The following is a 65,444-nucleotide window of genomic DNA, read 5'->3' as shown; positions in this document are numbered from 1 at the left end:
CTAGACACATTTGATAGGCCAACCCTTAGGTAGGCGGAGTAAACAGAACAGAATGCTGGGAGAAAGAAGCTGGATCAGAGAGTTGCCATGATTCTTCCACTCCAGACAGACGCAGGTTAAGATCATTCCTGGTAAGCCAGCTCGTGAGCTACACGGATATTAAAAATGGGCTAGTCCAGGTGTGAGAGTTAGCCGAGAAAAGGCTAGATGTAATGGGCCAAGCGGTGTTTAAAAGAATACAGTTTCCGTGTAATTATTTCGGGTAAAGCTAGCCGTGGGGGCGGCTGGGTGCCGGGGACACAGCCCGCTGCTCTTAATACAACAGATTAATAGAAGTGGGTTAATTTAAGGTATAAGAACTAGTTATGAACAAGTCTAAGCTCTTGGTCAAGCTTTCATGATTAATAAGAAGTCCCTGTGTGGTCATTTGGGAGCTGGCAGGGAGGACAGAGAACAACTCATTACAGGTTTAAATAGGAATGATCCCCAGAGGCTCATATATTTAAATGTATGGTCATTAGGGAGTGGAGGTCCTTGACATGAATTAGGACCTGTAGCTTTGATGGAAGAAGTATGTCACTGGGGATAGGCTTTGAGGTTTCAAATGTTTAAGACAGGCCCAATGTCTCTCTCTCTCTCTTCTTGCTTCCTGAGGATCTGGATGTACAACTCTCTTCTCCTTCTCCAGCACATGTCTGCCTGCATACCACATGCTCCTGACCATGAGGATAAAGGACTAAACCTCTGAAACTGTAAGCATGCTCCCTAAATATAAGAATTGCAATGGTGTCGTGTTGCTCTTTGTGGTGTTGTGTGTGTTCTTACCTTGTCTACTCATCTTTTCCTCTAATTGGTGTGGTTGGGGCTGTCTGAGACTCAGGGGATTAATCTTGGTGGATCCAAGGCTCAGATGGCTGTTCCTCATGGTACAGTCAGTGCTACGGTTCTAATTACCCTGTTGGTCATTCCATGTTCCTGGAGGTCACTCAGTGATCCCGGAGTTTGTTCTGCTCAATGGAGTTTGCTATCTCAGGCCTGCTCTGTTCTAGGTTGTCAGCTCCGACCTATTTCTGTAAATGTCCCTTGGTGGGGAAGGTCCTTTTTTCTATATGTTGCTCCGGCCCAGGTACTGGCTCAGTTCTGCTCCTGTCTTCACCAACCCTACATCAAACAGAGGTCTGAGCTCCAAAATATACAAAGAAATCAAGAAATTGATCATTAAAAGAACAAATAATCCTTAAAAAAAATGGAGTATAGACCTAAACAGAGAACTCTCACGAGAGGAATCTAAAATGGCTAAAAGACACTTAAGGAAATGCTCAACATCCTTAGTCATCAGAGAAATGCAAATCAAAACAACTTTGAAAATCCATCTTATACCTATAAGAATGGCCAAGATCAAAAACACTGATGACAACTTATGCTGGAGAGGTTGTGGGATAAAGGGAACACTTTTGCATTGCTGGTTGGAATGCAAACCGGTAAGGCCCCTTTGGATATCAGTGTGACAATTTCTCAGAAAATTAGGAAACAACCTTCTTCAAGACCTAGTAATACCACTTTTGGGTATATATCCAAAGAATGCTCAACTATGCCACAAAGACATGTACTCAACTATGTTCATAGCAGCATTACTTGTCATAGCCCAAACCTAGAAATAACCTACATGTCCCTGGACTGAAGAATGAATACAGAAAATGTGGTACATTTATACAATGGAGTACTACACAGCAGAAAAAATAACAGCATCTTGAATGTTACAGGAAAATGGATGGAGCTAGAAAACATCATTTTGAGTGATGACCCAGACCGAGAAAGACAATTATCACGTGTACTCACTCATAAGTGGTATTTAAGCAAGAAGCAAAGAAAACTAACCCACAAATAACAATCCCAGAGAACCTAGACAACAAGAGAGAGGTCTCTAAGAGAGACATACATGAATCTAATCTACATGGGAAGAAGGAAAAGACAAGATCTGAGTAAACTGGGAGCATGGGGACCTTAGAAGAGGGTTGAATGGGAGGGGAGAGGCAGGGAGAAGAGCAGAGAAAATTGTGAGCCAATAAAAATCAATTTAAAAAAAGAGGCAAAAAAGAATTGCAATGGCCTTAGTGTCTCTTCACAGCAATAAAACCCCGACTAAGACAGGGAGTAATTCTCATTCACATCATTTTGGTTGTGGGGGACTAAACTCAGGTCTTTAGGGTGAACCATCTTCCAAACTCTCAAACTCTTCATTTGTTTGAGATGGAGTCTCATGTAGCTCAAGCTGTCCTCTAACTTGATATGTATCCAAGGATGACATTAAACTTCCGATCCTCCTGCTCTACCATGTAAGTTCCAGGGTTATAGGTAAGCACCACCATGCCTGGCTTCCAAACCACCACTTAAGATTCATTTAAAAGCTTTACTTTGATGTTTTCTCTTGCTCAAATGAATCAATCAATGCCCAAATTCATTAGGCCATTGTAACCAAGTGTGATCTGAATTTTTCCATCCCTATTTTGTAGTCTTCCCTACATGGCAGCTCTATTCCAACAAAATTGATCTAGCTGTGTTGCATAATAGCCTGTGTGGAAGACTTTGTCCTTATTTTATGATTCTATTGACCCTTACCTCATGTGGTTCACCAGTCCTTTTAATATTTGTTACTTTCCTGTATTAATTGACTTTATTTCATTCTAAGTATGATAAGGCCAACAGACTAAAGGAAAATTGCCACTGGAAAGCTAGTTTGTAGACTATAATTCCCTACATGCAGCAGGGTGTGTGAGTCAGACAAGAGGCAGAGGTTGGGGAAAACTTATAGGCAATAGCCTTTGATGAGGTTACAGTAAGGAAAGAGCCAGTGAGGCTGAGTAAGCAGACCTGGGATTGGCTAGTTTGAATAACTTTAGTCTGTTTTATAGGATATGAAGGATGTACCATGGTATCTGGTACCTGGTTATATAATTATGTGTTCCTGGCATATGTGTAGCAGCATGAAGTATAAAAGCCCAATAAAGGAGTTCCCTCTGGGACTAACAAGACATTAGATGTCAAACCATGAGAAGGCAGAAAATAAAGGACCTGGTCAATACACTCCCTAAAAACTTAGGAGTGCTGGCTGGGCAGTGGTGATGTGCCTTTATTCCTAGCATTTTGGAGGTAGATGTAGGCAGATCTCTGTGAGTCCAAAGCCAGCCTGATAAGAGCTAGTTCCAGAACAGGTTCCAAAGCTACAGAGAAACCTTGTCTCATTAAGAAAGAAAGAAAGAAAGAAAGAAAGAAAGAAAGAAAGAAAGAAAGAAAGAAAGAAAGAAAGAAAGAAAGAAAGAAAGGAAAAGAAAAGAAAAGAAAAGAAAAGCCGGGCGGTGGTGGCGCACGCCTTTAATCCCAGCACTAGGGAGGCAGAGGCAGGTGGATCTCTGTGAGTTCGAGACCAGCCTGGTCTACAAGAGCTAGTTCCAGGACAGGCTCCAAAACCACAGAGAAACCCTGTCTCGAAAAAACCAAAAAAAAAAAAAAGAAAAGAAAAGAAAAGGAAAACTTAGGAGTGCTTTTGTCCTGGTCTATGGTGGGAATATTTGTCTTGTACTTGCAACAAATTTGGCAATTCTTTTTTAAAGATTTATTTCTTTTATTTTATGAGTTTGAGTATTTTGTCTATATTCATGTATGTGTACCATATGCATTCCTCATACCCCAAACATTGGATCTGAAACTGTAGCTCTGTGAGTGCTAGGAATCAACCAGGACTTCTACCAAAAGCGACAGGTGCTCTGAACCACAGACACAATACTTCAGATCACTCAGTCGTCTCAAATGGTGCTTCCACTCACACTTTCTATGGTAATAGCATGGAGGGATACAATGGGTTCAAAGAAGATTTCTGGCATAAACACAAGACTGCCCTCAGCAAGCCTCCACTCCAACCCCATCCTTAAGCTAGAGATGCTCACTAGAGATGAAATCTAAGGTTTCACTCATCAACCAAAATGTTCTGTGGTGACAAAACTAGTGAGTTTCAATTGGAAAATCACATGGTTCTGAGTCCAGCATTAATGTCCCCTCAGGACTCTAACTACTTTGATAAATTCTTTTTGCTCTAGGAGAAAATCAAAGACACATGATCTGTCTGGAGCATGACTTTGCCAAACATTCACTGCCTTCTGCTTAAACATGATGTATGTAAGCACATCCATAGGTACTCATATACATTTATAGGTACACACAAGCTCACACACATGTGCTTACATCCGTAGGTACACACACACCCAGATGCATGCACACATAGATGTGCTCACATTCTAAGGTATATACACACAGATACGTGTGTGTATGTATGTGCATGCAGACATCAATAGGTACACAGACATAGATGTCCACATACCTGTGTGTACTTACATTTTTAGATGCACACATGACATGAATGTGTGCTCACATCTACAGGTTTACACACAGTTCATGCACATAGATGCTGTGGGAGCACATTCTGCTTTTTCAGCCAATAGCCTTTAAGATACCAGCACAGTTGGGCATGGTCTCTTATAGTTTAAAAAGCAGCGGGAACTATGTGCCCGTTTTCTTCCAGATCCCGTTCTGGCTGCTAGACTCTGTTCCTGTTTGCACTCGGAGGCCTATTGTTTAGGACGGTGATCTGTAAATTTTCCCCTTAAATAAATAACCCTTTTATTATCCTAATTCTGATCTGGTGTGGGATTGTTTTATGACATTACATAGACCCATGCACACTCTCTATATCAACTTCAGAAAGGCTCTGGGAATATCACAGGAGGGGTGGAAAGAATGTATAAGCTGGAGGAAGTGGGGAGACAGGGTTGAATGCTCATTTCTAGGCATGACATGGCTGTTGCACTCTTAAATTTAAAGCAGCAGTGATTGTCCTAAAAATATTTGTACAACGTCAACAGAGTGTAAGGGTGCATGGGACCCCTACCTTTCCGTGGATATATACATCGAGCTAATGGATACTGGGAGAAAGAAGACATTTTTCTCGAGTGATATAACCACTGGTAAGCTGTCCATTTTCCTGTAAACAACCCTAATCAAACTCACTGGATCACTAGGTCCAAAGTAAACAAAATAAGGAAGTCGAAGGAGTGGTTGAAAATGAAGAGGGGAATCAGTGAGACAGAGAGGGGGACAAGACAGGATTGGGAATGTGAATATAATTGAAATACATATGTTTGAAAATGTCATACCCATTATTACATATAATTAATATATGCTAATATTAATACTCATAAAAAATTTCCAAAAGAATCACCTCGTCGTTGAAAAACCAAAAGACAACTAATACAAGACTTTTGGTTGTTTTTGAGCATAAGAAGTTTTATTTACCCAGTGTGTGCTTGGTGACCGGCCCAGTACATCTCAAAGAAATGGTCATATTCTTTTTGAAATTTTGTACTTAAAGTACTGCATCAGGGGCCGAAAAAATAGGTTAGTGATTAAGAGCACTGGTTGCTCTTCCAGAGGACACATGTTTAATTCCTAGTACCTACATGGTAGCTCATCCTCTGTAACTCTAGTCTCAAAGGATTTGATTGCCTTTTTTGGCCTCCAGGCCCACACATGGCACATACACATAAAAACAGGCAAAACATCCATACATATAAAAATTAAATAAAATACTTCAACTTGTATTCTTCTTTTGTTTGTTTTTTATATTTGACTGGTTGGTTGGTTGTTTATTTTGAGGGAGAGAAAGTGTGTGTCTCTATACATAACCCTGGATAACCATGTACTCTCTGATAGGATTTATAGTCTATCTCACAGAAGAAAATGCTGATAATATTGCTGCAAACCAAGTCAAATACCAATGGTTGTGGAGCTCACAGACCCCCATGGGTGAACATATGACTGTCATTCTGTTCATTTAATATAGTGTCAAATTGCCTTTTAAACTCATGTCTTAGAACTCATTCTTTAGCCCAAGTTGGCCTTGAACTCATAGAGATCTGCCTGCCTCTGCCTTCTGAAGCTGGAATTGCAAGCAATTGCTACCACACCTGACTAAAACATATTTTTCACCAAAGAATAATAATATACTCCATAGACATTATCTCATTCTTTCTTTAAAAATATGAGAAGGCTAAAGAATAATAAACTTATGTTTTTTAAAGATTTTGGTTTTTTATGTACATATTTTTTATGTGTGTGGCTTCTTGTCTGTATACATATCACACATATGCAGGTGCACAAGGAAGACAGAAGAGAGTATCAAACCCTCCGGAACTAGAGTTATAGGCAACTGCAAGGCACTGAGTCTTGGTGCAAGGAAGTAAAGCAGAGTCCGCTACCATCTCTCCAACCCTTCAAACTATACACTTCAAAGAAAGAGAAGAAAAGGAAATCAGCTTTTGAAAGACAACACAGAAGCAGTAACAGTGGATGACCTGGCACTAGAACTTCTCAACATGGCCCAATTGCTGAAAACACCACACACTTTGGTCACATGGCATGGAGAAACCCAGCTGCCACTGGCTAGGGGGTTTCTTCCCTGCTAGCTAGCTCTCATGCTACTAGAAGGTGCTGTGCAGGCTCCTAGGGGAAAGTGTCATCAACAGTCCTACCAACTTGTGAACCTGTGAAATGCACGATGGCCAGAGTGGCAAGATGTTGAAGGAGCATCTGGCTGCGTTCCTGCCACCCAGCTCCCGGCTGCCTGGCTAGCTTATGCCCCGAAATAACAACACACAAACTGTATTCATATAAACACTGCTTGGCCCATTAGCTCCAGCCTCCTACTGGCCAACTTTCACATCCTTATCAACCCACCCCCATTAATGTGTGTAGCACCACGAGGTGGTGACCCACCAGGAAGATTCTAGCACACATCCATCTTGGACTAAAGCTTCATTGTGTCTGCCCTGGAGAGGAGAGGCATGGAGTCTGCCTAACTTCCTCTCTTCGCAGCATTCTGTTCTGTTTACTCCACCCACCTATGTTCTAACCTATCAGGCCAAGCAGTTTCTTTATTAATTAACCAATGAAATCAACAGCAAAATACACCCAACAATGTAACAGAGGCTTGAATGTTATGTGGGTAACCATGCACTCTGTTGGGATTTATAGTACATTGTACAGGAAAAAAAGCTGCTATATTGCTGCAAACCAAGTCAAATACCAATGGTTGTGGAGCTCACAGACCCTCATGGGTGAACATATGACTGTCATTCTGTTCATTTAATATAGTGTCAAATTGCCTTCTAAACTCATGTCTTTCTATCCATAGATTATTGCAGTTCTTAGACATTATTGAAGAAGTTTCTTTGTGGAGGATGGTTAATTCAGAGACTTAACAACTGGTCAAATAAATGTCAATGAGGTGCTCAGTCACAAAAGATACAACTATATAATACCTCCTCCCCAAAGCTTGAGGGCTGAAAAAAAATTATAAGAGCCAGAGACTTGGATTGGCTAGAGCAAATCAGTATCTTCCAGATGTAAAAAGACCATTTGACTCACAAGTTCATAGCAGCTGAGGTTTCCTGAAGAAGATCTGCACAAGGCCAGTCAATCAGCAATCTAGCATGCAGTGAGAAGGGGTTCCTAAGCCCCACCCTTAACTGAGGAGCTATAGATGGTTGATGAAATCTGAGGGAAAAGAGGTCAGTTTTCTTTAAGGGTGTGATCCTCCTGGTAGGTTGACCGTACTCTAGTGGATGGCTTCAAAGCCAGGAGTACATGAGCAACACAAGCTAGGGACAATGGACTGATAAAATAAGAAGAGAGGGCAGGAAGTTGGAAGGTAGGGAGGTGGGTGGATATGGGAGGAGTTGGGGTTATGGCTATGTATACTCAAAATTCAGTTCATGAAATTCTCAACTAATTAATTTTTTTTAAGTTGATAGGTTAGACTCTGGACGTACTGTAATGGAAATCCTCTTCCTATTCTTACAAAAAATCCTCAGGATAATAAATTTAAAGATAAATTTATGATAGATAGATAGATAGATAGATAGATAGATAGATAGATAGATGATAGAAAGATAGATACATAGATGGCGTGAGTATGAGTATAAGCCATGAGCCTAGAAAAGGAACATGAGATAGGAAAAGGAGTTTCTGATGAAGCGAAAGAAGAATACAAATTGCAGATGTCATGAAGGCAGAAAGGAACAACAGTACAAGGTGTCTGGGGCAGAGGGTGGAGGAGCATGCTGGGAGCCTGGATGAGCAAAAGCAAGTTGGGGTGAAAGGGCCATAACGAAATCTAATACTTTGCATTCTAATTTGAAAAGTTGTTTTCTTTTTTAAAAAAAAGTAAATCAGATACAAAAACAAAACAAACAAAAAACAGTCATTACTTTGTTGCTACTTTTAGTTGGTGCCTGGAAAATAGATGAGGGGTGGTTGAGCTCAAAGGAGCAGGTGACCAGCAGCACCTAAAAGGCTTGTGCTGGTTTTGACACCTCTGAATACTTCCTGGCATGTGTAACCTTTATCTACCAGCGATGAGCTAGAAAACGGCCAGCCAAAAAGGGCACAACAATTTATAATTGAAAGGAAAATAAAATATGTGCTGGAAATAATCATCCTCTCATTTGCAGTTTTTTTTAATTACATCCCACATTTACATCAGGGCTGAAAGAAAAGCCATTTGCAAAGAAGAGGAAGTGAATATATGTATGTGTATATACACACATATGTATATATGGTTTATTCTAAGTCAAGTAGAGATAAAAAATAAGCAAAAAGTGAACTAATTTTTTTATGTAGTGAGGCCTCCATTTGAGTCCAAGGTGTGTTCACTTGAGGATCCATTCATCTCTCAGAAGCAAAGAACCAGAGACCCAACCACTCAAGAGTCTCTCTGTACAAAAACTCTCCCTGGAGCAGGAAGCCCCTCCAAGGAAGACAGAGACAAAAATCCCTCCATTAGGTTAGAATAACAAGACAGGATGTAAGGAAATGTCATACCCCTCAAGGGTGGGGTCAGACACTAATGCTAGGACCAGTATCATTGGAGGCAGAGCCACCGTCTTCTGTGGTCATGTTATGTCATTATGGGATGACCCTGATTTTTCTGTAGTTTTTATAGTCATAAAATCTGGAAGATTTCACACAGTTGTGCTACAAAGAAAACTGACTTGCTCACAGTCCATATTTCACAGTCAGAGTTCCAATAAATACATTTTGTTTTCCTTCTATGACAATGGCGTACAGACTTCTGTGTTGGAGAAATGAACTCTCATTTTTTGTTTTGTTTTGTGGTGGTTTTTGAGACAAGGTCTCCTGTAGACTAGGCTGACTGGGAATTCACTATAAAGTAGCTGAGCATAGTCTTGATCATCTGATCTTTTGGCCTCCACTTTTCTAGCATTGGGCTTGCAGGCAAGCACCATCATGCTTGGTTTATGCAGTACTCAGAATAGAACAAAGGGCTTTGTGAGTGCTGGGCAAACACTATACAAACTATGTTACATCCCTAGCCCTCACAGACTCTGTGTAAAGGGATTATAAATATGTTAGCATTGTATGTCATATGGCTCTCTGGGGCATATTTTGTAGCTGTTTTTAAAAACAACTTTATTGTATATTTATTGTCTATTTTGTATTATTTTTTAGTTGTGTGTGTGTGTGTGTGTGTGTGTGTGTGTGTGTGCACGCGCTCATTATTGCATAGGAGTACAGGTGCCTGCAGAGTCCCGCAGAAAATGTTCAATTCCTTGGGACTAATGCTACAAATGGTTATGAACCATCTGACACAGGTATTGGGAACTGAACTCCCTTCCTCCATAAAAGCAGTATGCACTGGGGACCATGGGAGAGGATTGAAGGGAAGGGGAGAGATAGGGAGGAGAGCAGAGAAAAATGTATAGTTCAATAAAATCAATTTAAAAAAAAGCAGTGTGCACTCTTAACTGCTGAGTCGTACCTCCATATTTTAAACTTTTCTTAATATAATATAAAGAAATCACAGTTACCTATAAAATGCCAATTTGGGGAGAATGCTTTGTCTGAATGGAGAGACTAGGTCCATGTCCTCTCCCCATTTTCTTTTGACATGGTGATGATCTTGTTTTCATAAATTGTAAGTATTCAGAGCTGTGACATGGTGCTGTGGTTACAGAGTGTGATGTGGGAGTGTCATACATCAATCTGTTGATTTCATTGGTTAAGCAATAAAGAAACTGCTTGGGCATGATAGGTTAAAACATAGGTGGGAGGAGTAAACAGAACAGAATGCTGGGAGGAAGAGGAAGTGAGCTCAGAGACGCCATGCTCTCCTCTCGCGGGCGGACACGAGAGCTCTGCTCTCTGAGGCACACGCGATGAAGCTCCAACCCAGGATGGACGTAGGGTAGAATCTCCCTGGTAAGCCACCTCGTGGGCTACACAGATGATTAGAAATGGGCTAAATTAATATGTGAGAATTAGCCTAGAAGAGGCTAGATAGAAATGGGCCAAGCAGTATTTAAATGAATACAGTTTGTGTGTTGTTATTGTGGGCATAAGCTAGCAGGCAGCTGGGGTGCTGGGGACGCAGCCCTGCCACTCCTATTACAACAAGAGTGGATGGAAAAGTCTGCTTCACTTCAGGGGTCCCAGTATTCTGAATTCTGTGATCCAGAATGAGATGCCGGAGTTGGAGAAATGAAGGGTATTTTCCCTACATCAGGTAACTATGGGTGTATGGATCTGACACACTGGTCCTGAACAGTGCACCTGCAGAAACGCTAGGGAGGAACACAGGACCCTACATGGAATTTGTGATCAGTGCTGCCTGAGCGTATAAGTACTTCAGGGGACTGAAGTTCTGTAAGTATGCTGTGACCTAGCCTGTGGACAGCATACTAGAAACTGAAATTAAAAAAAAAAAATGCATGATGGATGCCAAGTGGGAATGGACAAGAATGTGCTCACAGTCACCTATGAGAAGGACAAAGTTTGGGAAGGGTTTGGAGGAAGGGAGGGGAGAGCTGAAATTCTACCCAATATTCCCTGATTCTTGTCTTCATAGAAGACAAAATCCAGAGACAAGACACAGTAAAAAAAATGCAAAGAAGTTTATTATAATATGCACACTCAAACAATAGGTTGAAGAGATGGTGGGCAGGTGGGGAGGGAGAGGGAGAAAGAGCCTGTAATTTTAGACAGCTCATTTTGTGAACAAACTTTAATAGAGGGAAGAATTACTTCTGTGTTGGGAAGAGGCAGGGAATTCCAGGGTTGGGTGGGCAGCTTTTGTGGAATAGGCCCTGCGCTCCTTTCTATCCCTGTATGTGGTCTTCTGCTCATGATATAGCATCAGATGCATGATGGGAGCGGGAGGTTTATAAGGCTGATGATATGCAGATGCGTTACAATGAAGAGAAGAGAGTCAGTTTGTCCTGGTTGGCTGTGTTGGTCTCAGCAGTATTAGGATGAGCTTCAGTCTTTGAGTGGTCCTGTGATGTCCTGCATTCATCCAGCTCTGTGGCTGCATCAGCCTTGTGAAAAACAGTTCTTGGAAAGCTGTGTTTGCAAAGAATGATCAGCTGATTAGAACTCCAGGGATGTGGAGAGATTGGGATATTGCAGGCCCAAAGCCTAGTTACTCCTTATCTTGGGTTAGTTTTAACCCTTAATAGCCATTCCTTGCCCATCTCTGTGTCAGAACTGTTATCTTGTGACTAAGAGATAAAAACCTTTTGGAATCTACAACTTAATAGACCACTAGGTTCCGCCAATCCAAAAGCTAATGATGTCACTGGAGAACATCTGAAGCCCACAGGAGAAACTCGCCCATCATGCTGTAACCCGCCACCCTGGTGTTTCCACCTATGCACGTTTAAAATGCCTTGATTTATAACACTCCTAATTCTTTCACTATATACCTCCATGGAGCTACATTGGATATTTGAGAATTCTGCAGGTATGACCCTGGGCCATGGTCACTCGTATTTGCTCTAGAATAAACTATGTCTCTTTTTCTTTGAGGTAAGGGCTGTTTCCTTCAGTGATGGGTAACTCTAGAGAAAGGTCTGGAGAAACATAGTTTTCAAAAATTTGTTCTTTTGTTCCTGGTACTATTTTCCTCTCACATAAATCAAAATCACCTTCCAAAACAGAGAATGCTGCTATGTAGTCAGAAGGCCAACACACCAGTACTAGCCAGGCTCCCTAAGAAATGCATGACCTTGGGAGAGTCCCTTAAGTCTCTTGACCTCAGTTTGTTCCTCCTCTATTTTCTGAATTAAAGAAAAAAATATCACTGTTCGTGTTTAAGTGTGTTATACACTAACTATATTAAAATGATTAATTCTTAGAGTATTGATGCATGCTTTTAACCTAAGTACTCAAGAGACAGGTGGAGCTCTATGAGTTCAAAGTGAGCCTGGTCTAGATAAAGAGTTCTAGGCCAACTGGAAAGATGCAGTGAGACTGTCTCCGTTTTCTTTTAAGTTATTAATTAACTAATAGTTATTTACAGAGTCTCTCCTGTTTTCTAAGCATGGATCCAAGTGTTGAGACTCCTGAAGGAAACTGTGGTGAAAATAAACCAGCAGTCACAGAACAGGTCATTAGGAGACAGGTTGCCATGAAACCACAAAGTACTGACATTTCCAGAGAGACCAGAACCTGGACCACAGCTCCATGTAAATACAATTCAGCAACAGGAAAGAAGAAGGAGAAAGCAAAGCTGGGACATCAGTAGTACAACCCACTTGGTTTCCTGATCACACTAGACCTCCGCAATGAGTTGTGCAGCCCCTCTGTGTCTCAGAATTTCCTGGGTAATGTTATAGGGCACAACAAGGCAAAGAGAGCACATGCCAGACTGTCAATGGTCAAAGTTAATATTGCAGACGTTTGTATTCCCAAGGTTGAGGGAAAGCAGAACCTAGTGCCCCTCTCACCTGCCTTCTCCTCCCTGTGCTTTCCATAAAGCTGAGAATGCCACTGAGGTGGATCCTGATGGAGACAGTAGGTTCATAGCCAGTTACCAAGGTCTTTGCAGTCCTAGTGGGTAAAACAGACCTATGCCAGAGGCCAGTCTCCACTGGCAAGGCTGGGAAAGGTGACGATGATAAGGTAGTTTTCTCTTCACTGAACAAGTGCCAAATTCCAGAAAGAGCCTGAGAAAGTGTGAAAACCAGAAGCAAAGCAAGCATAATGGGTGGGTAATACTTAAATTACTGTTGGAAAGAAAACAAAAAGAAATTTCCAGATCAACAAGCAGGAAAATGAGTGTGAGCTATCAGGAATGATTAAGAAAAGTGCAACAAATGATTTTCAGAGGAGAAATAGTATTTTCAAAGGTAAGGGGTATAAAATAATCAGTCCAAGGAATAGTAATCACTGCCTGGCAAGGATTTGTGGAGCACACTCAGAGTGGTCTCCACCATAATTAACCAGACACTCTTTAGCACATTGGGAGAGATTTAGCTATACACAAACATCATAATGGAGAGATAGCTAATTGCACCATTTATTTATTTATTCAAAAAACTGAACAAATACTACTTCATGCACATTAGTTGTCATCAAGAGTTAAATTGCAGGGCATATGCCTTCGGCCTTTGATGAAACTGCTTTCCTTGGCTATCATTATACAAAGATATTTTGTAGGCTACTTTTGATCCTGTCGCTTCCTCTCAGTTCACAGTTTTGGTTAGAAAGGAACCTGTACCTATAACAATATATTTTATTCCTGTGTTCCCCAAATAGGGATCCATTAATTCTTATTCCATAAGTACACCTCTCACTTGTGCTATCTGTGAAATCAGCATGGCAGTTTGTTAACTAAATATTGACTCTTGGAACATTTTTAAGCACAGACAAACATAGTCATAAGTGGACAACAGCCACTTTCTTGTCTCCAAGCAATGCTAATGTTCATTCAACAGCTATTCCTGTGAGAAAAGGAAATGTGTGGCAGGATTTTATAATTTTGCCTGTCATCATTTGAGCTCATGTGAAGGGAATTCTAATGAGCCTTGGGTTTGAACAAAACAAATTTGTCCCACTGGATTTAAGCAAGCAGAAGGGAGAGGAGAGAACACATGGAGATGAGGTGGAGTCATCATAATGTCATGCAAGCATGGGCTCTTGGCTTTCCCAGCTCAAGACCTCTAGCCCAAGCTTGTAAATTCTTTGACCCTAGCCAATGAGTCTGCAATCTGGAATTCCCACCATGCTTCACTGTCCTCATACCATCCAGAACCTTTCTTCCCTCTTTTCTGAGCATAAGGGTCATGGTCTTCACAGTGAATTTCTTGCATGCATCTACAACTGCCTCTCACATTTTCTCACTAACTGTGGTGGTTTGAAAGAAAATGGATACCAAATGGAGTAACACTAATGGGAGCTGTGGCCTTGTTGAAATAAGTGTGGCCTTGAGTCACTGTGGGGATGGGCTTTGAGGTCTCCTATTCTCAAAATACTGCTCAGTATCACAGTCCACTTCCTGTTGCCTTTGGATCAAGATGTAGAATTCTCCAGCATCCTGTCTGCCTGCATGCCATCATACTCCCTGCCGCCATGTTTCCCACCATGAAGACAATGGACTACACCTCTGAAACTGTAAGCTGTCATCTCAACTAAATGTTTTCCTTGATAAGAGTTACAGTTGTCTTAGTGTCTCTTCACAGCACTAAAAACCTAACAAAGAAACTGGCTTACTAGAAAAACAAATCCTAAATATCCTAGCTATTGACTAACCTAATATTCAGTTTAATTCATGCCTGTAGCTACTCTAGAGTTGGTGACACACACACACATACACACATAGATCATTGCTGACAGATCTTGCTTTAATTTGTGACCTGAAATCTCTCACATGAGCCTTTGATACTTCTTTTAAAAATCCACCCAACTTTCCCAGTTTTTTCTTTCTAGATCAGCAATGAGCAAGTAAGCATCTGGTAACCTTCCTCCATCTTCATTCTTGACCATTGACCTTAGTTTCTATTCCCCTAAGAAAATAAGATCAAAGTTGGATTGGAAAGTGCTTATTACACACCCTGAAAACTTGAGTTAAATTCCCAGAACCCAGTCACCTTAGTCAGTGTTCTATTGCTGTGAAGAGAAAGCATGATCACAGCAACCCTTATAAAGGAAAGTATTTAACTGGGGCTGGCTTACAGTTCAAAGGTTCACTCCATTATCAGCATGGCAGAAAGCATGGGTGGCATGCAGACAGTCATGGTGATGGAGAAGTAACTGAGAGTTCTGCATCCAGATCCTCAGTTAGAAGAGAGAGCTACTGAGCCTTGCTTGGACTTCTGATATCCAAAAGCCCACCTATAGGCCAAGCAGTTATTTAATTAATACAGTTTCTGTGTAGTTATTTTGGGAGTCTATGTAGCCGGGGAACAAACAAGCGGCCTCCTACTACATCCAGTGACATACTTCCTCCAACAAGGCTACACCTTGTCCTTCTCAAGTGGTGTCACTCTCTAGTGACCAAGCATTCAAATGTATGAGCCTATGGGGGTGGGTCATTACTATTCAAACCTCCATACCAACCTACATCAAAAGGAGAGAACCAACTCCAGAAGTTGTCCGCTGACGTCCACAGGTATGCCCTGCCACAAGCATGCCCCCACACCCACTTATGCACTCATGTACACACAGTCAACAATAATAAATAGAAATATTTTGAAAACTAGAATCACTAACAGGGCAACCATATCTACCAGTCTACTTGTACCCGCACCTCTACATACTCATGATTCAAAATGTAAGATGTCTGTACTCCTAACTGGGACAACCCTTCACTGCCACTGGATCCATTCTTTTCCTCTGCCAGCAAGTATGTAAGATATGCTCAGTATTAATTTTAAAGAAATAAAAATCAAATCTTACCCTAATTAGAATTTCCATAATCAAAAATAAATAAATGAGGGGTAGAAGGTTGTCACGCTGCAAGGCCGGCATTCCAGGAAGCACAAAGACAACGCTCAGCTGGAACCCAGGCCTAGTTGGGCCTGGTACTCCCCCCAGGAACAATGGGAAATGATTAAGTAGGTGGTGGAATGATGGGAGAGAGATAAACTCGCAAATAGATGGTGGAAAAAATGGAAGCCAAGCGATTTGCACACTATGAAGTAGGGCGGAAGAGGAGCCATGAAAGCAGTCGCTGTTCCTCCTCCTTAGGAAAAGTAAATTGCACTGCCCATCAATAGAACCAATAGCAAACACAAATACTGGTGGGACTATGACTTCTTCCTCTGAGAAACCTTACCACTGTATGAGCTACTGTGATGCCCAGAGCCCAGGAGGAGCAGTGCCGGAGATCCACAACCGACTGGACGCATTCTACTGTGTCTACTTCTCATCATTATCTATCTGATAATCTCTATCGTTGATTGTGGTAGCAGTTCAACCATGAGATAGGATGACTCTGTGCTGGTCTATAGTTTTACCGTATTGTGTCTAACTTTGCCAGAGATTCATTTCCTTTGGAAGCTTTGGGTTGGACAAACTCTTAAAGACACCCAGAGGCCCCAACTACTGCCATGCAGAATAGGCAGGAAGAAGACCCCTAGAGACCCCACCCAATACATGGCCTACCCACAGCATGAGCCACTCTAATGTACAAATATGGGGTAGAGAGATGGTAGAGAAAAAGAAGCAGAATTATCTGAGCTCTATGAAGAGAAATGGATCTGAAGATGTGAAGGTAGAGAGGAATAACCTGATGTGTGTAGGTCACAAAGCCACCTAAGACCATGGTGAAGTCCCAGCCTGTTCTGTTACTGAGGGCTGTATCTGGGTTTCTGACCATGCAACAGCAAGGGTCTATGTTGATGTCATGGCCCATGTCACCACCAAATGCCATGTGCATGTCCCTGGTCTGGACTGCTGCCTGGGATTATGATGCTATCCAAGGGCTACACAGAGTTGGTCCCACCTCTCACTGGCTGCTGTACTAGGAAGAGCAGGTCCTGCACCTCGTCTGGGCAGCATTGTAGCACCAACCCTGGTATTGTGGATGCAGGTAAGCAGGATCTGAGGACACAGGAGCAGGAGAACTGGCTCCACCCCTGGCTGCTGCTGCTTTGGGTGAGCCAGCCAAGGCTATGCTAGAGAGCTCAGCATGGTGGTGAGGATGAGAAAGAACTGACTAGCTGGTGAGGATGCAGGAGAGCTGGGCCAGAACCAGGGCTATGAGTTAGCCCATCCCAACTACGAACTGCTGGAGCAGGTGAAGGGGCCAGTTTTACAGATCCAAAGGTGCAGGATCTCCGTGACACAGAGCAACAGCAAGATATCCAAGAGAAGAACCAGTAAGAAACCAGTATTGATAGTATAGCAGAAACTAGAGGCCTTGAATCAAACCAATGACTCATTGCAATGAACACTTGTAAGTAAAGATGTATAGAATAAAGGGTATATTGTGTGACTCATTGTGGCATACTACAGCTTCCACCACAAGATTTTTTTCTTTAAATTTTATTTTATTGTGTGGAGGGGTTTGCAAGGGCAGAGGGTGGGCATGAAAGGAAAGGGAGATGAATGGGAACAGGGTGCATGTTGTGAAATCCACAAAGAATCAATAAAAAGTTAAGAAGTAAATAAACAAACTCCATTGAAGATATGGGGAAAAAATGTTTTTAGCATGTTCACCAGCCTATGTTGATCATAAACTTTCTATACAGTTCAGGCTGGCCTTGAACTTCTGATCCTCCTACCCCTACCTTCTAAGTGATGGCATTAGGGGTGTGAATCACCATACTTGGTTTATGCAGTACTAGGGAGCAAACCCATGGCCCTGTTCATACTAAATAGTGTTTTACCACTGAGCTGCATGCCCTGAAAAAGAATGGTTATACACCACCTATGCAAAAATAAATTAGGACAGTCATTACAGAACTAGTAGTTAGATATTCAAAAGAAATAAAATCATTATACCACATGCAAGCTAAGGAGGTAGTGCGTACCTAGCATCCTAATACTTGGGAGACAGGAGGATCACAAGTTTGAAGTTAGTCTATACTACATACAGCCTATATATACAAAGCAGAAGAAGGAAGGAGGAGAAAGAGGGAGGGAGGAAAAGAGAGATTCCTGCTTATTGGAGCCCTATTTATGATAGCCGTGGTACAGAACCATTCAAGGCATCTATCAGTTGATAAAATGACTTCCAAAATGTGGTGTGTGTGTTCAGTGGAACATTATTCATCTATTAAAAATAAAATACTATGTAAGAACATGGATAAACCTGAAAAACACCATGTTAAGTGAAACGGACCAGACACAGAAACAGAGACTGTGTGCTTTCTCATGTGCAGAAGCTAAAATCAAGTTGATTAATAAAATTGGAGAGTGATCTCTAACCATTAGGAAACAGTATTATAGAGGAAGGTAGGTAACAAGCAGCAGAATGATGTGGGATTTCCTTCTGTGTGATGTGAATATGTTTTATTACCATTGGTTAATAAAGAAGCTGCTTTGTCCTATGGCAGGGCAGAATAGAGCTAGACAGGATAGTTAACACAATTATGAGCAGCCATTGTAGTCTTAGAACACATACTCAGTGGATAAGAGGTGACTCCTCTGCCAGATCTTTATTTAAGTGTACTCAGTCTTTATCCTATATATCCTTCGTGGACAAAGGCTAGGCCATGTTCTAACTTGAGTCTACTTACCTTAGGCAGGGTGTTCCGATTGTGTGTTTGTCCTGCCTCCAAAAACACAATTCAACCCTCAGAGTTATCTCTGGATATCCATCACTCTGGTTGTCAGATACTCATGTGTAAAGGTGATAAAGCAATCCTGAGCGAAAAGAAATTTCCTGCAGAGATCTATAACTTAATAAATAAGGGCAGTAGTTGCAGGGGAAAAATCTATTTCATAGATTAAAATCAAGAAGACAAGGAATTTCTGTTGAGAAGGAACTGGAGACCAGTCACCAGCAAGATAAATGATAGGACAGCAATTAGTGAGGTGTGAGCGCTTCCCTGAGGCACAAACAGAATGTGATGCTTGCATCGGAAGACCTGGGCATCTGCAGACAGATCCTTCAAGGACGATGAGTAAACACTCTTAGAAGAAGCTCATATTTCTTGAACATTTCCTAAGCTCCAGACCCCTATGTGCATACTCATTCTGTTATTTGTTTACTTGTTTTTGGTGCTCTAGCTTCATTCTAGGGCCGCACACTCAGCACATGAGTACTAAAAGACTTAGCACCACTGCAACCCGTTCATTTGCTGTATGTATTTAGTTGGTTAGTTAGTTAGTTAGTCAGTCAATCAGTCAGTCAGTCAGTCAGTCAGTCAGTTAGCTAGCTAACTGAGACAGAGTCTTGCTATATAACCGAGGCTGTTTTTGAACTTGTGATCCTCTTGCGTCAGCCTTCTGATTGCTGGGATTACAGGAATGTGCCACAATGCCCAATCTAATTCACTTAATCTCCTCATAATATAATTATATCATGTGACAGGAGCCACAAACATTATCCCTAGCCTCCTCTGCTGTTTCAGAACCCCAGACCAAGACTTGGCTCTTGGCTATAATCCAGGTTCAGACACTACCATGAACTCCGGTGGCAAGAAGGCCATTCATGTCAGCCTGTTCCTTGGCACCCTCACCTCTTCAGATCTGCCTCTCTCTCCAGCCCATGAACCCCTACACCTCTCTCTCTCTCTCTCTCTCTCTCTCTCTCTCTCTCTCTCTCTCTGACTTCCCTACCCTGTACTTACTCTCCACAATGATGCTTTACCACCCAGCACCAGAGGCACCGGGCTTTGGGTTGGTGCTGAACTATTGCTGGAGACCTCTTGCAGACGGGCTAGAAACCCCAGGCTGCCTAGTATACTATTCTTAAAACATTACCTGGAACATGTTTAAGCTTAGGTGAACATATATGCATTCTCCTGAATATTAACCTTCATCAGGTGATGAAAGGAGACAGAGACAGAGACCCACATTGGAGCACCGGACTGAAGTCTCAATGTCCAAATCAGGAGCAGAAGGAGAGAGAGCACGAGCAAGGAACTCAGGACCGCGAGGGGTGCACCCACACACTGAGACAATGGGGATGATCTATCGGGAACCCACTAAGGCTAGCTGGCCTGGGTCTGAAAAAGCATGGGATAAAACCGGACTTGCTGAACATAGCGGACAATGAGGACTACTGAGAACTCAAGAACAATGGCAATGGGTTTTTGATCCTACTGCACGTACTGGCTTGGGGGGAGCCTAGGCAGTTTGGATGCTCACCTTACTAGACCTGGATGGAGGTGGGTGGTCCTTGGACTTCCCACACGTCAGGGAACCTTGATTGCTCTTCGAGCTGATGAGGGAGGGGGACTTGATCGGGGGAGGGGGAGGGAAATGGGAGGCGGTGGCTGGGAGGAGGCAGAAATCTTTAATAAATAAATTAATTAATTAAAAAAAAGCTTAGGTGAGAAATATTACTGTTTATATACTGTTGACAAGAGCCCTTACTAGGGATTAAGAAAAAAAATGTATCGTCCTCACCTTGTCATCTTTTAACATATATTGGTGGAACATCTAACAAAAGGCACTCATCAGGGCTAGGTAGGAAGAATTCAAGCAGGTGATAAAAAGCCTTGAAATGGAACTTGAAAAATCTGAAAAAGAGATACATGGAGAAGTGAGCAGTTGAGGACACCGTCTAATACATAGTGTCCTGAGACACCGTGGCGGAAAGGTGGGCTTTTCGAGGTCCAAAGATACTTCCTTAAGTAGCTGAGTTACAGACTGAAGATGGAGGAAGAGGTGGGCTCACCTCTCCACCTGTCTGACATATTTTCTGCCTTGTCTGTGTGAGCTTCAGCGGGACTGGAAATGGGTGGTGGGACTGCTGGGCAGGACACTAGAAAAACCCAAACAGCAGCAATGTCTTACTTGAAGAGCAGTGCTGGCTCATAGTTCCTCCCAAGCTGCACAGGAACTGTGAGTCAAGTCAAGCAGCCACAGAACCGTGGGAAGGACGGCCACTGTGTGTAGCGTGATGGTTCTGGAGAGCTTCATGCAGCCATGCTGGAAGAGGCAGGAAACGCACCAGAAGACCTGAAGGTGTGCATTGTCCTTGTCATGTGCTAATCATAGAGACAGACACTTGACTCTCACCTGTAACAAATGATGGGACTCACCCCACACAAGTGCGTGTCTCTGGCTGGGAAGAAAGACTAACAGAAGACTGACAGGTGACACCTGGATTGCTAAATCTCAGCTCCAGCTATTCCAGCGTCCTCTGCTCAGTGCTGGTGATTCCAGAGCACTGTATTGTTGCAAGATATTTGGTCACATTGTAAACCCCAGATTGTGTCATTTACTGGGAAAACCTGCTTCTAGCTGTGGTATGGCTCAACCCTAGCACACACCTGCCCTTAATTGCAGAGCTTTCTGCTTGAATATTGCAAACAAAATTAAATAAAGTCAACCATAGGTCAATTGGCAGAGTAAGCAACTAGTTGACAGGAAGTGAACACAAGACAAAAAACAGAGTAAGAGGGAGTCAGGAAGACCGATGAGAGGCACAGGTAGGAGAAGGAGGGACTTTTGAGTATGAGGGGTATTTGAGATGGTCTAGGACGGGAGGGAATGTGGGAAATTGGCAGAGAAGGAAAGTCAATCATGTGCTTTCTCTGCCTCTCTGAGCTAGCAGGCTTTCACCCTAGCTTCTGGCTCCCAAATATTATGAGTAAAATCAAGCAATTGAGATTTTGATAAAATCAACTCTGTTGGAGGAGGGTACTTGTTTGTTCCTGGCTGCCTGGCTAGCTTTGACCTGAAATAATCCCACAGAAACTGTATTAATTAAATCACTGCTTGGCCCATTAGCTCTGGCTTCTTATTAGCTAACTCTTATATTAATTTAACCCATTTCTATTAATCTGTGTATCACCATGTGGCTGTGGCTTACTGGCTAAAGTTTCAGCATGTCTATCTCCAGCAGTGGCTCCATGGCTTCCCTCTGACTCCGCCCTTCTTCCTCCCAGCATAAAGCATACCTTTCCTCACCTAGTTCTGTTCTTCCTTTACATAGGCTCAAAGCAGTTCTTTATTCATTAACCGATAAAAGCAAAGCATAGACAGAAGTACCCCCCACACCACAACTCTACATCTTAATGGAGTTCAACTTTATCTTTGTGCAATTAAATAACTTGCAAAGCCTTTTAAGCTAGGTTAATAAGTTTGCTTTTAAAATGTTAAATAGAAGAGAGGCAGGCGAATCTCTGTGAGTTTGAGGCCAGTCTGGTCTACAAGAACTATTTCCAGGATAGGCTCCAAAAACTACAGAGAAAAACAGAAGAAGAAGAAGAAGAAGAAGAAGAAGAAGAAGAAGAAGAAGAAGAAGAAGAAGAAGAAGAAGAAGAAGAAGAAAAGAAACAAAAATGGAGACACAGATACTTGTATGCCAAACATCAATACAGCATTATTCATGCAAGCTGAAAGGAGGAAACAATCAAATGCCCCTTCTCAAATGATTGAATCAACAAATATGGCATATTTATATGATTAAATACTACTCTGTAATAAAAATATGATGGTGTTATACATATTACAGCAAAGATGAACCTTGGAAAACAGGCTAAGCAAAAGACACCAGAATAAAACTTTAAATATTTTATTAGTCTATTGAACAAAATAATTATAAGAGACAAATTCATGGACAAGAAATATAATGGATTTAAGGTTACAGGAGCTGGGGATGAAAATAAAGTAAAAATAGTTACAGAGCTTTCTCTGAGGATAATAAAAATCTTTTTGAATTAGTGGTGATAAATACACAATACACATGTATTCAATGTCACTGAGTGGAACACTTAAAATCAATTAGAAGGTAAATTTTATATATATTTTACCACAACATAACAACCTTGAGGGAATAAGAAAAGCCACCAAAAGATTTGAGACAAGGGTACAAAGCATAGCATGGTTTAACGTGGGTTTTGCAAAGACCATTTTAGTCATGGTATTGGTTGAAGAAGACTGGATGAAACCTCTGCTGGACATGAAGACACAAATAAGACTGCTGGACAAACAGCAGAAGCAGACACATACAAGCCAAACAAAATCTGGATCTGGGATTGGTGTAAGAAGGGAGGTATCCTGTAAAGTAAAAGACGTGGTCAACAAGACAAAACAGCAGCCTACAGAATGGGAAAAGATCTTCACCAAACCCACATCAGAAAGAGGGCTGATCTCCAAAATATACAAAGAACTGAAGAAATTGGTCATCTAAAGAACAAATAATCCAATTTTTAAAATGGGGTACAGCTGGGCGTTGGTGGCGCACGCCTTTAATCCCAGCACTCGGGAGGCAGAGGCAGGCGGATCTCTGTGAGTTCGAAGCCAGCCTGGTCTACAAGAGCTAGTTCCAGGACAGGAACCAAAAGCTATGGAGAAACCCTGTCTTGAAAAATAAAAAAATAAAATAAAAAATAATAAAATGGGGTACAAAGGTAGAGAAATGGCTCAGCGGTTAAAGAGCATTACCTGCTCTTCCAAAGGTCCTGAGTTCACTTCCCAGCAACCACATGATGGCTCACATGAGATCTGGTGCCCTCTTCTGGCCTGCAGGTATATATGAAGACAGAATATTATATACATAATAAATAAATATTTAAAAAAATAAATTAAAATGGGGTACAGATCTAAACAGAGAAATCTATAATGGTGAAAGACACTTAAGGAAATGTTCAATATCCATAGTTATCAGAGAAATGCAAATCAAAACAACTCTGAGATTTCCATCTTACACCTATAAGAATGGCCAAGATCAAAAACACTGATGACAACTTATGCTGGAGAGGTTGTGGGGTAAAGGGAACACTCCTGCATTGTTGGTAGAAATGCAAACTGGTACAGCCCCTTTGGATATCAGTATGGCAATGTCTCAGAAAATTAGGAAACAACCTACCTCAAGACCCAGCAATACCACTTTTGGGTATACATCCAAAGGATGCTCAATTGTGCCACGAAGACATGTGCTCAACTATGTTCACAGCAGCATTATTTGTCATAGCCAAAACCTGGAAATAACCTAAATGTTCCTCCATCGAAGAATGGACAAGAAAAATATCATACATTTACACAATGGAGTACTACACCACAGAAAAAAATGATGACATATTGAAGTTTGCAAGCAAATGGATGGATCTAGAAAACATCATATTGAGTGAGGTAACCCAGACCCAGAAAGAAAAATATGGTGTGTATATACTCACTCATAAGTGGCTTTTAGACACAAAGCAAAGAAAAACCAGCCTACAATTCACAATTACAGAAAACCTAGACAACAAAGTCACTCATAAGTGGCTTTTAGACACAAAGCAAAGAAAAACCAGCCTACAATTCACAATTACAGAAAACCTAGACAACAAAGAGGACCCTAAAAGAGACATACATGGATCTAATCTACATGGGAAGTAGAAAAGACAAGATCTCCTGAGTAAATTGGGAGCACGGGGACCTTGGGAGAGGGTAGAAGGGGAAGGAAAAGAAAGGGGGGAGCAGAGAAAAAATATATAGCTCAATAAAAACAATTTTTTTAAAAAAGAAGGGAGGTCAAAGGATGTAATTTTGATGATGAATTCTGGAACAGATTCAGATCTGGGTAGGACAAAGTTTGAGTCATTTGATGCCCAGAAACTGAGGTAATGTTTGCCACAGGGGCCACTGCTCAAGAAAAGGTATGGAATAGAAACATAAAGCAAAGACTCAAGCCTCTTTTATAAGGCTTTGATCTTGTTGAGGCCACGGGACTTGCTTGTCTACACAAGTTAGGAAGAAAAATACAGGAGTGTAGATAATCAAGGGACAAACTGTTTGGCATCATTGAGAATTTTTGTGGATCTAAAATTATGATTTATTGAGATATAAAAAGACAGAGACAAATGCAGCCAGGATTGCCACAGGATGTGACTTGAAGGAACAGGATAGAGCTAGCCTGGCAAGTTTGTCAGACGGGGGAGATGCGGTAAGGTTATGCCAGGAGGGAGGTAAAAAAGCTATGTGGTCAGCTGGAGACTCAAAAGGCTCAGTAAATATAGATCTAAAGAAGGTGAGTGTGTGACAATAGTCTTACACGATTGTACAGCACCACCCTGGGGCATTATAAACCACCACTTCAGGTTCACAGAAGGCTGGTATGTCACCCTCACCTGTGAAGCAGCCTGGATGTCCAGCAGGACTCCAGCACCCCTGGCGAATCTTTGTTCCGAGAGCCAGCCACCATGCCCAACTGTGAGCTAACAACCTCTCCAATCCGCAGAGCGCTTGTGCTGCTCCCTGTAGGTGGGACCACCTGGCCTCTGCAAAGAGCCATTTAAAAACCCAGAGCCAGGCATGATCCCCACAGAGTTGGCTAATGGAAATGGAGAGTGTTCAGAGGGGAGCACCTCCTGGGATGCAGAGCTCTGTGGATCCCTTTCCGGCACAGGATGACTCATCATCATCATCATCCATTCCTCCTCCCGAGTCTGGTTCGGTTTACACTCCAGGTCACTATGGGAACCTGGCAGAAATGGATGTCTGGCTCTTTGTATCAGACTTAGCTTCTCTCACACACATACATCCTTCAATGATGGCACTTGTGGTGGAAAAACCATATGAAAAAGGAAGGAAGGAAGGGAGGAAGGGAGGAAGGAGGGAGGGAAGGAGGGAGGGAGGGAGGGAGGGAGGGAGGGAGGGAGGGAGGGAGGGAGAAAGGAAGGAGGAAGGGAAGGAAGATGACAGGCAGGCAATCTCCTACTGAAGGCAGTGTGAAATTTATAGCACTGATACTTTTCTTGAGTCAGTTTAACAGTATAGTAACCTGTCCTTAGAACTTGTATCTTTAGGAAATGGGCATACTTTAAACAAGGTTTGTACATAGATTTTTCATTTGGGATGATCTAAAATAGGAACAAATTGAAAAACCTTTAATGTCCAGCAGTTACAGACTGGTTAGGTGAATTATGCTATCATCATGCATCAAGATATTACTCATCAAAAGTACTTTATATTAATTACTACTTATTAATGTTTAATGGTTGATATTCTGATATTAAGAAAAACTCACAGAGGAAACAGTATAGAAAGAGTAATCAAGCCATTTATCTGTGCAGAGCACTGAATAGGCACTTAGCAAGATAAATAATAGTTATTTTTCGAGTGTGCAGGATAGTAAGTGATCTTAAATTTCTATCTGTATGTTACGACATTTCTGCCAGGAATATATAGCTATTTAGTCACTGTAAATAAATAATCAAACATATAATTAATTAGAAAGAATAAAAAGCAAGACAACAAAAACAGGAGGGTAAATTGCAAATTATGATCAAATTATTTACTGATATGGTAACTCAGAATTATATTCCACTCTGCCCTGCCTGCCCACATAATCCTTGCCTTTTTCCCTCCCCAAAGTCATCCCCAGCTTAAGGAGATTAAGTATATGGAAGCATCTTTTATATTTGCCATAAGGCAAACTGGCTGGACGGGAGCAGGCACAAACCATCTTTGCTCATGAGTCTCAAACTGTTCTGAGCATGGCCCCTGTCCTATCCTACTTACTATGGCCAAGTGTGAGGCCAACCTGGGGCAGCAAAGATTGTCAGCTGGTGCCCTGGGCTATGTCGCCCGGCTGAGTGGCTAGGCACCTTGAGAGGTAACAGGAAACAGATGGTCAGCCCAGTCCCCTCTTTGGCTAGTCTATGAGGACCATCTGGAGAAAAGGAAATTGGTCCGCCGCCCGGAGAGGAAGATCCTGCGAGGAAGTCCAATCCTCACATTTTCCACTGTGCAGTGCCCAAGGAGAAACTGAGGAAGGCCTTCAGGGATTGACGAGAAACAATGGAAGCATCACAGATCACAGCACATAAAGTACCATTCTCGGAGGGAATAGTGTTTGAGGGTCAGGAACCCCCAGGATGTCAACCGCCTGTGACTCACAGTGCCTGGAGAACGGTTCAGTTGGGCCTTAAGAAGTTAATATCTTCCAGGCTGTGGTCCGTTTCAGCTTCCCCAGCAACATTCCATGGTGCTGAGTCCACAGTCAGTTCTGCAAGGAAATTCTCTCTGCTTGGACCACATATCTTTTCATATTCTCCATTTGTAAGTCAAATTCTGCTTGTCCAAATGGAGATTATAAACCTAGTTCTCTCAGTGTAGAGGGAGTCTTGGTTCTGAGAGTTAAAAACTGTAAATAAAGCTGTTTCTAGTGAACGCGAAGGGGAAAAATGAAAGGAAAAACAAGATGAGAAGCTGCTGCATTCCTTGTGTTTTCCCGCAGTTGAGGAGCCTGAGAATCTATACGCAGTTAGTGGTTGCTAGAGGAAAGACAGACATTTTTCCTCAGTGGTGTGGCCATGGGAAGATTCCCAGTCTTGAAATAGCAGCCGTGTTTATGCTCCAGTAAACAATTCTAATGAAAAACATCGAGTCATCAAGACAAGACATGAAAGAGGATGAGAGATTTCGAAAGAGGAAGGGGATCAGTGGGTGTAGGAGGCCAATGAGGGTAACGGCAGGTGGAAATGCTCAGAGTACATTCCACACATGTCTGAATGTGTCATAACGAAGCCCATCATCATCTAATAATAGATAATTAGCATATGCTGATGACATAAACAATGGGCTGGGGCTAGCACCCAGGGTAGAGTGCTTGTCTAGTATGTGTGTTCAATTCCCGGCACTGAAAACAAAATCATAAGAAGAAAGCAAGTCATGTTCTGAGGGTAGAAAGACAGAAAGATGGGGCCTCTGGGCACTGACGACTGTGGGATTATCACAGCTACTTCTTAGCTGTCTTAATGTATGAGATGTTTAAATTTGCATCTTATGTAAGACGCTGATAACTTTTTCCTGTACACAAATCCTGACATGGAGACTCGGAAGCCATGCTGTGGCTGAGAAATGAAGAAAATGCCATGATGTTAGGCTGAAATTGTTAAAGGGTATAGAATAAACAAATAGGCTAATAAATAAATATAGCTCTTTTGTAAACAAATAGATGATTGATTACCAAGATTTTTGGATGTCTTTATTAAAAAGGACACTTCTTTTTTTTAAAATCATGGAGAGGCAAATTTAAAAAAGGAAACAAGGCTAGAGATGGCTCAGCCATTAAGAACAATTGTTAATGTTGTGCTTTCCTGTCGCTTTAGGGGACAAGCCACGCCCACTCCCATTACCTCTGACCTGCCTGCCGCCATCTTCCCCCTTCCTTTTTCTGCTTCCTTGACGTGCATACGCATTCTCTCTGTCTCTCTCTCCGTTTATCTCTTTTCTCTCCTTTTATCTCTTTTCTCTCTTTCTCTCTCTCCCTTTCTCCCTCAATAAATGCTTTTATGGCTACTTTCTGTGTCCATGGGTCTGCTCACAACCGCTGCGCATTGGGAATTCTGCGGCGTGGCTTCCCGCTGATGGGAACTTTGCCACCGCTCGGGTGCCGGACTCTGGGGAGCCTGCCGGGTGGGGGGAACCCCCCTATATTTTTAGGAATAAGAGTTACTCTTCCAAAGAACCCAAGTTCAATTCCCAGCACCTATATTAGATGGATCACAACTACCTGTAACTCGAATTCTATGGGGATCTGCTACCTCCAGCGTATAAGAGCACCTTCATTCATGTGCACCTATACACAGAGAGAGAGAGAGAGAGAGAGAGAGAGAGAGAGAGAGAGAGAGAGAGAGAGAGAGAGAGAGAGAGGAGGGGAAATGGGATTAGAGAGATGGTTGAGAACTTAAAAGCACTTGCTCTTCCAGAGATCCTTGGCTCAGTCCCCAGCACTCATAACTGCTCATACCTGTAACTTCATCTCCTCATGCTCTTCTGGCCTCACAAGCATGCACACACAAGAAACACACTCACACAGACACACACATATAAGTAAAAATAATGAAAGTGAATCTTTTTTTAAAAAAGAAAGAGAATAGGAAATCACTTAGACAACTGTTGCTAGAACACAGGTGAACTGTAGGGAATGCATATACGACAGAGCCCATAAGGCTGAAGAAGCATCAAGAGTTAGGAGATTATTTTAAGTTGTTCCAAATATACTTGACCTCCTAATGGATAAGGAAGATGAAGCTCATGGCTCCAGCTGGAGTGAATGGTCATAGCACTAGCTAAAGCAGGGTATGTAGGAGAAATGGGTCAGGAGGCAGATTCTACTGCAACTGTGCCCTTAGCTATCATATAACCATAGGGTAGTTACTTCACCTGCCTAGGTCTCTCCCGCTACAGGAGTAAATGCCGTTTTCTTCTTAAAATTTATCTCACCTTCTCACAAAACAGTTAAATTTTGAAGTGGCATCTCAAAGAGCATGAGCTACTGATTCATCTCCACATGCCAGAATCCAAGCCCTCCCCAAGGCATGTGAAGAACTACTCCACACACTCTGTTTATTTAAATTTGTGCAACCTTCCCTTTTGTTTCAGAAAACAGTTAATGAATCTGTATAATCCAAAGGGGAATGCAGTGAACAGCTTGCTCAGTCTGTCGTCTAGAGACAGAAGTTTGCAAGAAAGTACATGAGTTTCAGCCCATATAACTGGGCCAAACATCTACTACACAAATAGATCTTGGGGAGACTAATAAACTGTCATCAGATTCATCATTCTGCTAGTTAAGAGAAGAAATGAGACTCTAACTCAGGGGTCTTGTGCGATCTGAGCTACAACATGAGGGAAGGAGCAGGGCTGAGGGAGGTGGAAGCTTAGAGATTGCTCAGCTCCCTGGACAGATAAGATGTGTTTTATTTGCTGTGGATGAAGCAAATTCAAACAGGTACTCAGGCACACACCAGCACAAATGGGCCATACTCAGGCAAGCAAAGACACACATGTAGGTGGATAGACAGGTCACATGAAGATAGACACTCAAACCGACAGACTGACATACAGGGGCAGACTGGCGAAGGTGAAGACATCTGGCATCAGACCATACTCATACAAAACTCACAGAAAGGTGGCGTGCGGCCAGGAACAGCTACACAGCAGCTTACATCACTGCTTAATTTTGGGCTCCCTGGCCATCATGTCAGCCATTTTTTGCTGAATCATAGACCACACCCATGCCCTGCATCAACCATTTAGGTCCACGCTACACACACACACACACACATCTGCATCAGCACCTTCTTGTTTAAGCATAAAGTGCCATGTCGACCCCTTTATTTCCTATAGGTCTCTTCCCTAATATTCTCATAGATTAGGTTTTACTTTTGCCAATTTTAGGAACTGATCTTTTCCTTTTGTCTGGTATATGTCTTCAAAGTTAGGCCCTAGTGTGATCAAGAAGTAAACGTCCCTTTAATTAGTTTTTTGTTTTTTAGCTTAGGGTTTCAAATGAACTTTTGTGCAAGGGCTTTCTGATCTTGTTCAGTTATAAAGGATGAGTGCTGGGGAGTTTATTGAGCTGACATTATTGGATCCTTTAAATTACAGGGTCTGTATTCTCTCCTCAAAGGCCAGCTCCATTCATTACTCATGGACTAAATAAATCTCTATGAATGTCAGCCACTTATCCATATTCTGGGAAAAGATGCAGAAAACAAAAACACAGAAAATATTCTCTTGGTACATGGTCTAACGAAGAGGAAAAATGGCCAAGTAACAATATGTATTTGGGGCTAGAAAGTGCTAAGTACTAAGGAGAAAAAATTAACCCAAGATTCAGTTTTTGAATGTGTTATAAAAAAAATATTAGAACTCTGAGGTGTCCTGGATAGGCCTCACCAAAAAGATGAGAAAAGACTTCAAATACATGGCCCCAACACATGAAGCCCAGGCTTAAGAGAAACTCTTGCAAAGGAAACACAAGTACCACTGTGTAGTGGGGAAGTCCCTCCCATGTCTGAGAAGCAGGTAGTGGTCCAAGTAGCTGGAACAGAGAAAGGAAAGGAGGGGAGAACAGAAGATAAAGCTAAAGGGATTAAAAATGAGAGATGTCAGGTGAATCAGGAGGTAGCCCAGACACTGGGAGAGGCACTAATCAAACCGCTTTTCTAAGAATCCACCAAGTTACAAAGCTCATGGGGGCTCAACCAGGCTGAGGTCACAGAAGGCAGCTCAAACAACATGAACTAAAACTTCCTCTACACTGAAGAAAAACTCAGATTCTACCAGACTTTTAAAGACTACATAGCCTCAGGTGGGTGAGATGAGTCAGTGATGAGCATGCTTGCCACCGTGCCTGATGACCCAAGTCCTATCCCTGCAGCTCACATGATGGAAGCTGAGAATCTAGTGTCTATGCACACACCATGGCAGACACATGATAAATATACAATAATAATAAGTAAAATTTAAACTTTGAAAAAGAATCTGTATCTTTATCTGAAATTTGTCTATGATAAAAGAACAAAACAGAAGTGATTAGAATACAGCTAAGAAGAAAAAAAAAGAATACAGCTAAGAAGCTACTCTGAGATTTCTGGGGGAAGCAAGGGCTCAGTGGGTTCCAGGGTGACAGACTCTAGTCATGAGCCTGGGCAGATGGAGGACAATCTCTCAGCTGCTGGCAGTCTGGCAATAAGGTAAGTCATCCACCTCTGCTTTCTCCAGACCAGCGGCATCTGCTTTGCACTCCCCCCTCCTCTCCTCTCCCCTCCCTTCTCTTCTCTCTTCCGACTTCCCTCTCCTCCCTTCCTCTCCTTTCCCCTCCCCCTCCCCTCCCTTCCTCTCCCCTCCCCTCCCCTCCTCTCCCCTCCCTTCCCCTCCCCCTCTTCCTCCTCTCCTCTCCTCTCCTCTCCTCATCCTTCTTCTTCAGGTGGATGTGTTGGCATGTGCCTGAAGGCCCAACACTAAGTCTGAAGGATCACCCTGAGTTCAAAACCAGCCTCATCTGCATAGTGATATCTTACCCCAACACATCGTATAATTAATTGATTGATTAGACTTGGTCTTTGCCAGGTTAAGCCAAATTCCCACTGCTAACCAGTTCTGCAGTTGGTTCTCAGCTCACAGGGAAATTTTCATTACCTGAGTCACTGAGTTTGAATAGTCTTGTCACTGGGAAGTAAAAATATGATCTGGTTGGACCTTTTCTTTTCCACCTGACCAAGATCAGGAAGGCAGGACAGTCATATACACCCAGCTCTGTGAGCCAGCAGAGCTTCTCCATGTATAATATACATGCTATATATAATATATATTATATGTATGGTATATGTACAATGTATATATTATATAAATTATATTATATTTGTGTGATATATTGTATGTAATACACATATATTATATAAGAATATATATATTCCAAATAATCAGCACCCAGTAGAAGCAAAAGGGTATAAATTAATGACTCTAACACTGGAAGTGAGACCATGAAAGAGTAATTCCTAGCTTTACTTCTGATTTACTGAGAGGATTTAATTGATAGGCTGTGCTTACTTCAGCCTTCTTTTCTGACACTGGAGAACCCGAGCTTGCTTTCCTTTGCAACTTCTGATTGCTGGCACCCTCAGAGACAGGCAGGAGTCTATGCAATCAAAAGCCATTTCCATCTGGCTTTAGAAATACTAGCTTATTTTTGTGCAACCACCTTGTAAATCTGAATATGGTCAGATATATGGTCAGATTGTAAAAGATGGCATAGCAAAACATAAAAATGTATATTTATCTCATTTTCTTTTCTCCTCTTCTTTAGTTTTATGTTTCTTTCTCTTTCTTCCTTCTTTTACTGCCAAAGAAAATATCCTTCTTTGATGTGGGAGTGTCATATATCAATCTGTTGATTTCATTGGTTAAGCAATAAAGAAACTGCTTGGCCCTCATAGGTTAAAATATAGGTGGGAGGAGTAAACAGAACAGAATGCTGGGAGGAAGAGGAAGTGAGCTCAGACTCGACAGCTCTGCTCTCTGGAGCAGAGACGCCATGCTCCTCTCTCCCGGCAGACACTCGCGATGAAGCAAGCCGCCAGGTCAGACATGCTGAATCTTTCCCGGTAAGACCGGGGCTACACAGATTATTAGAGATGGGTTGATCGGGATATCAGAATTAGCCAGTAAGGGCTAGAGCTAAAGGGCCAAGCAGTGTTTAAATGAATACAATTTGTGTGTTGTTATTTCGGGGCATAAGCTAGCCAGGCGGCCGGGGTGCTGGGGACGCAGCCCCACCGCTCCTATTACTACACTTCTTTTATTTTTATTTTTAGTTTAATGTGTGTTTTTGCCTATATGTATGTGTGGGCACCACATGTATGCAGTGCTTATGGAGGCCAGAAGAGGGAGTCAGATTCCCTGAAACTAGAATTACTGATGGCTGTGAGCCATCATGAAACTGAACCCCACTTCTCTGCAAGAGCAAAAATTGCTTTTAACCTTTGAGCCGTCTCTCTTGTCTCTTTCTTCTTTCTAAGTAAGATTTTCTAGATAACACATTCTGGAGCTGGGAAGATAAATTATTCCATTTTTAAGACGAGACGTTGAAGCATATTTATTTTTGTTGTCTTTTTAAAGATTCATTTTTTATTTTATGTTTATGTTTGAGTACCTACATGTATGTATGTGTACCATGTGTGCCTGGTGCTCTTGAAGTTCAGAAAAGGTCAAATCACCCTGGATCTACCGTGACAGGCAGTTGTGACCAGCTGAATTCCAGTGTGGGTTTTGTGAACTGAATTTAGGTCCTCTGCAAGAACAGCAAATGCTCTTAACCATAGAGCTATCTCTGTCAGCCCATTTCCTGGTCTTTAAACACCTATGTTTATCGTATCCAGTCACAGGTCAGGTAGCAAGTGAAGAACAGGTAACTGGCCGGGCGGTGGTGGCGCACGACTTTAATCCTAGCACTCAGAGGCAGAGGCAGGTGGATCTCTGTGAGTTCGAGGCCAGCCTGGTCTACAAGAGCTAGCTCCAGGATAGGCTCCAAACTACAGAGAAACCCTGTCTCAGGGGAAAAAAATGTAGGTCATTTATATCCCCCAATTACCTTCTCCATTAAACGCTGAAAGCTGGCAGAGGCCCTGGAAATACTTGTGGACTGATTTGCAAATTGCTACTCTGCCCCCTTTTCACACAGCAAGCTCGTCAGCTTTCTTCCCTTGATCTTCCTTAGCCAAAATGTTTAATCATTCCTACTCCTAAATGTCTAGCAGCAACCTGAAGACAGCCCACATTGGCTTTAATTTCAGAGACAAGAGTATATTAGACTACTAGAGTGTACTTAGTTGGAATTAAATAGGTTATGACATTCTGTCTTGGATGGGAGAGAGGCTCATGACAGCCTGCTATTCCCAAATAATTTATTGGTAGTTAATAGTACCAATAGTAAATGCAAAGAAAAGGAGACAGTTTCTTCAGTGTTATGGCTACCCACAAGTTTCCTATCATCCTGCAAACAGCCCATCACCCACGGCTCTCTAAGTAAGCCTAGAACTTACTGGAAATCATTTATTAACAGAAGCAAACAGATGATATGAAAAAGGAAAAGGTCGCTTGGGAAGAAGAAGGGAATCAATGGAAATGAAGGAAACCAGGAAGGGTACTGGAGAGAGGACATGATCAAAGCACATTGTATGGGCTGGGGAGATGGGTCAACGAGAGCACATTCTACCCTTGCAGAAGACCCAGCACCTACAGCAGTTGGCTAATAAGCACTACAACCGCAGGTCCAAGTGATCTGATGCTCCATTCTGGCCTCCTTGGTCACCTCTACATACGTGCACATACACTCATACAGAAATAACTAGTAAGAACAAAAAATTTTAATTAAAAATATTATATGGATGTATAAAAATTCATAATAAAATTATTCTTTAAAAATTAAATGCTTCAAAGCTGGAGAGATGGCCCAGTGGTTGAGAGCATTGGCTGCTCTTCCAGAGGACCTGGGTTCAATTCCCAGCACCCATATGGCAGTTCACACATGTCTGTAATTCCAGTTCCACGAGATCTGATGCCAAGATGCCAATGCACATAAAATAAAGTTAAAAATAAACTTAAATAAATGTTTAAAAAAATTAAATGCTTCATGCTGTAGTTGGCCAGATTTCTTTTATGACACACCATGAGCCACACCAAAGCTATGGAATATGGGTATCATCCAGTTTGTGAGTAATTTTCTCATATTCTCTTGTATACACTTAACTTCAACATTACAACCCATCTAGAATGCTTCTGGAGAGTATGAAACACTTTCTCTGTTGTCACCTGAACATAATACATTTCTCATTCACAGAAGGAGGGAACTTTCTCCTGTCCTAAAAGATGCCTTTCTAACTGAGGCGTGGTGTCTCATGCCTTTAATCCCAGCACTCTGGAGACAGAAGTGGGCAGAGCTCTGAGTTTGAGGCCAGCCTGGTCTACAAAGCAAGTTCCACAGGGAAACCTGTCTCAGAAGAAAAGAAAGGAAGGAAGGAAGGAAGGAAGGAAGGAAGGAAGGAAGGAAGGAAGGAAGGAAGGAAGGAAGGAAGAAAGGAAGAAAAAGGAAAAAGATTTCTTTCTAGTTTCCTTCTGTCCTCATTGAGTAGTGGCAAAGAAATCTTGACTATCCAAACATTTTAGATTCATTTTGGTAAATCCCTTGGGTGCTCTGTATTAGAAAAGCAAATTACAAACTTCATCCGTATCACCCTCTCCTGTCCCTCTCTTTTTTCTCTTGTTTTTCTCTTCCCTCTTCTCTCTTTCTCACATAAATTACTTTTAAGCATGCAAGGTGGGCTTACTACTAACATAGCGGGATTTGCCTTTATTTTATAGCATCTAATCCTTTACATTTAAAAAATCATGTGTACCTGCATGTGTGTGAAGGAATGCACATACTACAGTTTGAACGTGGAAGTCAGAGGACAGCTATCAGGTTTCAGCTCTCTCCTTCCACCCTGTGGGCCTCCAGGTTTCTAACTTAGGTTGACAGACTTAGCAGCAAGACTCTTTATTCACTGAGCCATGTTGCCATCCATGGATTTTCCTTTATAAAAATATCAGAATCCATTCTCTAACTATTGGCATACTCCACACATCCCATTCTCCCAAATATTGATGCACATCATGTTTAGATTGCCTACCTCCAAGGCCAGTGACTCTCAACCTTCCTAATGCTGCAACCCTTTAATGCAGTTCCTCATATTGTGGTGACTCCCAAGCATAAAACTATTTCATTGCTACTTCATAACTATAATATTGCTACTGTTATTTTGGGAATCAGTTCTCACCTTCCAGCTTACTGAGGCAGAATCTTTCCTTGCTTCTGCCTCTATGCCTGCTAACATACTGGAAGCAAGCTGCCCTTCAAGCTCACAGGCTATTCACTGTCTCTGCCCCCTGTCTCATTGTAGGAGTGCTAGGATTAAACATGTGCTTTTCTGGGGCGGGGTTGGGGGAGATAGGGTCAGCTGTTACAGAGGTTGTGAGCTGCTGCTGTTCTGGGAGTTGAACTCGGGTCCTCCAGAAGAGCAGAGCATGCTCTTCTGAAACATCTCTCTAGTCCCTAGTTTGGGTTTCCTCATTTTTCATTTTGTGTTTTACTTGTATGTATATAATGTTCAGGGGTGTGAGTGTGGGCATACATTTGCCATGGCTGGTAAATGGGGATCAGAGCTCACTCCTTCCATCACTGGTTCCAGGGATCAATCCAGCTCTTCCAGCTGTGCTATAAGGGCTGCCAATCACTGTGTATCTCAGTACCATAGAAGAAAGGATTTGTATGCTCTCTCCACAAGGAAACCACAAATGCTAGTTGTCCTTTACTGGTTATTATACAGCATATGCGTATACTAAAAGATAACACTGTGCCCGGAAACATGTGCAATTATGTGTACCAATTAAAGAATGAAACTAAAATAGATAAATAACTCTTCCTGTTTCGTATAGTTTTAAGGATTCAAACTCTTAATATTTTATATATTTGTTTTTGAGGAAAACACTGAAAACAATGTCTGCCACATAGTAAGGGCTCAGAAATTTCATAAGCTGTCATTATTAGATATCATCTAGTATTATTTTTTAAAAAACTGTTTGGTTATGGTGATTTCAGGGAATTCAGTGATCTTATAATTCTAATCTTCTGTCTATTGGTGTGTGTGGCGAACGGGGGGGGAGGGGGTGTATTTTGAGCCTCATGCCTACTAGGCAAGCTCTCTATCACTGAACTACATCTCCCTAATCTTATTTTACTGTTTCTTTTCTGACCAAGTTTAATAAGTTATCGAGCAGCTTCTGATACATGCTAACCCAGAACATCTCAGAATTACTACTGTAACATCTATGAAATTTTTTATTAAGCATTAGTAAATCTAATATCTTAAACCCCACTAAATAGATCATGACATTCAGACTGCTAATTTCAGCCTTTCTGTACATGTTGGATGTTTACACCAAATGACCTATCACATTGAATAAAGATTTCTTTCTAAGATGTGTTCTAAAGCCTCTCTCTTGTGTCTACTGAATTAGTGGTCAGCCTAAACCATAAAACTCATTCATTGGAAACTTGAAAACATACAGCCCAAGATGGAATAAGCTTGGTAATCATTTTGACAAGGGCAAACTTTAAGTAAGAGCCCTCGCTTAATCCACTGAGCCCAATGTGAAGACATGAGATAGAGATTCTGCCCGCCATTCAGAGCTGAAGTCAACACACAACCTGTGCCGATTGGCAGGCAAAAGTCACCAGAAGCATCCTCACCGCACGTGGGCTAAGCTGGCGAGGCTTTGAACCAGCTGGCAGGCCATCCCTCCTTCAGCATAAATCTAAAATCTGTTCTTAGGCACAGATGCATCGGCATAAAATCTGTCCTCGGGCCCCAGAACTGAGATTTTTGGCTACATTTGCATGATATGTCATTCCAACACAGTGATTGGAACGGCAGGGGTGGGAATTTTGTGAAAATACAGCAGGCCGAGGAAGAAGAATTCAGACATTGTTGGCATCAGACCGACAATTCTAAGAAGGAACAGGGGAGGGGGAAACACTTTCTGTGAGAAATTCTGGAATAATATAATATGCTAAACTGCTAATAGCAGTTATCTGCTAGAGAAAGAGTTACTGGAGTTTCTTGAATTTTGTACATTTCTAGAATTTTTGAGTATTTAGACATGCACATTACTTGCACGATCAGAAAAACAAAAATGGACTTCTCACATCCATTTATTCATCAACCATTAGGCACTAGGTCTTCTTTGAGTCTTTATGTGTGTGAGATGGGTATTTGAGTGTAAATACAGATGTCACAGCGCATATACAGATGTCAAGAAAGAATCTTAGGGATCAATCCTTATCTTCTGTCTTGGTTTTTTTGGTGGGGGAGTGTGGAGGGTCTACCTTGTTTGCCACTGTACTACATACCCTAGGCAAGTTGGCCTATAAACTCCTGGGGGAAATCTCCTATCTCCATTCCCACCTCACCTTAGGGGTGCTAAGATTAAAGATGTACACCTCCACTTCTGGCTTTTGCATGGGTTCCCAGAATCTCAACTGAAGTTGTCAGGTGTCTTGGCCATGGAGCTCAGGTCACGCATCTTTACTTTTAGACCACTGGCAGAGAATCTCTTTCCTCAGCTTTCCACTTTCAAGAAAGAGGCTATCTTTTCCCTTCATGGACTGATGGATTCCTTGTCTTCCTTGTGGAATGCACCGCCTACACAGTAGATTTACTTAGTATTCGCAGTGAGGCTAGATAACAAGCATAAAATAAAGACTTTTAGTTCATCTTCCATAGAACGAGATATTCTTTAAACCAACAGTACTGGGGAGAAATCATTTTACTACCAAAGATATTTGGCCAACATACTGAATGGAGACTTTCACCTGCCACAGCAATTAAAATGTCTCTGATAAAATCCTATGGAGATAAATGATGGTTCCTTATTCAGAGCTCATCAGAGATCTAATTTGCTGCAAGGACTCTAACTTGTTAAAAAAGTCTCTGTTTGAAAGCTAATGCCATGATAAATTTTAATCGTGTGGATAGAGCTGGCTTCAAAGCTATATTAATTATACATTTAAGCTCTACATACAATCTCATACATTACAATACACCCAGAACATGTAAAATATAGTGGGAGTCAAATTAAAATATGCCAATTTCCTCAGCAGTTATTTGCTTTGGATATACTATCGTTATTTCGGTCCAGTCTTTATAAACATTAAATTATTTCTTTGCTTTCTTAGCCACTTTACTTCCCTAGAGAGAGCTTCACGGTCTGCCGAACTCTCCGGCAAGATGTTCTACTTGTGCAGAATACAAAGTAGATACTTGGAATGCCTCTTCTCATCCAAAAGAAGTCTTTCTATAAAAAGAGTGAACGCTGCAAACATTGGCCTTCATGTCCCAAAGACTGCCATAGTGCCTAGCTTGGCCGCACACCTCCCATCCTCACTTTCTGTTACTCTCCAAGTTTTCAGCCCTAGCATAACACAGCTCAAGTCACCAGAGTCCCACCATATTCAGGCAAAGTCTCTGCTTCAGAACAGCCTCATGGCCACTGATAAAAGCAGCCATCAGCAAATTCTTACCATTTTGTGACAAAAGAGCTTCGGCAAATGTCATGTCCTGCAACAAGAAGGTTTCCTGAAGGGACCCTCCCTTGAGAAGTCTGCAGCCCGCTTGGGTATGGTTTGCTTCCAGTGAGTCTCAAAGAAGTTCTTGGGCCTCTCTTATCTTTTTATGAGCACCTCTTTCTTCTTAACCTTCGGACCCAAATCTCCATTGAATTATCTTTATTGAATGGCCTCTCTGAGAAACAGAAGCTGAAGTACATAATATGCTGACTGTGGTGTGAGAATTACAGAAATGTAATACATCACATTGAAAAGGTCAAAGGAAGCCAGGGAAGGAACCACACACCTCAACACTGAGAAAATTGAGGCATGAAGACTGTAGTTTGAGACCAACCCAGGCTGCAGTGTAAAGCCCTGGTACAAAACAAAGAAAGGAGGTTGGGGGGGGGGGAGGGAGAAGGGACAGATTCAAATGCAAATTTATAGGCTAGGGCCTGGTGGTTCAGCAGGTGAAAGCACTTGCATTTGCTTTTGGTTGCCCACCAGAATTAGATGGTAAGATCCCATCACTGCGCTATGTAAATTGGTTGCAAAAGAAATAAACAAATAAACAAGCCAAACAAAGCTAAAACTGAACTTGTAACTTTCTCCCTGATAGCAAGCATACAGAGGCCCAAAATATACCATGTAGACTATGAAGAGAGAAAAGTCATCAGCATTCTTAAAAAGCTATGAACACTGTGAACTACAACACCAACCTGCCAGGCAAGATGTGTTCACTAGTGCAATAGTGGCATGACCAGTATGGGAGTAACCAGCTGCTCTCTGGTTGGATTTAAAGCCTGCTTCACAGAAGAGAGTTCGTACCTGGTACCAGTGTCAAAAGCCCATGCCTGGGAACACCACGGACCCTAGTGGGAAACTTAACTACTGTCATTGTGCTGAATGGACATGGAATCAAACTTCCTTCAGAATTTTATATTTAGGTCTGGAGAGATGGCTCAGTGGTTAAGACCTGCCCTTCTGAAGGTCCTGAGTTCAGTTCCCAGCAACCACATGGTGGCTCACAACCATCTCTAATGAGATCTGGTGCCCTCTTCTGGCCTGCAGGCATACATGCAGACAGAATACCGAGAATACTGTATACATAATAAATAAATAAATTTAAATTTTTTTATATTTAAATCCACAAGAAATGCTATGCTCAGCCTTGATCAGAGAAGAATCTTTTTGCAGGGAATGATAGCAGGTGCAGATTCACAGCTGCTGAAGGAGCTGAGACAAAGTAACTTCTGGTGCACTCAGCCCTAGAGAGGATATTCTACTTTCTACAAGGCTCAGAGAGTATTGTGGAAGGAGAGGCAGAAGGAGCGCTAGTGGTGGCAAACAGCGAGAAGAGCTCCGAAGTGCTGTTTTTCTGAGCAGATGTAGCCATTGAAACATGACCTGTGATTGTCTGCACTGTTCCTGCACGAGACTGAGCATGTCAACAGTCAGTTGGAGAATCTCTAGCTACTGATGGATGCTAGAGGAGGGGGAAGTCATTGTCAACAGTTAGGTGTCCACTGGAGAGTGTACAAGCCTCCCAAGGATGGTTTTTCGCTCACTGCTTTGTGGTTGGTCCTGGTTAAAATCAGTAGTTTGCAAAACAAAACAGAAAGATGTGATGCAGGAAAGCGATTTCAGGGACTCCCGGCTGACAGAGGAACATAAGAGAGGAAGAGGTAATAGTAATCAAACCGTATTATAGACATAAATGGAATTATCAAAGAATACACGTGTTCTCTCTCTCTTTTCTTCTTTCTTTCTTTCTTCCTTTCTTTCTTTTTTATCTTTCCTTCTCTTGTTTCTCTTCCTCTTCTTCTGAAATAGTTTCATTTTGTTGCTTTGGCTAAACCAGGTTACCCTTGAACCACAGAGATCAGAGATTCCTCCTGAGTGCTGGAATTAAAGGTATTACAGCAATACATAGTGTCAGTAGACATTTTTACTTTCTCTTGACAATGAAGATTTCCCAAAGCACATTCTTTTAGTGTAATGCTGACATTATTCATTAATTAATTTGTGATTCTGAGGATCTAGCCTGGGACTCATAGACAGTAATCTAGTACTCAAATCACATGCCTGACATCCTTACTATATTGTAATTGAGGTTTTTCAAAGCCTCACTGGGCTGAGTCCATGAATTCTCAAATGTTTATTTTTCCCAATGGATGGTGTTAGCCGAGTCATTAATATCAAGTCAATTTTCCAGTTCCTGGAGCTATTGCATCCTATTGGTGGCAGCACGCTTGATCATCGTGTAGAAGCAGGCAGGGAGAGAAAGCATCTTTAAAGGCGTGCCACCACCATAAACCTAAAGAGATGACGGCAAAAGGCTGCCACCAGTTGCACTCCCAACAGCAGCTTCTCTCAAGGAATGTTTCGCAGCATATTTCTCATCCCACTGTGTGAGTCGCCAAAGGGCTAGAGGTCAGAAAGTGTTACCTTAGACCAGGCACGCTAGCACAGCCCCATGATCCCAGAACTTAGGAGACTGAGGGAGAGCAATGGAAAGTCGAGGCCAGTCTGAGTTACACAGTAGGATTCTGTCTCAGAAATCTGAAAGGAAGAAAAAGAAAAGAAGTACAGGAGAGAGGAAAGAAGGTAAGAGGGAGAAAGGTGGGAGAGAGGAATAGGGGAGGAAAAGAAAGAGGGAGGAAGGAGTGAGGGAGGGAACCCCCTTGAGCTCCAGAACCATGCTTACCAGTAGCAGCCCACATGGGTGAACCATGCCCTTGCTGAACCAGGCACTCACTTCTTTCCTGCCTTTTTTTTTTGGGGGGGGGGGATTTTTCAAGACAGGGTTTCTCCGTAGCTTTTTGGTTCCTGTCCTGGAACTAGCTCTTCTAGACCAGGCTGGCCTCGAACTGACAGAGATCTGCCTGCCTCTGCCTCCCAAGTGCTGGGATTAAAGGCGTGTGACACCACCGCCCGGCTTCTTTCCTGCCTTTTTAATGTAATAACAGATCAGGACGCCGATGTTTCTCAAGGCATTTATTTTGATGTTAGCTCTGAGAATTGTGTTCAACATATAATCAATAAATATTTTTTTTTGGAAGAATGAACAGATGAGACATTAGAAAGAAGAGAATGAAGGTCTTTATTTACACTTAGGTTTTATAGATAGATCATCCAAATTGAAACAGTTCCTTCCGGAGAGAAGCTCTAAAAGACTAGGGAAGTAAATGGAAGTAACAATACACACCGGACCTCTCCTCAAGCTTGGTCGGTAATTTCTGGAGAAAAGAAACTTAGCTAAGCTGAGCTACCTGCACGTGGAGAACAGAGCTCCCACGGTGCAGGTCTGCTGAGTCATCATATTAAGTTTGCCTTTTTTCAGTGACGCTCTGGTTTTACGACATGCTGCTGTGTGTAGCCCTGATGGACCCATTACTTCACTAAGCTAAACTTGGGTGAATCGTTTCTTTGGTCTGTTGTCAGTGTGTTATTTGGAGTTAACAGTTATTTCTGTCTCCCCAGAAAAAAAGTCATATGAGATGAGTAAAAGTAATTTCAAAGTATCGATTCTATCTCTTATCAACCTTTTTTTTAATATTTATTTATCTATTATGTATACAATATTCTGTCTGTGTGTATGCTCGAAGGCCAGAAGAGGGCACCAGACCCCACTACAGATGGTTGTGAGCCACCATGTGGTTGCTGGGAATTGAACTCAGGACCTTTGGAAGAGCAGGCAATGCTCTTAACCTCTGAGCCATCTCTCCAGCCCCCTCTTATCAACCTTTTATAACCACGTTTTTTTCCTTAAGTATTCTATCTATGTGCCATACAAGTTTTGTAAGCATGGATTGGAAGCCATAATTTCACATCTCTGTGCCTTTCCCTGGAATGCCTTGACTCTTTGATGGCTCATCAACTCCCTGCCAGAATCTGCATTCAGCCTGGCATGGTAGCTCATGTCTTTAATCCCAGGACTCAGGAGGCAGGGGTGAGCAGATAGATCTCTGTGGTTCAAGGCTAACCTAGCTTATATAGTGAGCTCCAGGGTAACCAAGGCAACAAAGTGGGACCATTTCTACAGAGGAAGATGAAGAAAAAGAGGAAGAAGGGAGAAGAAAGAAAAACAGAAACAAAGGAAAAGGAAAGAAAAAAGAAACAAAAGAATCTCCTGCCAATTTAGCCCTCTCTCAGGAAGGCCTTCTCTAGTGAGATACAATTGGGTTATAGATATGGAAGGATATTGGCTTCTGTCATGTGTTCTCAGCTCCCGAATGCCTCGAGAATGAATAGGCCTCTGGCTACAAGCAATTTCACTCATTTATCCCATTGAGAAGACACATCTACTAAATATGTCAGGATTGCGACACGATAGGAAAAAACTGCCTGGAGAGAAGGACTCACATTATATGTGTTTGTACAGTGGGCCGCTGAGACAGAGTTTGGTGTCTAAGTATAGGGATACATACACTCACACATTCGCCTGCTAAATGGTGAGGCTATACTTGGCTGATTATTAGTAGTATTGATTATTGTGTCGTTAGATATTAATACTTGTCTTATTCAGAAAAGTAAAATTATTCAGAGATAAATCTATGTCTATTTCGTGCCTGTCATCCTAGCTCTAGCATTTAGAACAGTATCCAGCTGACCTGTAGTAAGCATTCAGCAAATACAAACTGAATAAGCAAATAATGAACAAGCTATAAAATTCCTTTACTTCAGCTTAAAGTCTCTTTTTTCTAAAGTTTTTATTACATATCTGGGGTGGAGCATGTCACAGCACATGTGTGGAGATCAGAGGACAATTTATGAAGCTGATTGTCTTTTTCCACTATGTGTTTCCAGGGGACTGGACTCCAGTCCTCAGGCGTGGTCAAAAGTACCTCTACCAACTCAGCCATCATACTTTCCTTTTTCTTTCTTTCTTTCTTTCTTTCTTTCTTTCTTTCTTTCTTTCTTTCTTTTTTCCTTTCTTTCTTACTTTCTTTCTTTCCTTCTTCCTTCCTTCCTTCCTTCCTTCCTTCCTTCCTTTCTTTCTTTCTTTCTTTCTTTCTTTCTTTCTTTCTTTCTTTCTTCCTTTCCCTGGTTTTTTGAAACAGGGTTTCTCTGTGTGTAGATTTGGAGACTGTCCTAGAACTTGCTCTGTAGACCAGGCTAACCTTGAACTCTCGGAAATCTGCCTGCCTTTGCCTCCTGAGTGCTGAGATTAAAGGCATACTTAACTACCGCCTGACCTTCTCTTTCTTTCTTTCTTTCTTTCTTTCTTTCTTTCTTTCTTTCTTTTTGTTTTGTTTGTTTGTTTGTTTTCAAGGCAGGTTTCTCTGTAGCTTTGAAGCCTATCCTGGAACTAGCTCTTGTAGACCAGGCTTCTTTCTTTTAAGATAGGATTTTACTAGGTGATCAGGCTGGACATGAACTCGTGATTTTTCTACTCAAGTGCTTGGATTCTGAAATGTGCTTCCGCCTCTAGTTAAGTCTTGTTAGGAAACCTGTATCTAAATTTGGCTTGGCTACAGATCTCTGTGGAGCTGGCCAGCTTTCACACAGCTGCCCATTCCCCCTGTTCTTGCACAATTCTTATCTGCCCAGCCTTCAGTGTGAGGGTAAGTAGGAAGTAACTTTGGTGATGGTCTTTTTGGGACTCGTCTCTTTCTTGGGGAGACATTAGGCTCTCGGGTCATCCTGGTATCGGCATATGGTTCTGGAAATCATCCCTTAATCTTGTCTTTTGCCACAAAGCTGGGAGAACTGTATGACACACAAAAAGTTCCTTCGAAATGTCTGTGAAGCCAACTAAAATTACAGGACTGTACCACTTGACCCAGCAAGTTTTACACTTTGAAATGTGGTCTATACAACCCTAGCGTTGAAATTTGGGGGCCTATTGGAGAATATTGTTTTAAGGTGTGTTACTTTTCTTTATATTGCATTTGTTTAACTCTATGAATAATGGGACTGTCTAAAACACCTGAGTTGAACAGCCAATAGTGAGGCAGGAGCAAGGATAGGCGGGGCTGGCAGGCAAAAAATACAACTAAGAGGAGCAAAGAGAGAACAAGGGTAGGAGGACGTCAGGGGCCAACTACCCAACCACCCAACCACAGAGCCATCCAGTCACCCCGCCACCCAGCCACACAGTAACCCAGCGAGCCAACCACCCAACCACCCAACCACACAGTCACCCAGCCACCCAGCTACCCAGTCACCCAACCACCCAACCACCCAACCACCCAGCCATCCAGCCAGCCACAGAGTAAAAGTTAAGGCAAGATATACAGAATTAAAAAAAGGAAAAAAATCCAAAAGCAAAAGATAGGTGGGATAATTTAAGTTAAAAGAAAAAAGCTGGCAAGAGACTTTGTTGACTCCCCATGAGAAGCCTTGCCCTCCCTGAGAAGTGATTGGGGGGTGGGGTGGGGAAGGTGGGGGTAGTGGGAGAAGAGGGTGTGGGAACTGGGATTGGTATGTAAAGTGAGAAAAGAGTGTTTTTTAAAAATAAAGAAATCTAGGAACCCTGTCTTGAAAAAAACACATAAATAAATAAATATTAAAAAATAAGAAATAAATAAATTTAAAAAGAAAAGAAAAGCTGGCAAGAAACAAACTAATCTAAGCCCAGGCATCTGTAACTAAGACTAAGCCTCCATTTTTGATTCATTTGTGAGCTGGCTGATGGCCCCCACAAAAAAATACAAAACAATCAAGCAGTGGAGGCACACGCCTTTTGTCCCAGCACTCAGGAGGTTGAGGCAGGTGGATCTCTGTGAGTTTGAAGCCAGCCTGGTCTACAAGAGCTAGTTCCAGGACACGCTCCAAAGCTACAGAGAAACCCTGTCTCAAAAAACCAAGAGAGAGAGAGAAAAAAAAGTGTATGACAGCAGACAAGAAGGGCCCTTTCATACACAAGTTCCTCTCTCCTTCCTGACCAAGTCAAACCGTCTACCCAAGTGTTACCTTTGTCAAACAAGAGGGTCCCACACTGTATTAGGAAAAGATACCTTTGTAATTTTCTAGATCAGAAACTCAGGCTATGGGGAAAAACAAAACAGAAAACCCTGTTTTGTAGATACATTTATTTTACAAAGAAGTACAGATAGCAAAGATTTGGGTTGAAATCAATGCTCAGAGTTGATCAAGACCCCGTGGAACATCCTCTGTACTCTGCTCTCTGGGGGCTCCTGGACAAGACTATCAGAAAGTCAAGGTTATCTATGGTGACGCCAAGGCTGCAGGAGACCCCATCTCAGAAAAGTTCCCAGCTGACACTCAGTGTGTCCTGTGAGAATTCCACTTAACTCTCCACCGTTACAGCAGCTTCCGTCCACACAGGGCCACTCCATCCAGTTTCAAGAAGGAACAAATGACAGGTAGAAGAGAGATGGGAGAAAATCACAGTGCTTTTGTTCTCTCTAAGGGATAAACACCGGATTGCATATAAACGACGCTGAGCATGGTCAAGCATAGCAAGTGTAAGGCGGTGAAGTAAGGCCCCTGAGATGGATGTAGCATGGTCCCCCACACCCCACTGTGATGATCTAAGCTGAACTGCCTGCCGGGTTAGATAGTGATAAAAGACAGCAGTGAGGGGTCAAACAATTAACTGGCTCCCTGGATGTACATGCACAAGCCGTAGTTAAAGGTCCAGAACATTTTTCATCCCTTTACTCAACAAGTTTGGTCAATCTTAACCTTCTCTGAACTACGTGCATTGCATTAGACCTAATTACGTGGAATGGATCGGAAAACAGCCCTAACCCTACATTTTATCAGTTAAAGGGTCAAGGAAAAGACATAAATCTTTGTCTTAATAAAACTCCGGGGATATAAATTTATAAAAGAAGTCAAGAAGACAATTATTTGCGTGACTTCTGTGTTTCAAGTACTGCGCAAGCACTTGAAATATGCCCTTCGTCTGCTCTATAAACATTTTCTGAGACTCTAATCCTTGGTAGGCGGCTATTCTGCTCCTTAAGTGTTGGATTTACAAGCTTCTCACTGTTTAATGGGAATGAAGGTGCAACTTTAACACAAAAGGCATGATGAGCGGACAGGCTCCCGTGTGCAGAGGCGAGAGTGTGAGTGGGAGAAAGGGAAGTGCTTGACCACGCGAGGTCGGGGAGGGGCAGCTGAGAAGAGCCCCTGCGGGGTGGGAGGGGGTCCTCCTGATGAAGACAGTAGCTTGAGTATTTCTGCTTTTTAGGTGAGGAAATGGATTCTACACTTGATCTTAGCTAAGAGGCCAAGAAGCAACAGGTACGGAAATAGGTGTATGCTGATGTAAAAGCTCATTAGTGGAAGGACTATGATTTGGAGCCCAAGTTCACCTGACCCTCCATGTCTCACATTTTCTCTTGTCCCGAAGATGTCATTAATAAAGCAGGAAGGCGAGGGAAACACTGTTTGTAGCTACAAGGCACAGTGGTTTTCAATACTGACTTTATCCAAAACCATTCTCTTCTATTTTCTCCACCCCCAGCTAAGAAGATACAATTGCTAGATCACATTCTGAGAAAGTTTTTATGAAAGGTATAGGCATTATATTTCTTACAGAGAACAGGCACAAACAACTGAACTTGACCTGAGAAAAATTCTCTTCAGAAATGGCTCAGCCATGAAGAGAGCGAAGCTTGGTTCCTAGCATCCACTCTGGTTGCTCTCAACCACCAGCTCCATCTCCGGAAAATCTCTCTAGGCCATCTCAAGCACACACATGTGTACACACATACACATAAATATAAAATTTTTTAAACTTCATACTAAACATATTTTTAAGTTTTTTAGTCCAAATAACTCATATTAAAAACGGGGGAATGGTCAATCAAGACATGTTCTTAGCGGGGCATGGTCCCACGCCATGGGGGTGGGAATGGGAGCTTCAGGAGTTGAAGGCCAGCCTCACGTTCAGGACCAGACTGAGCGGCACGAGAAACCAAACATTAAAATAAGCTAAGGATTCGGAAAGTTCTGGAAAAAGGAACTTACTTCCCATCATCATGAAAGGCACTGTAAGGGTTTCTTGATCCTTTCTTTGCCTTCATAAAAGAACTGAAGGCAGATTTATTTTCAGAATACTGTGTCTTCCACTTAAAAAAGGCTAAGCAAGAATCACTACGCTTGGCATCAAAATTCACCTCGCTCACCAGAAACCTCATGATACGCAAGATTTAGCTATCTGTAAAATAACTCTGGGCTGTATCATTAGTGCTCACTCATAAAATAAGGTACCTGGAGGAATACAAGACTTAATGGGTATTCACTGATAACCTACTATTTGCCCAGCAGTGTGCTACTCACTAAGGATTTGCTATTGGAGCATAGCAAGCAATTAGTATATAAGTATTTAGAGTCCAGTCCACTCATTTAAATGTGGAACTTGAAGATCATAGACCAAGTGGTTTGCTTGGAACTGTTGGTGTGACTCAGTTGTAGGATGCATTTCTGGCATTTGCAAAGTCCTAAGTTAATTAATTCCCTAACTGTTGAAATATAAAGTTAGAGGAAAAAAAGGAAGTATTTTTTTCTACTTCATAGTAGTTTTCTCATTGCACATTGTTGGAGAGGAAATTTGTATAGCCTATTTTGGTAGATAATTTTAGAATGCCTTTTAAAAATTGAAAACAGTGTTTAGGTGGATACATTCAGAGAAGGGGTAAAAGGAAGATAGAAGGGATATATATATATATATAGGTTCAAACATGGAGAAGAGCAGGAGATAGGGGAATGTGTTTTGCTGGCAGAAGGTTTAACCAAAATGAAGGGTTCATGAAAAAAAATTATATGAAGCCAGTAATCTTACAATGGAAGGAAAAATTCAATTAGAGGAAACAGTAGAACACAGGTGGGGATGAGAGGAATTAGGAAGGAGAGTGTAGGAGTGGCTCAGCCAAAAGATACATAAAGAAGCCTTGTGGAAATCCATTAGCTCGTTAAAAGCCACATAATTGAAATGCTTCAATCTGCAACCCGCTGTAAAATAGTTAAAACAAAGCTTTCATTAACAGACTCTATAACTGACATGACACCTGGGTGAAAGGATTCTTGCATAAAAGGCTGTGTATTGTGGTTTGCATTGAAAGTGAAGAAAATGGAGAAATAATTATGCTAATCAAATGGTTAAGCTTATGATCATCCAATAGTATATATCATGCAGAATTAAAAGGCAAAAAGATTAAAATATCTATGAACTATTTTTCACCCAGAAAGCTTTTCCAAAATCAAATGAAGTCTTTAGAATTAGATTCACACTTATAGAAAATTTAGTAAGTAGAGAACTCTTCGTGGCATAAGGCATGGGGGCATTTTGCTAATCATGTGCCCCAGCCACTTCAAGAACTCAGTGTCAGGCTGGGTATGGTGGCACACACCTGTCATCTCCTCAGCTGGAAGAGGTAGACAGGAGATCATGGATGAAGGATACCCTGAGCTACATGGTGAATTTCCGACCAGCATTGGATACATAGTAATATCTTGTGTCAAAATAAAGCAAAAGAAAATGAAATCTGAATATAAAGACACATGACAAGGGATGATTCAAAGGGGTTAAGTAGACATAAATGCAACACATGTAACATACTGATTGTAGTTAAGAATGAATCACTTACAAAAGAATCATACAATTCAAATACAGATTCAACTCTGTCTTAGAAGCTGTTGGGTGTTAGGGTTGTTCATTGACCGGAATTACAAAAACTTCCTACTGTGAGGAGAGTCAAGCTGAAGTCTTCAGAGCTGACATGCCATGATGTCTCTAACTTATTTTCAATAAATGAGGACAGTCAGCAAATGTTGCAGGTACAGCTTGGGGACAGGTGTAGGGATTTCCCCATACTTCCAACTTTGGGGAACAGTTGGCACTTTTTCATAATAAAACTTTGAGGAAAAATGACAGCAAACATGTACCTTGCATATATTTTCTATCTTTAAATTCAGAGCATCTAAAGATTACATACACACCAATAATCCCAGCACTTAGAAGCTGGAGGCAACAAGATCACCGACTCTGAGTCCAGGCTGACTACTAGCAAGATTCTGTTTCAAAGAAAACACTTATAATGAAGTAACAAGAATACAAATAGTTCAAATTAAAAATGAGCAAAGGATCTGAGCAGACTCCCCTAAAAAAGCCACACGAATGACCAACAGTACATGAAGCAGTGTTTGATAACATCAGTCATTTGAGAGATGTGAATAAAAACATCAAACTAAGGGCTGGGAAGATGGCTCAACCAATAAAGTACCTGCATTAAGGTAATTGCTTGCAAACAAAAGGACCCATTCTCTGCCCAGTACCTGTGTTAAAAATCTGGGCATGGTGACTATCTAGTTAAGGTTACTATTACTGTGATGAAACACCATGACTTGTGGAGGAAAGGGTTTATCTTGCTTAGGCATCCACATCACACCATTTTCACTATCTAAGGAAATCAAGGCAGAAACCTTGAGGCAGGGATTAGTACAAAGGTCATGGAGGAGTGCTGCTTGCTGATCCTGTTTTCTTATAGAACCCAGGACCATCAGCCCAGGGGTAGCCCCACCTACAATGGGATAGGCCATCCCATATCAATAACTATTAAGAGAATGCCCTATAATCTTGCCTACAACTGGATGTTAAGGAAGCATTTTTCTCTGTTGAGATTTTTTTCTCTTTGATGACTCTAGCTTCTGTCAAGTTGGCATAAAACTAGTCAGCACAGTGCCTCGTGCTGAGAGGCAGGGATAAGAGGATCCCTGGATCTGCTGGCCAGCCAGCCCAGCCTAGTCAGGTAAGCTCCAGACCAATGAGAGACCATGTCTCAAAAAGACAAGGTAAAAGACACCTAAGGAACAATACCTAAGGTTAACCTCTGGCTTCCATACATGTGTGCATATATATGTACGAGAATATACACCCCCAAAACACATGCTCATATACCCACATCCATACATGTTCTTCAAAAAGCAAAAACAGCTAAAGAAAACTACCTAAGAGCCTAGCTTAATGGCACATGCCAGTAATCCCAGTGTTTGGTAGGCAGAGGCAGGGCAACTGAAGAAAATTCAAAGTCAATGTGTATTACACAGTGAATTTCAGGAGCATCTGCTACAGAGTGAGACCCTGGCTCTAGACAACTACAAAGAACAAACAAGCAACAAATTGAAACCTATTTATTGCACATCCACTAGGATGGATAAAATTAAATTTAAAAAAATCTACTAAGATACTGAGTTGCACTTCTGTAAGAGGCTAGCCAATCTACACAGCCAAATTTGGGGTGGGGGGGCTGGAAAGGAGAAAGGTTAACAAAGGAGAAAAAGAGGGGAGGGAGGAAGACAAGGAAGGAGGGAGGAACAGAGAGAAAGAGAGGGAAAGAAGAAGCAAATTAAAAAGACAAACAAGGGCTGCAGTGATATGACCCAGTGGTTAAGAACACTGCCTGCTCTTCCAAAGGTCCTGAGTTTAATTCCCAGCAACCACATAGTGGCTCACAGTAATCAGTAATGAGTTCTGGTGCCCTCTTCTGGCCCGTAGGCAGAACACTATTATATAAATAAATAAATATATAAATATAAATGCTTTTAAAAAGAAGACAAACAATAACAAATATGTCTAGAATGTAGAGAAACTGAGATCTTAGCACACTGCTAGTGTTTTACTACATGTCAATTCTACTTCTAGGTATACAACTAGGAAAAGTAAAAATTGATGCCCACACAAAAACCTGTACTCAACTATGCATAGCAATGAAACTTACTTTTTGATAACCAAAAAGAAAGGAAATGGGGAAGGAAGGAAAAAGGGAGAAAGGGAGGAGGAGGAAGAAAGGAAGGAAAAGGAAAGAAAGAAACAATTCAGGACCAGAGAGATTGCTCAGCAGTTAAGAGCACTGGCTGCTTTTCCAGAAGACCCAGGTTCAATTCCCAGCACCCACTTTGCAGCTCACACCTGTCTGTAACTCCAGTTCCAGGGGATCTGACATGCTCACACAGATATATACAGGCAAAACACCAGTGTACATTAAATAAATAAATATTTTTTAAGAAACAATTCAAATGTCCATCAAAGGAAGAAGTGATGAACAAAACATGGCATAGTTATACAACAGCATATTCAGCAGTTACAAAAAGAATGAAGGCCTTTCTTTGAGAAGGTTTAAGCAGTTAGTGGTTCCTACAGGAGAGCCATGCTCCTCAGTGGTCAATTGCCTTTGCACAAGTGAATAACCCCGCTCATGCTCTTGCAAGCAAACCTGATTAAATGCAGGAAGAGTTTAAAAAGATGTGCGAGTAGGAAGGGCTTGTTGGGCAGAGGACAGGTTTTGGTGGGAGGGGATAAGGAAGGCATTTTTAGGGAGTATAGTGTGTGTGTGTGTGTGTGTGTGTGTGTGTGTGTGTGTGTGTAAGGATAAGTAACTCTTTTCAAAAATGAACCACTGATGATGCTACGAAAAGAAGAAACTTCATTATGCTCTAGGGAAAGAGTCTCTGCCAGAAAAGTGGTGCACAGACATGTTTGCACACAGAAGCTCCCATAAGTGGTGCACAGACATGCATGCACACAGAAGCTCCCATAAGTGGTGCACAGACATGTGTGCACACAGAAGCTCCCATAAGTGGTGCACAGACATGCATGCACACAGAAGCTCTCATAAGTGGTGCACAGACATGTTTGCACACAGAAGCTCCCATAAGTGGTGCACAGACATGCATGCACACAGAAGCTCCCATAAGTGGTGCACAGACATGTGTGCACACAGAAGCTCTCATAAGTGGTGCACAGACATGTGTGCACACAGAAGCTCCCATAAGTGGTGCACAGACATGCGTGCACACAGAAGCTCTCATAAGTGGTGCACAGACATGCGTGCACACAGAAGCTCCCATAAGTGGTGCACAGACATGCATGCACACAGAAGCTCCCATAAGTGGTGCACAGACATGTGTGCACACAGAAGCTCTCATAAGTGGTGCACAGACATGTGTGCACACAGAAGCTCCCATAAGTGGTGCACAGACATGCGTGCACACAGAAGCTCTCATAAGTGGTGCACAGACATGCATGCACACAGAAGCTCCCATAAGTGGTGCACAGACATGCGTGCACACAGAAGCTCCCATAAGTGGTGCACAGACATGCGTGCACACAGAAGCTCCCATAAGTGGTGCACAGACATGCGTGCACACAGAAGCTCTCATAAGTGGTGCACTGACATGCATGCACACAGAAGCTCTCATAAGTGGTGCACAGACATGCGTGCACACAGAAGTTCTCATAAGTGGTGCACAGACATGCGTGCACACAGAAGCTCTCATAAGTGGTGCACAGACATGCGTGCACACAGAAGCTCTAATAAGTGGTGCACAGACATGCGTACACACAGAAGCTCTCATAAGTGGTGCACAGACATGCGTGCACACAGAAGTTCTCATACTCAAACAAATGTTTTTATTTCAAAAAATAAAATCACCACATGTAATTCCACTTTTAGGTGCCGAACATAGTGACACACACCTATAATCTTAGGACTATGAAGACAGAGGCAGGAGAATCAAGTTCAAGTTCAAGGTCAGCCTGAAGTACACAGCAAGTTCCAGGCAAGCCAGAAGTACATAGTCCTTAAAAATGAATAAAAATCAAATTTACAACAACAAAAAACATTAGAAAGGTAAAATGTATCTATTGTCTTCACAGATACAGAAAGTCTACCTTTGAGAATGTTAATTGAATAAAATTATCTCCATCATTTTCCTTCTGTTCTTTTTCAGTTCAGTAGCTTTGATGGTCTAAATCCAAGTCAGACAGCTAAGGGATAAGAAAGCAGAAACAGGGTGGGAAAAGGTAAAACAAGTCAACCACATCCGCTTACTGTCTTTAAGCTGGTTGACAGACACAAACTGGACCTGGAAAAAAGAAAACTCTCCATTTTAAATCAAGTTCAGGGTTAAGAGTATTAAATGGAACTAGTGTTAATTTCTGGACTAGATTGTCTATAAGTGTTCTTAACTATTTTTATTTAACTGAAATTTCATTAAGGGGTGAGTGAGAAAGTAGTTAACTCCCCTGGATACATTGTGAGGAATAAATGGAAATGAATTAATGAATTCTTTTATAAAGATTGATTTTATTTTATTTTTTAATATTTACTTATTTATTGTATATACAGTGTTCTGTCCACATATATGCCTGCAGGCCAGAAGAGGGCACCAGATCTCAATACAGATGGTTGTAAGCCACCATGCAGTTGCTGGGAATTGAACTCAGGACCTCTGGAAGAGCAATCACTGCTCTTAACCACTGAGCCATCTCTCCAGCCCCCAAATTAATGAATTCTTTGAAGGTAAATGAGGCTTGCTTCCTCTATGTTGCACCAGTCCAAGATACTAGTTGCAAGTGAAAAATAGAATTTACAATGATTATTCAGTTGCCAAGCAGTAGAAATAGAACTGCTTTTCCTCGGTCTCATTCTGAAACTCTCCGCTCCTCCTCCTGGCCATGTCCTGCTTACTATACTTGTTCAAGTTAAGTCGTCTTAATTCTGCAGCAATAAAATGCACACCTGCTATGAGTGTGATGTATATTATAATAGAGTAAGCAGATGTTAAAGGATGCAGCTTTTGTTTACCCTAAAGATATTGACATCCAAAATATACTTTATTAACTTAAAAAAGAAAAGACCTTTGGAAAAAAAATAGTAGAACTGGAAGGCTAGAATGTGGCTTGGTTGGTAGAATTCTTACTTAGCATGCATGAAACCCCGGGTTCAAAGGCAACATTCTATCAAATCAAGTGTGATGTCATATATCTATATTCCTAGTAGTCAGAAAATGGAAGTAGGTAGACCAAGTCATCCTTATCTGGTCAGTGAGCTCCAGGTTTGTCTGGGATGTTAAAGACCCTGCTCATAAAAAGAAAGAAAAAAGTAATTACCATAACCATGTCAGTCAATGATTATGTGGAGAATGCTACTTAAAAAATAAATAAAACTAGAAGTTTTTACTGCAGAGCAGGTCAAACTTGGGGTCAAATAAAATGCCTGGAAAAGAGGCGTTGTCCAGTTTCCAAATTCTGTTATAGCTCCTTGAAGCATACCTTTCCTCATTTTGTTCCATCCAATATTGTGCTGATTTGATATAAACTGTTTCTTTCTAAACTAGATTTAATTTTTGAAGGGAAGAACACATTTATTACTCCACTGAGCAGCAAAATTAATAAATTTTTATGGCCCATCAGACAGCACACAGAGTAAGCAATGGTTCATATTCGTAGGCAATTTAGTTGCTTATTTTGTCATGATCTTTCTTTTTATCATTTTTTCATGTGGGATCTGAGGATGGATTGTCAAGCTTGCATGGCAAGTGTTTTTAAGTGCTGAACCATCTCTCCATCATTCAGAGATGATGGACGTAAGTACATTGATAGTGTCACACACACTTCAAGACCCTGGCAGCTTTTCAACACAGACACAATGCATATCTAAAGCAATGACACACTGCTGCTGTTGAAGTATTTGTTTACACTATGAAGATGTGTCTTTGTCAAGACACCTTCTGATTGGTTTAATAAAGAGTTGAATGGTCAATAACTAGGCATGAAGAGGTTAGGTGGGATTTCCAGAAACAGGGAGGACTCTGGGAAGAAGAAAGGCAGTTTCAGTTGCCAGTCAGACTCAGAAGAAAGAGGAGGCACAAGATGGAAGAGAGGTAACACCACGTGGTAGAACATAGATTAATAAAAATGGGTTAATTTAAGTTATAAGAGCTAGTTGAGACAAACCTAAGCTAAGGGCTGAGCCTCCATAATTAATATAGGTCTCTGTGTCATTATTTGTAGGCTGGAGGTCCTGAAAAAGAAAGTACAAGTACATATGACATCTAACATGGAAGCTTGACTATCTACATAGGGCCTGAGAAAGCAGAGAGTTAATGGATGTATATGCTGATCCCTCTAAATAAGAACAGCTCTAATAAAGCATGATAAATCTTCTTGGCTACAGAATCCTCATGAGTTATTACTACATGACATAGTTTCATATGACATTGATAGAGATTTATATTACAATTTGGTTATGCAGTCCAAATGGACTTTTATATGTCTTTTACCTGCTCAAACATAAAACAAAAAATCATCTTTAGCTGATCTGTGTACACCACATGTTCCCTACTTGTGTTACTATTCACTATTGAATATGTGAGTGTGTATATATATATGTATATATGTGAGTGTATGCTTTTTTAATTAGTGTGTTTTAAAAAAAAAAAAAGACCAGAGACCAATAAAGACAAGTGATCCATGTGTTCCAGCCTCTCATAATACTTCTATTGCAGTTTCCTCAAAATTTTGCATCCAGAATAACTTTCAAAGCTGCTAGCCGAGATGTCCCAGCCTCATAGAATACTTTAGCCAGAACTTCAGATATGCCTTGCACTTTCCCATCACACAGAGCCTGGACAACAAATGATACAGCTAGCTTTCCCAGGGTTTGACCATTATCCTAATTTTCTTAGGGTCCCCTTGGGATGCCATCATCCCCAGACAAGAGGAAGCAATCTAGAGAATATGATGCCCACATTCCCAAGAGGTGAGATGTGTGGGTTTTGGTCATTCAGTAGGTTATGAATGCTTGTTGTTATTTAGGAGGGTTTATTACAAGTTGTTATTAGCCATAATCAGGTAGGAAACTAAATAAAGGAGATTAGATTCAGGGATTTCATTCTGAAACAAAAAAGGGGGGATATGGTAAAGGATATATTATTAAATCTACTCTTACAATAGAAATGATAGGATACAAGGATAAATTATTTAATCTACTTCAAACTAAAAAGCAACTATTAATCTCAAATATTTTACATTGGTATGTATATTGATACAAATTTAAGGTTATTTTTGTTAGAACATGCTCTATACATGTTCCTAGTCTTATTAAAGGTATCCTTCCATATTGATACAAATTTAGGCTGTTTTTGTCAGAACATACTCTTTATATGTTCCTACTCTTGTTTAAGGCAATATACATATGCAGCTTATTTAAACGGCTCACGCCTTTAATCCCAGCACTTGGGAGGCAGAGGCAGGCGGATCTCTGTGAGTTCGAAACCAGCCTGGTCTACAAGAGCTAGTTTCAGGACAGGCTCCAAAGCCACAGAGAAACCCTGTCTCGAAAAACCACACACACACACACACACACACACATACACAAGATAAAAGAAAAAAGAAGAGAAAATGGCATTGAACACAGGAAAAAGTAAAGTTTATACAGTCTCCCAAACTGCAGGCTGGGTCATTTCCGAGGATTAGGGGATTTCCAGAGGAATTTTGGCTCTGTTGGAACTTGATTGAAGATTTCAAAATTATTTAGCAGAGCATTTTATCTTATCAGGGTACATTCAAGGTCTGAGTCAAACTCCAGAGAGTGAGGGACATGTCAAGTTCTAGAAACATGTTAAAGCAAGGCCAGGCTTGTATTTTGCAGCACACAGAAACAAACTTACTCTGACTTTATAACAAAATGGCTTCCATCCTTAAGACTGGTCCATCACCAGCACTGGGTAAGTGGAGATGGGGTCAGAAGTTCAAAATCATCCTGAACTAGCCTGAGCTACATGAGACAATATCTCAAAGGGGAAGCCACGAACAATAAACGCCAAAAAAAGAAAACTAAATATTAAATAAATAAATAAATTTCCTCAACCTAAAAGCCCCACTCCTTTTGCTGAGATTTTGACCTGCATGAGGGAAAGTGAGCTAGCCATAAGCATTCATCGCTCCCTGCTCCTTGACTATAGATGCAATGTGACCAGCTATGTGGTCCACACAATGAGTGAGGTCACGGCCAACGTAGGCATCTTAGTAAGGTCCTATCTGAAGTAAAAGGTGAAAAGAGAAGAACAGCAGGTCTATAACTCAGTGGTGCAATGGTAGTATTTGATAACATACAAAAATCTGTAAATCTAATCCTCTAATCCTAAGGAATCCAAAACAAGAAAAACAACAAACGTAATTTCTGTTGGGAGATGGTATCTTTAAGCCTAGCACTTGGGAAGCAGATTCACCCAGATTTCTGTGAGTTCAAGACCAGCCTAGTCTACAAAGTGAGTTCCAGGACAGACAAAGCTACTTAGAGAAATCATGTCTCAAAACAAAGCAAAAACAAAACAAAATAGTAATAATAATAATAATTATTATTATTATTATAATTTCTTTCCTATTATAAAATTAGAACTTTAAATTTTTCTCAAAGGTTTTCAGTTTAAAACATAGGATTTTGTCCAGTTTTCCTTGTATTTTTCTCACATCGTTATCTTACACATTTGGTACTTAATTTCCCAGTGCTGGAAACTTCTGTTGTTATATTGCTCTGGCTCCCTCACTGAATACTTTCTGTTTAGAGAACAAGTTTTGCTGTAGTAATATGAGCGGCGGGGCTGCGTCCCCAACACCCCAGCCGCCTGGCTAGCTTATGTCCGAAATAACAACACACAAACTGTATTCATTTAAACACTGCTTGGCCCTTTAGCTCTAGCCCTTACAGGCTAATTCTCACATCCCGATCAACCCATCTCTAATAATCTGTGAGCACCGGTCTTACCGGGAAAGATTCAGCATGTCTAACCTGGTGGCTTGCTTCGTTGCGTGTGTCTGCCCGGGAGCGAGGCATGGTGTCTCTCTGAGGAATCTGCTCCCAAGAGGAGAGCTGTGGAGTCTGGGCTCACTTCCTCTTCCTCCCAGCGTTCTGTTCTGTTACTCCTCCCACCTATCTTCTAACCAATGAGGACCAAGCAGTTTCTTTTTATTTAACCAATGACCTTCCTCCATCATTTTGCTATTTTTTTGTTGTTGTTGTTATTTGAGACAGGGTCCCAGGCTGTCTGGAAGGGTATCCCTGTAGACCAGATCGGCCTTGAATTCAGAGATTCATCTGCCTCTGCCTCCCAAATGCTGCGGTTAAAGCTGTGTGCCACCACCACCCAGTTTAGGTCCAGTAATTTGTTTTATTTTGTTTGTAGCTCTTGCTGCCAATGAATTCTCCGTCCTCTTGCCTCAGCCTCTCAAGTGTTGGCATGGCAAATATGCACTGCCACACCTAGCACGTCGCTTCCTCTAATATACAACACACAAATAAATGCATATTCCCTTTAATGTTGTGTCTTCTTGACAAACTGAACAGTCACTCTTAACTCTGGAGGCAGTGATTGTACTGAAGTTTACTTTCTTTTCTTTTTTTCTTTTTTGGTTTTTCGAGACAGGGTTTCTATGTGTAGCTTTGGAGCCTGTTCTGGTTCTAGCTTTGTAGACCAGGCTGGCCTCGAACTCACAGAGATCTGCCTACCTCTGCCTCCCAAATGCTGGGATTAAAGGCGTGTGCTACCACCGCCCAGTTGAGGTTTACTTTCTTTGATAATAATGTAAACATTACTTTTTTGTTGCTGTTGTTCATTTGTTTGTTTGTTTGTTTTTTGTTTTGTTTTGTTTTTCTCTGCGTAACAGTCCTGAACAAGCTCTGGTAGACCAGGCTGGCCTTGAACTCATAGAGACACCTGCCTCTGCACCCCCCACCACTACTGTCCAGCTGTAAATATTTTAAATTATTGTTTGTTTGGCAGTGTCTCTATAGCTCAGGCTGGCCTCAAGCTCCTGTAAAGAGGGTGATCTTAAACTCCTACTCCTCTGGCCCCCACCTCCCACATGCTAAGATTAGTGACTGGCACACCATGCCTAGTTTTACAGGATGCTACGGATTCAACTCAGAAAACATTCTACCAACCCACCTATATCCCCATCCCACATACACTGTGATTTAAAATAGGGCATGCTGACTACACCTTTAACCCTAAAGGTTTTCAGAGGCTAAAGGCAGAAGAATGTCTAAGTTCAAGGCCAGCCTGGTCTAGTAGCAAGTTTTAAGGTAGCAGGGCTACTTGGTAGAAAAATTGAACATATGATTTTTGACAAGGAGCTAAAATTATACAATGGAAAAAAAAATCTTTAACAAATGGTGTTGGTATAACTGGAAGTCAACATGTATAAGAATGCAAGTAGATCTATATCTATCCCCGTGCGAAAACTCAAGACCAAATGGATTAAAGACCTCAATATAAATCCAACCACAAGGAACCTGATAGAAGAGAAAGTGGGAAGCAGCCTTCAATGCATGGGCACAGGAGACCACTTCCTAAATATAACAGCAGTAGCACAGACACTGAGAACAATAATAAATAAATGAGACCTCCTGAAACCGAGAAGCTTCTGTGAAAGCAAAGGACACAGTTAATTAGACCAAAAGGCAGCCTACAGAGTGGGAAAAGATCTTCACCAATTCCACAACAGACACAGGACTGATCTCCAAAATATATAATTAACTCAAGAAATTAGACATCAAAATACCCAATAACCTAATTAAAAAAGATCTAAACAGAGAATTCTCAACAGAAGAATCTCAAAAGGCTGACAGACACTTAAGGAAATGTTCAACATCCTTAGCCATTAGGGAAATGCAAATCAAAATGGCTCTGAGATAGCATCTTACACCAGTCAGAATGACTAAGATCAAAAACACCAAAGATAGCTTTTGTTGGAGAGGATGCAGAGCAAGGGGAACACTTCTCCATTGCTGGTGGGGTTGCCAACTTATACAACCACCTTGGAAATCAGTATGGCGATTCTCAGAATATCAGGAAACAATCTACCTCAAGACCCAGCAGGGGCTGGAGAGATGGCTCAGTGGTTAAGAGCACTGGCTGCTCTTCCAGAGGTCCTGAGTTCAATTCCCAGCAACCACATGGTGGCTCAAAACCATCTGTAATGAGATCCGGCGCACGCCTCTGGTGTGCGGGCATACATGGAAGCAGAATGTTGTATACATAATAAATAAATCTTTAAAAAAAAAAGACCCAGCAATACCACTCTTAGACATATATACCCAAAGGATGCTCAATTGTACTGCAAGGACATTTGTTCAGCTATGTTCATAGCAACACTGTTTGTAATAGTCAGAACCTGGAAACAACCTAGATGCCCCTCAACCTAAGAATGGATAAAGAAAATGTGGTACATTTACACAATCGAGTATTACTCAGTAGTAAAAAATAATGACATCTTGAAATTTGTATGCAAATGGATGGAACTAGAAAAATCCATCCTGAGTGAAGTAACCCAGACCCAGAAAGATGAATATGGAATGTACTCACTCATAAGTGGATACTAGCTGTAAAGCAAAGGATAATAAGCCTATAGTCCATGACCCCAGAGAAGCTAAGTAACAAGGAGGACCCTAAGAGAAAAACATATAGGTCCTCCTGGAAAGGAGAAATAGACAAGATCTCCTGAAAAAATTGGAAGCATGGGGGTGGGGAGAGAAGGGAGGGCAGAAGTGTAGGAGGAGGGAAGAAGGAGAGAGGGCAGGAGAACTCGAGGGAACTGGGTAGTTGAAAAACGGGGAAGAGGGGCTGGAGAGATGGCTCAGTAGTTAGGAGCATTGCCTGCTCTTCCAAAGGTCCTGAGTTTGATTTCCGGCAGCCACATGGTGGCTCACAACCATCTGTAGGGAGGTCTGGTGCCCTCTTCTGGCCTGCAGACATACACATAGACAGAATATTGTATACATTATAGGTAAATAAATGAAACAAATAAAAAAATATATAAAAAAGAACGGGGAAGAACAGAGATGGAGAGCAAGGAAAGAGATCTCTTGGTTGAGGGAGCCATTATGGGGCTACAAGAAACAAAGCAGGAATCCACAAGGATGACCCCAGCTAAGATCGGAAGCAATAGTGGAAAGAATGCCTGAACTAGCCTTCCCTGCATTCAAATTGATGACCATCTTAAATGTCCAGCAAGATACACAGTGGAGCACTGGACTGGGCTCCCAAAGTCCAGTTGAAGAGTGGGAGGAGTCAGAATATGAGCAAAGAGGTCAAGACCATGATGGGGATACCCACTGAAACAGCTTACCTAAGCTAATGGGAGCTCACCGACTCTGGCCAGACAGGGAAGGAACCAGCATAGGACCCAACTAGGTCCTCTGAATGTGGGTGACAGTTGTGTGGCTGGGGCAGACTGCAGGGCCACCAGCAGTGAGAGTGTGTAGTGACATTTTGGAACCCATTCTTTTTGGAGGGAATACCTTATCAACCTAGATAAAGTGGGAGGGCCTTGGTCCTTCCTCAAAGCAATGTGCTAGTCTTGAACAGGAGGAGGGGAGGGAGTGGAAACTGGGATTGGTATGTAAAATGAGAAAAGATAGTTCTTTTTTTTTTAAGTAAAATAAAATATTTAAAAATTCCCCATTTGGCTGGGCAGTGGTGGTGCATGCCTTTAATCCCAGCACTTGGAAGGCGGAGTCAGGCAGATCTCTGTGAGTTAGAGGCCAGCCTGGTCTACAAAGCAAATTCCAGGACAATCTCCAAAGCTACAAAGAGAAACCCTGCCTCATAAAAATAGAAAAATTCGGGCTGGAGAGATGGCTCAGTGGTTCAGAGCTCAGTGGTTAAGAGCACTGGCTGCTCTTCCAGAGGTCCTGAGTTCAATTCCCAGCAACCACATGGTGGCCCACAACCATCTGTACTGAGATCTGGTGTGCGGGCATACATGGAGAAGGCAGAATGTTGTATACATAATAAATAAATAAATAAATCTTTAAAATAAATAAATAAAATAGAAGAATTCCCCATTTGGTTAACATATCCAGTCAGAACAAAGCACATACACCCTAGCTCCTTCTAACACAGACCTCCCCATTTTCCCCTCTTTAAATTACTCCTGCAGAGCTATTTGTTGCTGTTTCTGCCACATTCAGATTCACCCACCCTGTCTGTTTGCCTTGCTTAATAAAGGATCTCTTTGTGTTGGAAATTGGTATATAGGTGTGGTGTGTGCCCAGTCTGGGATCCAGAGGAGCACCCATTGGTAAGTAGGTCCCTTCAAAACCTGTATTATAGAGGGCTGGAGAGATGGCTCAGTGGTTAAGAGCACTGACTGCTCTTCCAGAGGACCCGGGTTCGATTCCCAGCACCCACATGGCAGCTCACAACTGTCTGAAAATGCAGTTCCATGAGATCTGACACCTTCACACCAACGAACATAATAAGGTTAAATAAAAAAAGTTTAAAAAAAAAAAACCTGTATTATAATAATAATAGCAACAATAATAATAATACTGCTGTAAGGACATGATTCATGAAGCACTGATGGACTGATACAGTCTTCCTCTGGCACCCTGCTCATCAGAAAGGCCTGTAAACGTCTTCCAATCCTGCACACACAGAAGTAGGATAGTGGGTCCTCATCCTTGACCTTAGGAAAACCAGGGTGGCATCTCCTTGGGCTTACCCCACGCTCTGTGCTGTCTTGGCTTCCTACTTCTACAGCACAAAAGTCATTATCTGGGAGGAGGAAAATGGTACCCAAAGGAGACCTATGAGTACTCGAGTACTATGAGTACATGAGCCCTCGGTAAGCTCTACACGTTGTGCTCCTTCCCTCGTGATTATAGCCCGATCCTCACTGGCCGGACTGTGACGGGGCTCTGTGCCTGCTGACCTGCTCCTGGGAAGGCAGCGGGAAGTGAGGATGAGTTCCATTCATACCGTCGGCTGCAGAGCTGTCAGCTCAAAAAGCTGTGGAGACCCAGTGGAGGAGCAGAGGCCAGAGGCACACAGCAACCGGGTTCCAGACGTGGCCTGGTCCTACTCCGTTGGGCTGCGAGCAGCACATGACCAGATTTGCTCCCAGGACCTGTGATGGTGCCTCAGACAGCACGTCGCCACCCACGTGGCTGCACAAATTCTCAGCCATCTCAGTGGGGACAATAAAATAAGTGTCCGAGAGAATCAGGCAGGCAGTGGGTGAGCGCCAGTGACATCAACCAGGGCCAGTATTCTGAGTCAGATGTCACGACAGAGGACAGACAGAATGGCTATGGGTACAGCAGGAAAGACTGGCTTGCCCCTGCCATAATGGCCCACTCCCGGGACAAGGTCCAAATAATTGGGCAAATGGCTCCACCAAGATTCCAGGCTCAGGAATGGCCATACCACCAGGATTATGGACCTATCTGTTTGTTGTTGTTGTTTTACAAGACAAGGTTTCTCCTTGTATATCCAGCAGTCCTGGACAGACCTCTATAGACCAGGCTGACCTCAAACCAGAGATCCACCAGCCTCTGCCTCCTGAGTGCTGGGATTAAAGGTGTGCGCCACCACTGCCCACCTTCACCCATCTGTCTAAACGGGGTTTGCACACTTTATAATTCTTGTCCAGCAGAAGTCATTCTACTAAGAAGAAGAAGAAAAAATAACTATTATTTTAAATATCTTTGGTCATTTTTACTTTGATGTTGTTTGCTAGATTTAAAATTATATAGCAAAATTAAATGAATAAATAAATAATTTTTAAAAAGCAAAGCACTGTTTTAATGTCTTAGATATAACTCTTTTTTAAAAAATATTTATTTATTTATTATGTATACAATATTCTGTCTGTATGCCTGAAGGCCAGAAGAGGGCGCCAGACCTCTTTACAGATGCTTGTGAGCCACCATGTGGTTGCTGGGAATTGAACTCAGGACCTTTGGAAGAGCAGGCAATGCTCTTAACCACTGAGCCATCTCTCCAGCCCCCTAGATATAACTCTTTATTGATTTCATAGGTCTGTCTTTTTGTCCATCTGTTCCTGTCTGAGGAATGGACACTGGGCCTTGAGAGTACTAAGTGCCTGCTTTTACTATTGTGCTATGTTTGTTTGTTTGTTTGTGTGTGTATGTCAGTCCTTGAACAGGGAAAACCTGCCTGTTCTCTCTTTCCACTATGTGGGCATGGTTTTTGAGAAAAGCTGTTTAAAGTTTGACTTAATAAACCAAGCTTTCCTCAATCTGGAACCAAGTTAACTGTGCTTTGAGATAGTTTATAACTATACACCTACTCTGCTTACATACTGTGTACTCAACCTGCTGGAAATTATCCGACCTCTACAGGCAACATTGTAACCAATCCTACTATTTGGACTTCCGATGTAATTCACTTCTACTAGGTGATCTCAGTGCACAGCCTCTATTGTGCTGTGTTCCCTATCTCTTCGTGTCCCATTCATACGCCTGCCTCAGAACAACCAGTGTGAGATGCG

General features: G+C 41.8%; 1 long non-coding RNA gene across 1 annotated transcript; it reads right to left on the bottom strand.

Moving 5' to 3' along the window:
- Positions 1-11,039: 11,039 nt before the first annotated feature.
- Positions 11,040-39,604, bottom strand: LOC142839223 (uncharacterized). Its single transcript, XR_012908711.1, has 3 exons — positions 39,365-39,604; positions 12,855-13,073; positions 11,040-11,469 (listed from the first exon to the last, which is right to left on the bottom strand). It is a non-coding gene; the product is annotated as an uncharacterized LOC142839223 (long non-coding RNA).
- Positions 39,605-65,444: the final 25,840 nt, after the last annotated feature.

Source organism: Microtus pennsylvanicus, chromosome 1, assembly GCF_037038515.1.
Source record: "Microtus pennsylvanicus isolate mMicPen1 chromosome 1, mMicPen1.hap1, whole genome shotgun sequence".
Lineage (NCBI taxonomy): Eukaryota > Metazoa > Chordata > Mammalia > Rodentia > Cricetidae > Microtus > Microtus pennsylvanicus.
The sequence above is the reverse complement of the archived record's forward strand: the minus strand, read 5'-3'. Positions and strand labels throughout refer to the sequence as shown.